The sequence below is a fragment of the Haliotis asinina genome, chromosome 4 (genome assembly GCF_037392515.1).
Source record: "Haliotis asinina isolate JCU_RB_2024 chromosome 4, JCU_Hal_asi_v2, whole genome shotgun sequence".
Classification (NCBI taxonomy): Eukaryota; Metazoa; Mollusca; class Gastropoda; order Lepetellida; family Haliotidae; genus Haliotis; species Haliotis asinina.
The window spans coordinates 875,289-947,377 of record NC_090283.1 but is presented as its reverse complement, the minus strand read 5'-3'; the positions used below and the strand labels follow the sequence as shown (position 1 = coordinate 947,377).

The 72,089-nt window shown below is 45.1% G+C and overlaps 3 protein-coding genes across 3 annotated transcripts; 2 read left to right on the top strand and 1 right to left on the bottom strand.

Moving 5' to 3' along the window:
• The first annotated feature begins 33,580 nt into the window (after positions 1-33,580).
• Positions 33,581-42,316, top strand: LOC137280693 (vitelline envelope sperm lysin receptor-like). Its single transcript, XM_067811909.1, has 10 exons — positions 33,581-33,622; positions 34,069-34,117; positions 35,402-35,444; positions 36,535-36,719; positions 37,014-37,168; positions 37,344-37,492; positions 38,559-38,637; positions 39,279-39,432; positions 40,667-40,703; positions 41,125-42,316. Exons 2-10 carry the CDS (start codon positions 34,076-34,078, stop codon positions 41,247-41,249), a joined length of 969 nt encoding a protein of 322 aa, XP_067668010.1. The 5' UTR covers positions 33,581-33,622; positions 34,069-34,075; the 3' UTR covers positions 41,250-42,316.
• A 5,803-nt stretch (positions 42,317-48,119) lies between these two features.
• Positions 48,120-48,743, top strand: LOC137282121 (streptococcal hemagglutinin-like). The gene has a single exon (XM_067813847.1). The coding sequence runs from the start codon at positions 48,120-48,122 to the stop codon at positions 48,741-48,743; it is 624 nt and encodes a 207-aa protein (XP_067669948.1).
• A 2,517-nt stretch (positions 48,744-51,260) lies between these two features.
• Positions 51,261-67,701, bottom strand: LOC137280695 (serine/threonine-protein phosphatase 6 regulatory ankyrin repeat subunit B-like). Its single transcript, XM_067811911.1, has 11 exons — positions 67,631-67,701; positions 66,912-66,972; positions 66,457-66,489; positions 65,267-65,305; positions 64,318-64,356; positions 63,982-64,020; positions 63,799-63,837; positions 63,382-63,420; positions 62,786-62,830; positions 52,429-52,503; positions 51,261-52,235 (listed from the first exon to the last, which is right to left on the bottom strand). The coding sequence occupies exons 2-11, from the start codon at positions 66,928-66,930 to the stop codon at positions 51,415-51,417; spliced, it is 1,188 nt and encodes a 395-aa protein (XP_067668012.1). The 5' UTR covers positions 66,931-66,972; positions 67,631-67,701; the 3' UTR covers positions 51,261-51,414.
• Positions 67,702-72,089: the final 4,388 nt, after the last annotated feature.

Genomic DNA, 72,089 nt, shown 5'->3' with positions numbered 1-72,089 from the left:
ACAACTGACCCCTGTAAACTACAGTATGTCCCTCCAAGACAACAACTGACCCCTGTAACCTACAGTATGCCCCTCCAAGACAACAACTGACCCCTGTAACCTACAGTGTATCCCACCAAAACAACAACTGACCCCTATAACCTACAGTATGTCCCTCCAAAACAACAGCTGACCCCTGTAACCTACAGTATGCCCCTCCAAGACAACAACTGACCCCTATAACCTACAGTGTATCCCACCAAAACAACAACTGACCCCTATAACCTACAGTATGCCCCTCCACGACAACAGCTGACCCCTGTAACCTATAGTATGTACCTCCAAGACAACAACTGACCCCTATAACCTACAGTATGTCCCTCCAAGGCAACAACTGACCCCTATAACCTACAGTATGTCCCTCCAAGACAAAAACTGACCCCTATAACCTACAGTATGTCCCTCCAAGTCCCCCCAAGACAACAACTGACCCCTATAACCTACAGTATGTCCCTCCAAGACAAAAACTGACCCCTATAACCTACAGTATGTCCCTCCAAGACAACAACTGACCCCTGTAAACTACAGTATGTCCCTCCAAGACAACAACTGACCCCTATAACCTACAGTGTGTCCCTCCAAGACAACAGCTGACCCCTATAACCTACAGTGTGTCCCTCCAAGACAACAACTGACCCCTATAACCCACAGTATGTCCCTCCAAGACAACAACTTACCCCTGTAACCTACAGTATGTCCCTCCAAGACAACAACTTACCCCTATAACCTACAGTTTGTCCCTCCAAGACAAAAACTGACCCCTATAACCTACAGTATGCCCCTCCACGACAACAGCTGACCCCTGTAACCTATAGTATGTACCTCCAAGACAACAACTGACCCCTATAACCTACAGTATGTCCCTCCAAGACAACAACTGACCCCTATAACCTACAGTATGTCCCTCCAAGACAAAAACTGACCCCTATAACCTACAGTATGTCCCTCCAAGTCCCTCCAAGACAACAACTGACCCCTATAACCTACAGTAAGTCCCTCCAAGACAAAAACTGACCCCTATAACCTACAGTATGTCCCTCCAAGACAACAACTGACCCCTGTAAACTACAGTATGTCCCTCCAAGACAACAACTGACCCCTATAACCTACAGTGTGTCCCTCCAAGACAACAACTGACCCCTATAACCTACAGTGTGTCCCTCCAAGACAACAACTGACCCCTATAACCCACAGTATGTCCCTCCAAGACAACAACTTACCCATATAACCTACAGTGTATCCCTCCAAGACAACAGCTGACCCCTATAACCTACAGTATGTCCCTCCAAGACAACACCTGACCCCTATAACCTACAGTTTGTCCCTCCAAGACAACAACTGACCCCTGTAACCTACAGTATGTCCCTCCAAGACAACAACTGACCCCTATAACCTACAGTTTGTCCCTCCAAGACAAAAACTGACCCCTATAACCTACAGTATGCCCCTCCAAGACAACAGCTGACCCCTGTAACCTATAGTATGTCCCTCCAAGACAACAACTGACCCCTATAACCTACAGTATGTCCCTCCAAGACAACAGCTGACCCCTTTAACCCACAGTATGTCCCTCCAAGACAACAACTGACCCCTATAACCTACAGTATGTCCCTCCAAGACAACAGCTGACCCCTATAACCCACAGTATGTCCCTCCAAGACAACAACTGACCCCTATAACCCACAGTATGTCCCTCCAAGACAACAACTGACCCCTATAACCTACAGTATGTCCCTCCAAGACAACAGCTGACCCCTGTAACCTACAGTATGTCCCTCCAAGACAACAACTGACCCCTATAACCCACAGTATGTCCCTCCAAGACAACAACTGACCCCTATAACCCACAGTATGTCCGTCCAAGACAACAGCTGACCCCTATAACCTACAGTATATCCCTCCAAGACAACAGCTGACCCCTGTAACCTACAGTATGTCCCTCCAAGACAACAACTGACCCCTGTAACCTACAGTATGTCCCTCCAAGATAACAACTGACCCCTGTAACCTACAGTATGTCCCTCCAAGACAACAGCTGACCCCTGTAACCTACAGTATGTCCCTCCAAGGCAACAACTGACCCCTATATCCTACATTACGTTCCCTCAAGACAACAGCTGACCCCTATAACCCACCGTATGTCCCTCCAAGACAACAGCTGACCCCTATAACCTACAGTATGTCCCTCCAAGACAACAGCTGACCCCTATAACCTACAGTATGTCCCTCCAAGACAACAACTGAAAGCCAATAACCTACAGTGTATCCCTCCAAGACAACAACTGACCCCTATACCACACAGTATGTCCCTCCAAGACAACAACTGACCCCTATAACCTACAGTGTATCCCTCCAACACATCAACTTACCCCTGTAACCCACAGTATGTCCCTCCAAGACAACAACTGACCCCTACAACCCACAGTATGTCCCTCCAAGACAACAGCTGACCCCTGTAACCTACAGTATGTCCCTCCAAGACAACAACTGACCCCTATAACCAATAGGATGTCCCTCCAAGACAACAGCTGACCCCTGCAACCTACAGTATGTCCCTCCAAGACAACAACTTACAACTGTAACCTACAGTATGTCCCTCCAAGACAACAGCTGACCCCTTTAACCCACAGTATGTCCCTCCAAGACAACAGCTGACCCCTATAACCTACAGTATGTCCCTCCAAGACATCAACTGATCCCTGTAACCTACAGTATGTCCCTCCAAGACAACAACTGACCCCTATAACCCACAGTATGTCCCTCCAAGACAACAACTGACCCCTATAACCTACAGTATGTCCCTCCAAGACAACAGCTGACACCTATAACCCACAGTATGTCCCTCCAAGACAACAACTGACCCCTATAACCTACAGTATGTCCCTCCAAGACAACAGCTGACCCCTGTAACCTACAGTATGTCCCTCCAAAACAACAACTGACCCCTATAACCCACAGTATGTCCCTCCAGGACAACAGCTGACCCCTATAACCCACAGTATGTCCCTCCAAGACAACAACTGACCCCTATAACCTACAGTGAATCCCTCCAAGACAACAGCTGACCCCTATAACCTACAGTATGTCCCTCCAAGACAACAAATGACCCCTATAACCTACAGTATGTCCCTCCAAGACAACAGCTGACCCCTGTAACCTACAGTATGTCCCTCCAAGACAACAGCTGACCCCTATAACCTACAGTATGTCCCTCCAAGACAACAACTGACCCCTGTAACCTACAGTATGTCCCTCCAAGACAACAGCTGAACCCTGTAACCTACAGTATGTCCCTCCAAATCAACAACTGACCCCTATAATCTACATTACGGACCCTCAAGACAACAACTGACCCCTGTAACCTACAGTATGTCCCTCCAAGACAACAGCTGACCCCTATAACCCACAGTATGTCCCTCCAAGACAACAGCTGACCCCTATAACCTACAGTATGTCCCTCCAAGACAACAGCTGACCCCTATAATCTACAGTATGTCCCTCCAAGACAACAGCTGACCCCTGTAACCTACAGTATGTCCCTCCAAGACAACAACTCACCCCTGTAACCTACAGTATGTCCCTTCAAGACAACAGCTGACCCCTGTAACCTACAGTATGTCCCTCCAAGACAACAGCTGACCCCTGTAACCTACAGTATGTCCCTCCAAGACAACAAGCCACCCCTGTAACCTACAGTTTGTCCCTCCAAGACAACAACTGACCCCTATAACCTACAGTATGTCCCTCCAAGACAAAAACTGACCCCTATAACCTACAGTATGTCCCTCCAAGTCCCTCCAAGACATCAACTGACCCCTATAACCTACAGTATGTCCCTCCAAGACAACAACTTACTCCTATAACCTACAGTGTATCCCACCAAAACAACAACTGACCCCTATAACCTACAGTTTGTCCCTCCAAGACAACAACTGACCCCTATAACCTACAGTATGTCCCTCCAAGACAAAAACTGACCCCTATAACCTACAGTATGTCCCTCCAAGTCCCTCCAAGACATCAACTGACCCCTATAACCTACAGTATGTCCCTCCAAGACAACAACTTACTCCTATAACCTACAGTGTATCCCACCAAAACAACAACTGACCCCTATAACCTACAGTATGTCCCTCCAAGACAACAACTGACCCCTATAACCTACAGTATGTCCCTCCAAGACAACAACTGACCCCTGTAACCTACAGTATGTCCCTCCAAGTCCCTCCAAGACAACAACTGACCCCTATAACCTACAGTATGTCCCTCCAAGACAACAACTGACCCCTATAACCTACAGTATGTCCCGCCAAGAAAACAACTGACCCCTATAACCTACAGTATGTCCCTCCAAGACAACAACTGACCCCTATAACCTACAGTATGTCCCGCCAAGAAAACAACTGACCCCTATAACCTACAGTATGTCCCTCCAAGACAACAACTAACCCCTATAACCCACAGTATGTCCCTCCAAGACAACAGCTGACCCCTGTAACCTACAGTATGTCCCTCCAAGACAACAACGTACCCCTATAACCTACAGTATGTCCCTCCAAGACAACAACTCACCCCTATAACCTACAGTATGTCCCTCCAAGACAACAACTCACCCCTATAACCCACAGTATGTCCCTCCAAGACAACAACTGACCCCTATAACCCACAGTATGTCCCTCCAAGACAACAACGCACCCCTATAACCTACAGTATGTCCCTCCAAGACAACAACTGACCCCTATAACCCACAGTATGTCCCTCCAAGACAACAACTGACCTCTATAACCTACAGTATGTCCCTCCAAGACAACAGCTGACCCCTGTAACCTACAGTATGTCCCTCCAAGACAACAACTGACCCCAATAACCCACAGTATGTCCCTCCAAGACAACAACTGACCCCTATAACCTACAGTATGTCCCTCCAAGACAACAACTGACCCCTGTAACCTACAGTATGTCCCTCCAAGACAACAACTGACCCCTATAACCTACAGTATGTCCCTCCAAGACAACAACTGACCCCTATTACCCACAGTTTGTCCCTCCAAGACAACAGCTGACGACTGTAACCTACAGTATGTCCCTCCAAGACAACAGCTGACCCCTATAACCGACAGTATGTCCCTCCAAGACAACAACTGACCCATATAACCGACAGTATGTCCCTCCAAGACAACAACTGACCCCTATAACCTACAGTATGTCCCTCCAAGACAACAACTTACCCCTATAACTCACAGTATGTCCCTCCAAGACAACAACTGACCCCTATAACCTACAGTATGTCCCTCCAAGACAACAACTGACCCCTATAACCTACAGTATGTCCCTCCAAGACAACAGCTGACCCCTATAACCTACAGTATGTCCCTCCAAGACAACAGCTGACCCCTATAACCTACAGTATGTCCCTCCAAGACAACAGCTGACCCCTATAACCTACAGTATGTCACTAGAAGACAACAGCTGACCCTATAACCTACAGTATGTCCCTCCAAGACAACAACTGACCCCTATAACTCACAGTATGTCCCTCCAAGACAACAACTGACCAGTATAACCCACAGTATGTCCCTCCAAGACATCAGCTGACCCCTATAACCTACAGTATGTCCCTCCAAGACAACAGCTGACCCCTGAAACCCACAATATGTCCCTCCAAGACAACAGCTGACCCCTACAACCTACAGTGTGTCCCTCCAAGACAACAGCTGACCCCTGTAACCTACAGTATGTCCCTCCAAGACAACAGCTGACCAGTATAACCTACAGTATGTCCCTCCAAGACAACAGCTGACCCCTATAATCTACAGTATGTCCCTCCAAGACAACAGCTGACCCCTGTAACCTACAGTATGTCCCTCCAAGACAACAACTCACCCCTGTAACCTACAGTATGTCCCTTCAAGACAACAGCTGACCCCTGTAACCTACAGTATGTCCCTCCAAGACAACAGCTGACCCCTGTAACCTACAGTATGTCCCTCCAAGACAACAAGCCACCCCTGTAACCTACAGTTTGTCCCTCCAAGACAACAACTGACCCCTATAACCTACAGTATGTCCCTCCAAGACAAAAACTGACCCCTATAACCTACAGTATGTCCCTCCAAGTCCCTCCAAGACATCAACTGACCCCTATAACCTACAGTATGTCCCTCCAAGACAACAACTTACTCCTATAACCTACAGTGTATCCCACCAAAACAACAACTGACCCCTATAACCTACAGTTTGTCCCTCCAAGACAACAACTGACCCCTATAACCTACAGTATGTCCCTCCAAGACAAAAACTGACCCCTATAACCTACAGTATGTCCCTCCAAGTCCCTCCAAGACATCAACTGACCCCTATAACCTACAGTATGTCCCTCCAAGACAACAACTTACTCCTATAACCTACAGTGTATCCCACCAAAACAACAACTGACCCCTATAACCTACAGTATGTCCCTCCAAGACAACAACTGACCCCTATAACCTACAGTATGTCCCTCCAAGACAACAACTGACCCCTGTAACCTACAGTATGTCCCTCCAAGTCCCTCCAAGACAACAACTGACCCCTATAACCTACAGTATGTCCCTCCAAGACAACAACTGACCCCTATAACCTACAGTATGTCCCGCCAAGAAAACAACTGACCCCTATAACCTACAGTATGTCCCTCCAAGACAACAACTGACCCCTATAACCTACAGTATGTCCCGCCAAGAAAACAACTGACCCCTATAACCTACAGTATGTCCCTCCAAGACAACAACTAACCCCTATAACCCACAGTATGTCCCTCCAAGACAACAGCTGACCCCTGTAACCTACAGTATGTCCCTCCAAGACAACAACGTACCCCTATAACCTACAGTATGTCCCTCCAAGACAACAACTCACCCCTATAACCTACAGTATGTCCCTCCAAGACAACAACTCACCCCTATAACCCACAGTATGTCCCTCCAAGACAACAACTGACCCCTATAACCCACAGTATGTCCCTCCAAGACAACAACGCACCCCTATAACCTACAGTATGTCCCTCCAAGACAACAACTGACCCCTATAACCCACAGTATGTCCCTCCAAGACAACAACTGACCTCTATAACCTACAGTATGTCCCTCCAAGACAACAGCTGACCCCTGTAACCTACAGTATGTCCCTCCAAGACAACAACTGACCCCAATAACCCACAGTATGTCCCTCCAAGACAACAACTGACCCCTATAACCTACAGTATGTCCCTCCAAGACAACAACTGACCCCTGTAACCTACAGTATGTCCCTCCAAGACAACAACTGACCCCTATAACCTACAGTATGTCCCTCCAAGACAACAACTGACCCCTATTACCCACAGTTTGTCCCTCCAAGACAACAGCTGACGACTGTAACCTACAGTATGTCCCTCCAAGACAACAGCTGACCCCTATAACCGACAGTATGTCCCTCCAAGACAACAACTGACCCATATAACCGACAGTATGTCCCTCCAAGACAACAACTGACCCCTATAACCTACAGTATGTCCCTCCAAGACAACAACTTACCCCTATAACTCACAGTATGTCCCTCCAAGACAACAACTGACCCCTATAACCCACAGTATGTCCCTCCAAGACAACAACTGACCCCTATAACCTACAGTATGTCCCTCCAAGACAACAGCTGACCCCTATAACCTACAGTATGTCCCTCCAAGACAACAGCTGACCCCTATAACCTACAGTATGTCCCTCCAAGACAACAGCTGACCCCTATAACCTACAGTATGTCACTAGAAGACAACAGCTGACCCTATAACCTACAGTATGTCCCTCCAAGACAACAACTGACCCCTATAACTCACAGTATGTCCCTCCAAGACAACAACTGACCAGTATAACCCACAGTATGTCCCTCCAAGACATCAGCTGACCCCTATAACCTACAGTATGTCCCTCCAAGACAACAGCTGACCCCTGAAACCCACAATATGTCCCTCCAAGACAACAGCTGACCCCTACAACCTACAGTGTGTCCCTCCAAGACAACAGCTGACCCCTGTAACCTACAGTATGTCCCTCCAAGACAACAACTCACCCCTGTAACCAACAGTATGTCCCTCCAAGACAACAACTGACCCCTATAACCTACAGTGTATCCCTCCAAGATAACAACTGACCCCCATAACCCACAGTATGTCCCTCCAAGACAACTCACCCCAATAACCTACAGTATGTCCCTCCAAGACAACAGCTGACCCCTATAACCTACAGTGTATCCCTCCAAGACAACAACTCACCCCTATAACCTACAGTATGTCCCTCCAAGACAACAGCTGACCCCTATAACCTACAGTGTATCCCTCCAAGACAACAGCTGACCCCTATAACCTACAGTGTATCCCTCCAAGACAACAGCTGACCCCTATAACCTACAGTATGTCCCTCCAAGACAACAACTGACCCCTGTAACCTACAGTATGTCCCTGCAAGACAACAGCTGACCCCTATAACCTACAGTGTATCCCTCCAAGACAACAGCTGACCCCTATAACCTACAGTATGTCCCTCCAAGACAACAACTGACCACTCTAACCTACAGTATGTCCCTCCAAGACAACAGCTGACCCCTATAACCTACAGTATGTCCCTCCAAGACAACAGCTGACCCCTATAACCTACAGTATGTCCCTCCAAGACAACAACTGACCCCTATAACCTACAGTATGTCCCTCCAAGACAACAGCTGACCCCTGTAACCCACAGTATGTCCCTCCAAGACAACAACTGACCCCTATAACCTACAGTGTATCCCTCCAAGACAACAACTGACCCCTATAACCCACAGTATGTCCCTCCAAGACAACAACTCACCCCTATAACCTACAGTATGTCCCTCCAAGACAACAATTGACCCCTATAACCTACAGTGTATCCCTCCAAGACAACAACTGACCCCTATAACCCACAGTATGTCCCTCCAAGACAACAACTCACCCCTATAACCTACAGTATGTCCCTCCAAGAGAACAGCTGACCCCTATAACCCACAGTATGTCCCTCCAAGACAACAACTGACCCCTATAACTTACAGTATGTCCCTCCAAGACAACAGCTGACCCCTGTAACCCACAGTATGTCCCTCCAAGACAACAACTGACCCCTATAACCTACAGTGTATCCCTCCAAGACAACAACTGACCCCTATAACCTACAGTATGTCCCTCCAAGACAACTTACTCCTATAACCTACAGTGTATCCCTCCAAGACAACAACTGACCCCTATAACCCACAGTATGTCCCTCCAAGACAACAGCTGACCCCTGCAACCTACAGTATGTCCCTCCAAGACAACTAGTCACCCCTGTAACCTACAGTATGTCCCTCCAAGACAACAACTGACCCCTATACCCTACAGTATGTCCCTCCAAGACAAAAACTGACCCCTATAACCTACAGTATGTCATTCCAAGTCCCTCCAAGACAACAACTGACCCCTATAACCTACAGTATGTCCCTCCAAGACAACTTACTCCTATAACCTACAGTGTATCCCACCAAAACAACAACTGACCCCTATAACCTACAGTATGTCCCTCCAAGACAACAACTGACCCCTATAACCTACAGTGTATCCCTCCAAGATAACAACTGACCCCCATAACCCACAGTATGTCCCTCCAAGACAACTCACCCCAATAACCTACAGTATGTCCCTCCAAGACAACAGCTGACCCCTATAACCTACAGTGTATCCCTCCAAGACAACAACTCACCCCTATAACCTACAGTATGTCCCTCCAAGACAACAGCTGACCCCTATAACCTACAGTGTATCCCTCCAAGACAACAGCTGACCCCTATAACCTACAGTGTATCCCTCCAAGACAACAGCTGACCCCTATAACCTACAGTATGTCCCTCCAAGACAACAACTGACCCCTGTAACCTACAGTATGTCCCTGCAAGACAACAGCTGACCCCTATAACCTACAGTGTATCCCTCCAAGACAACAGCTGACCCCTATAACCTACAGTATGTCCCTCCAAGACAACAGCTGACCCCTGCAACCTACAGTATGTCCCTCCAAGACAACTAGTCACCCCTGTAACCTACAGTATGTCCCTCCAAGACAACAACTGACCCCTATACCCTACAGTATGTCCCTCCAAGACAAAAACTGACCCCTATAACCTACAGTATGTCATTCCAAGTCCCTCCAAGACAACAACTGACCCCTATAACCTACAGTATGTCCCTCCAAGACAACTTACTCCTATAACCTACAGTGTATCCCACCAAAACAACAACTGACCCCTATAACCTACAGTATGTCCCTCCAAGACAACAACTGACCCCTATAACCTACAGTGTATCCCTCCAAGATAACAACTGACCCCCATAACCCACAGTATGTCCCTCCAAGACAACTCACCCCAATAACCTACAGTATGTCCCTCCAAGACAACAGCTGACCCCTATAACCTACAGTGTATCCCTCCAAGACAACAACTCACCCCTATAACCTACAGTATGTCCCTCCAAGACAACAGCTGACCCCTATAACCTACAGTGTATCCCTCCAAGACAACAGCTGACCCCTATAACCTACAGTGTATCCCTCCAAGACAACAGCTGACCCCTATAACCTACAGTATGTCCCTCCAAGACAACAACTGACCCCTGTAACCTACAGTATGTCCCTGCAAGACAACAGCTGACCCCTATAACCTACAGTGTATCCCTCCAAGACAACAGCTGACCCCTATAACCTACAGTATGTCCCTCCAAGACAACAACTGACCACTCTAACCTACAGTATGTCCCTCCAAGACAACAGCTGACCCCTATAACCTACAGTATGTCCCTCCAAGACAACAGCTGACCCCTATAACCTACAGTATGTCCCTCCAAGACAACAACTGACCCCTATAACCTACAGTATGTCCCTCCAAGACAACAGCTGACCCCTGTAACCCACAGTATGTCCCTCCAAGACAACAACTGACCCCTATAACCTACAGTGTATCCCTCCAAGACAACAACTGACCCCTATAACCCACAGTATGTCCCTCCAAGACAACAACTCACCCCTATAACCTACAGTATGTCCCTCCAAGACAACAATTGACCCTTATAACCTACAGTGTATCCCTCCAAGACAACAACTGACCCCTATAACCCACAGTATGTCCCTCCAAGACAACAACTCACCCCTATAACCTACAGTATGTCCCTCCAAGAGAACAGCTGACCCCTATAACCCACAGTATGTCCCTCCAAGACAACAACTGACCCCTATAACTTACAGTATGTCCCTCCAAGACAACAGCTGACCCCTGTAACCCACAGTATGTCCCTCCAAGACAACAACTGACCCCTATAACCTACAGTGTATCCCTCCAAGACAACAACTGACCCCTATAACCTACAGTATGTCCCTCCAAGACAACAATTGACAGCTATAACCTACAGTGTATCCCTCCAAGACAACAACTGACCCCTATAACCCACAGTATGTCCCTCCAAGACAACAGCTGACCCCTGCAACCTACAGTATGTCCCTCCAAGACAACTAGTCACCCCTGTAACCTACAGTATGTCCCTCCAAGACAACAACTGACCCCTATACCCTACAGTATGTCCCTCCAAGACAAAAACTGACCCCTATAACCTACAGTATGTCATTCCAAGTCCCTCCAAGACAACAACTGACCCCTATAACCTACAGTATGTCCCTCCAAGACAACTTACTCCTATAACCTACAGTGTATCCCACCAAAACAACAACTGACCCCTATAACCTACAGTATGTCCCTCCAAGACAACAACTGACCCCTATAACCTACAGTATGTCCCTCCAACACAACAGCTGACCCCTATAACCCACAGTATGTCCCTCCAAGACAACAGCTGACGACTGTAACCTACAGTATGTCCCTCCAAGACAACAGCTGACCCCTATAACCGACAGTATGTCCCTCCAAGACAACAACTGACCCACATAACCGACAGTATGTCCCTCCAAGACAACAACTGACCCCTATAACCTACAGTATGTCCCTCCAAGACAACAACTGACCCCTATAACTCACAGTATGTCCCTCCAAGACAACAACTGACCCCTATAACTCACAGTATGTCCCTCCAAGACAACAACTGACCCCTATAACCTACAGTATGTCCCTCCAAGACAACAGCTGACCCCTATAACCTACAGTATGTCCCTCCAAGACAACAGCTGACCCCTATAACCTACAGTATGTCCCTCCAAGACAACAGCTGACCCCTATAACCTACAGTATGTCCCTCCAAGACAACAGCTGACCCCTATAACCTACAGTATGTCCCTCCAAGACAACAACTGACCCCTATAACTCACAGTATGTCCCTCCAAGACAACAACTGACCCCTATAACCCACAGTATGTCCCTCCAAGACAACAGCTGACCCCTATAACCTACAGTATGTCCCTCCAAGACAACAGCTGACCCCTGTAACCCACAGTATGTCCCTCCAAGACAACAGCTGACCCCTATAACCTACAGTGTGTCCCTCCAAGACAACAACTGACCCCTGTAACCTACAGTATGTCCCTCCAAGACAACAACTCACCCCTGTAACCTACAGTATGTCCCTCCAAGACAACAACTGACCCCTATGACCTACAGTGTATCCCTCCAAGACAACAACTGACCCCCATAACCCACAGTATGTCCCTCCAAGACAACAACTCACCCCTATAACCTACAGTATGTCCCTCCAAGACAACAGCTGACCCCTATAACCTACAGTGTATCCCTCCAAGACAACAACTGACCCCTATAACCCACAGTATGTCCCTCCAAGACAACAACTCACCCCTGTAACCTACAGTATGTCTCTCGAAGACAACAACTCACCCCTATAACCTACAGTATGTCCCTCCAAGACAACAGCTGACCCCTATAACCTACAGTGTATCCCTCCAAGACAACAGCTGACCCCTATAACTCACAGTATGTCCCTCCAAGACAACAACTGACCCCTATAACCCACAGTATGTCCCTCCAAGACAACAGCTGACCCCTATAACCTACAGTATGTCCCTCCAAGACAACAGCTGACCCCTGTAACCCACAGTATGTCCCTCCAAGACAACAGCTGACCCCTATAACCTACAGTGTGTCCCTCCAAGACAACAACTGACCCCTGTAACCTACAGTATGTCCCTCCAAGACAACAGCTGACCCCTATAACCTACAGTATGTCCCTCCAAGACAACAGCTGACCCCTATAACCTACAGTATGTCCCTCCAAGACAACAACTGACCCCTATAACCTACAGTATGTCCCTCCAAGACAACAGCTGACCCCTGTAACCCACAGTATGTCCCTCCAAGACAACAACTGACCCCTATAACCTACAGTGTATCCCTCCAAGACAACAACTGACCAATATAACCCACAGTATGTCCCTCCAAGACAACAACTCACCCCTATAACCTACAGTATGTCCCTCCAAGACAACAATTGACCCCTATAACCTACAGTGTATCCCTCCAAGACAACAACTGACCCCTATAACCCACAGTATGTCCCTCCAAGACAACAACTCACCCCTATAACCTACAGTATGTCCCTCCAAGAGAACAGCTGACCCCTATAACCCACAGTATGTCCCTCCAAGACAACAACTGACCCCTATAACTTACAGTATGTCCCTCCAAGACAACAGATGACCCCTGTAACCCACAGTATGTCCCTCCAAGACAACAACTGACCCCTATAACCTACAGTGTATCCCTCCAAGACAACAACTGACCCCTATAACCTACAGTATGTCCCTCCAAGACAACAATTGACAGCTATAACCTACAGTGTATCCCTCCAAGACAACAACTGACCCCTATAACCCACAGTATGTCCCTCCAAGACAACAGCTGACCCCTGTAACCCACAGTATGTCCCTCCAAGACAACAGCTGACCCCTATAACCTACAGTGTGTCCCTCCAAGACAACAACTGACCCCTGTAACCTACAGTATGTCCCTCCAAGACAACAGCTGACCCCTATAACCTACAGTATGTCCCTCCAAGACAACAATTGACCCCTATAACCTACAGTGTATCCCTCCAAGACAACAACTGACCCCTATAACCCACAGTATGTCCCTCCAAGACAACAACTCACCCCTATAACCTACAGTATGTCCCTCCAAGACAACAGCTGACCCCTATAACCCACAGTATGTCCCTCCAAGACAACAACTGACCCCTATAACTTACAGTATGTCCCTCCAAGACAACAGATGACCCCTGTAACCCACAGTATGTCCCTCCAAGACAACAACTGACCCCTACAACCTACAGTGTATCCCTCCAAGACAACAACTGACCCCTATAACCTACAGTATGTCCCTCCAAGACAACAATTGACAGCTATAACCTACAGTGTATCCCTCCAAGACAACAACTGACCCCTATAACCCACAGTATGTCCCTCCAAGACAACAGCTGACCCCTGCAACCTACAGTATGTCCCTCCAAGACAACTAGTCACCCCTGTAACCTACAGTATGTCCCTCCAAGACAACAACTGACCCCTATACCCTACAGTATGTCCCTCCAAGACAAAAACTGACCCCTATAACCTACAGTATGTCATTCCAAGTCCCTCCAAGACAACAACTGACCCCTATAACCTACAGTATGTCCCTCCAAGACAACTTACTCCTATAACCTACAGTGTATCCCACCAAAACAACAACTGACCCCTATAACCTACAGTATGTCCCTCCAAGACAACAACTGACCCCTATAACCTACAGTATGTCCCTCCAACACAACAGCTGACCCCTATGACCCACAGTATGTCCCTCCAAGACAACAGCTGACGACTGTAACCTACAGTATGTCCCTCCAAGACAACAGCTGACCCCTATAACCGACAGTATGTCCCTCCAAGACAACAACTGACCCATATAACCGACAGTATGTCCCTCCAAGACAACAACTGACCCCTATAACCTACAGTATGTCCCTCCAAGACAACAACTGACCCCTATAACTCACAGTATGTCCCTCCAAGACAACAACTGACCCCTATAACTCACAGTATGTCCCTCCAAGACAACTGACCCCTATAACCTACAGTATGTCCCTCCAAGACAACAGCTGACCCCTATAACCTACAGTATGTCCCTCCAAGACAACAGCTGACCCCTATAACCTACAGTATGTCCCTCCAAGACAACAGCTGACCCCTATAACCTACAGTATGTCCCTCCAAGACAACAGCTGACCCCTATAACCTACAGTATGTCCCTCCAAGACAACAACTGACCCCTATAACTCACAGTATGTCCCTCCAAGACAACAACTGACCCCTATAACCCACAGTATGTCCCTCCAAGACAACAGCTGACCCCTATAACCTACAGTATGTCCCTCCAAGACAACAGCTGACCCCTGTAACCCACAGTATGTCCCTCCAAGACAACAGCTGACCCCTATAACCTACAGTGTGTCCCTCCAAGACAACAACTGACCCCTGTAACCTACAGTATGTCCCTCCAAGACAACAACTCACCCCTGTAACCTACAGTATGTCCCTCCAAGACAACAACTGACCCCTATGACCTACAGTGTATCCCTCCAAGACAACAACTGACCCCCATAACCCACAGTATGTCCCTCCAAGACAACAACTCACCCCTATAACCTACAGTATGTCCCTCCAAGACAACAGCTGACCCCTATAACCTACAGTGTATCCCTCCAAGACAACAACTGACCCCTATAACCCACAGTATGTCCCTCCAAGACAACAACTCACCCCTGTAACCTACAGTATGTCTCTCGAAGACAACAACTCACCCCTATAACCTACAGTATGTCCCTCCAAGACAACAGCTGACCCCTATAACCTACAGTGTATCCCTCCAAGACAACAGCTGACCCCTATAACTCACAGTATGTCCCTCCAAGACAACAACTGACCCCTATAACCCACAGTATGTCCCTCCAAGACAACAGCTGACCCCTATAACCTACAGTATGTCCCTCCAAGACAACAGCTGACCCCTGTAACCCACAGTATGTCCCTCCAAGACAACAGCTGACCCCTATAACCTACAGTGTGTCCCTCCAAGACAACAACTGACCCCTGTAACCTACAGTATGTCCCTCCAAGACAACAGCTGACCCCTATAACCTACAGTATGTCCCTCCAAGACAACAGCTGACCCCTATAACCTACAGTATGTCCCTCCAAGACAACAACTGACCCCTATAACCTACAGTATGTCCCTCCAAGACAACAGCTGACCCCTGTAACCCACAGTATGTCCCTCCAAGACAACAACTGACCCCTATAACCTACAGTGTATCCCTCCAAGACAACAACTGACCAATATAACCCACAGTATGTCCCTCCAAGACAACAACTCACCCCTATAACCTACAGTATGTCCCTCCAAGACAACAATTGACCCCTATAACCTACAGTGTATCCCTCCAAGACAACAACTGACCCCTATAACCCACAGTATGTCCCTCCAAGACAACAACTCACCCCTATAACCTACAGTATGTCCCTCCAAGAGAACAGCTGACCCCTATAACCCACAGTATGTCCCTCCAAGACAACAACTGACCCCTATAACTTACAGTATGTCCCTCCAAGACAACAGATGACCCCTGTAACCCACAGTATGTCCCTCCAAGACAACAACTGACCCCTATAACCTACAGTGTATCCCTCCAAGACAACAACTGACCCCTATAACCTACAGTATGTCCCTCCAAGACAACAATTGACAGCTATAACCTACAGTGTATCCCTCCAAGACAACAACTGACCCCTATAACCCACAGTATGTCCCTCCAAGACAACAGCTGACCCCTGTAACCCACAGTATGTCCCTCCAAGACAACAGCTGACCCCTATAACCTACAGTGTGTCCCTCCAAGACAACAACTGACCCCTGTAACCTACAGTATGTCCCTCCAAGACAACAGCTGACCCCTATAACCTACAGTATGTCCCTCCAAGACAACAATTGACCCCTATAACCTACAGTGTATCCCTCCAAGACAACAACTGACCCCTATAACCCACAGTATGTCCCTCCAAGACAACAACTCACCCCTATAACCTACAGTATGTCCCTCCAAGACAACAGCTGACCCCTATAACCCACAGTATGTCCCTCCAAGACAACAACTGACCCCTATAACTTACAGTATGTCCCTCCAAGACAACAGATGACCCCTGTAACCCACAGTATGTCCCTCCAAGACAACAACTGACCCCTACAACCTACAGTGTATCCCTCCAAGACAACAACTGACCCCTATAACCTACAGTATGTCCCTCCAAGACAACAATTGACAGCTATAACCTACAGTGTATCCCTCCAAGACAACAACTGACCCCTATAACCCACAGTATGTCCCTCCAAGACAACAGCTGACCCCTGCAACCTACAGTATGTCCCTCCAAGACAACTAGTCACCCCTGTAACCTACAGTATGTCCCTCCAAGACAACAACTGACCCCTATACCCTACAGTATGTCCCTCCAAGACAAAAACTGACCCCTATAACCTACAGTATGTCATTCCAAGTCCCTCCAAGACAACAACTGACCCCTATAACCTACAGTATGTCCCTCCAAGACAACTTACTCCTATAACCTACAGTGTATCCCACCAAAACAACAACTGACCCCTATAACCTACAGTATGTCCCTCCAAGACAACAACTGACCCCTATAACCTACAGTATGTCCCTCCAACACAACAGCTGACCCCTATGACCCACAGTATGTCCCTCCAAGACAACAGCTGACGACTGTAACCTACAGTATGTCCCTCCAAGACAACAGCTGACCCCTGTAACCCACAGTATGTCCCTCCAAGACAACAGCTGACCCCTATAACCTACAGTGTGTCCCTCCAAGACAACAACTGACCCCTGTAACCTACAGTATGTCCCTCCAAGACAACAGCTGACCCCTATAACCTACAGTATGTCCCTCCAAGACAACAGCTGACCCCTATAACCTACAGTATGTCCCTCCAAGACAACAACTGACCCCTATAACCTACAGTATGTCCCTCCAAGACAACAGCTGACCCCTGTAACCCACAGTATGTCCCTCCAAGACAACAACTGACCCCTATAACCTACAGTGTATCCCTCCAAGACAACAACTGACCAATATAACCCACAGTATGTCCCTCCAAGACAACAACTCACCCCTATAACCTACAGTATGTCCCTCCAAGACAACAATTGACCCCTATAACCTACAGTGTATCCCTCCAAGACAACAACTGACCCCTATAACCCACAGTATGTCCCTCCAAGACAACAACTCACCCCTATAACCTACAGTATGTCCCTCCAAGAGAACAGCTGACCCCTATAACCCACAGTATGTCCCTCCAAGACAACAACTGACCCCTATAACTTACAGTATGTCCCTCCAAGACAACAGATGACCCCTGTAACCCACAGTATGTCCCTCCAAGACAACAACTGACCCCTATAACCTACAGTGTATCCCTCCAAGACAACAACTGACCCCTATAACCTACAGTATGTCCCTCCAAGACAACAATTGACAGCTATAACCTACAGTGTATCCCTCCAAGACAACAACTGACCCCTATAACCCACAGTATGTCCCTCCAAGACAACAGCTGACCCCTGTAACCCACAGTATGTCCCTCCAAGACAACAGCTGACCCCTATAACCTACAGTGTGTCCCTCCAAGACAACAACTGACCCCTGTAACCTACAGTATGTCCCTCCAAGACAACAGCTGACCCCTATAACCTACAGTATGTCCCTCCAAGACAACAATTGACCCCTATAACCTACAGTGTATCCCTCCAAGACAACAACTGACCCCTATAACCCACAGTATGTCCCTCCAAGACAACAACTCACCCCTATAACCTACAGTATGTCCCTCCAAGACAACAGCTGACCCCTATAACCCACAGTATGTCCCTCCAAGACAACAACTGACCCCTATAACTTACAGTATGTCCCTCCAAGACAACAGATGACCCCTGTAACCCACAGTATGTCCCTCCAAGACAACAACTGACCCCTACAACCTACAGTGTATCCCTCCAAGACAACAACTGACCCCTATAACCTACAGTATGTCCCTCCAAGACAACAATTGACAGCTATAACCTACAGTGTATCCCTCCAAGACAACAACTGACCCCTATAACCCACAGTATGTCCCTCCAAGACAACAGCTGACCCCTGCAACCTACAGTATGTCCCTCCAAGACAACTAGTCACCCCTGTAACCTACAGTATGTCCCTCCAAGACAACAACTGACCCCTATACCCTACAGTATGTCCCTCCAAGACAAAAACTGACCCCTATAACCTACAGTATGTCATTCCAAGTCCCTCCAAGACAACAACTGACCCCTATAACCTACAGTATGTCCCTCCAAGACAACTTACTCCTATAACCTACAGTGTATCCCACCAAAACAACAACTGACCCCTATAACCTACAGTATGTCCCTCCAAGACAACAACTGACCCCTATAACCTACAGTATGTCCCTCCAACACAACAGCTGACCCCTATGACCCACAGTATGTCCCTCCAAGACAACAGCTGACGACTGTAACCTACAGTATGTCCCTCCAAGACAACAGCTGACCCCTATAACCGACAGTATGTCCCTCCAAGACAACAACTGACCCATATAACCGACAGTATGTCCCTCCAAGACAACAACTGACCCCTATAACCTACAGTATGTCCCTCCAAGACAACAACTGACCCCTATAACCTACAGTATGTCCCTCCAAGACAACAATTGACAGCTATAACCTACAGTGTATCCCTCCAAGACAACAACTGACCCCTATAACCCACAGTATGTCCCTCCAAGACAACAGCTGACCCCTGTAACCCACAGTATGTCCCTCCAAGACAACAGCTGACCCCTATAACCTACAGTGTGTCCCTCCAAGACAACAACTGACCCCTGTAACCTACAGTATGTCCCTCCAAGACAACAGCTGACCCCTATAACCTACAGTATGTCCCTCCAAGACAACAATTGACCCCTATAACCTACAGTGTATCCCTCCAAGACAACAACTGACCCCTATAACCCACAGTATGTCCCTCCAAGACAACAACTCACCCCTATAACCTACAGTATGTCCCTCCAAGACAACAGCTGACCCCTATAACCCACAGTATGTCCCTCCAAGACAACAACTGACCCCTATAACTTACAGTATGTCCCTCCAAGACAACAGATGACCCCTGTAACCCACAGTATGTCCCTCCAAGACAACAACTGACCCCTACAACCTACAGTGTATCCCTCCAAGACAACAACTGACCCCTATAACCTACAGTATGTCCCTCCAAGACAACAATTGACAGCTATAACCTACAGTGTATCCCTCCAAGACAACAACTGACCCCTATAACCCACAGTATGTCCCTCCAAGACAACAGCTGACCCCTGCAACCTACAGTATGTCCCTCCAAGACAACTAGTCACCCCTGTAACCTACAGTATGTCCCTCCAAGACAACAACTGACCCCTATACCCTACAGTATGTCCCTCCAAGACAAAAACTGACCCCTATAACCTACAGTATGTCATTCCAAGTCCCTCCAAGACAACAACTGACCCCTATAACCTACAGTATGTCCCTCCAAGACAACTTACTCCTATAACCTACAGTGTATCCCACCAAAACAACAACTGACCCCTATAACCTACAGTATGTCCCTCCAAGACAACAACTGACCCCTATAACCTACAGTATGTCCCTCCAACACAACAGCTGACCCCTATGACCCACAGTATGTCCCTCCAAGACAACAGCTGACGACTGTAACCTACAGTATGTCCCTCCAAGACAACAGCTGACCCCTATAACCGACAGTATGTCCCTCCAAGACAACAACTGACCCATATAACCGACAGTATGTCCCTCCAAGACAACAACTGACCCCTATAACCTACAGTATGTCCCTCCAAGACAACAACTGACCCCTATAACTCACAGTATGTCCCTCCAAGACAACAACTGACCCCTATAACTCACAGTATGTCCCTCCAAGACAACTGACCCCTATAACCTACAGTATGTCCCTCCAAGACAACAGCTGACCCCTATAACCTACAGTATGTCCCTCCAAGACAACAGCTGACCCCTATAACCTACAGTATGTCCCTCCAAGACAACAGCTGACCCCTATAACCTACAGTATGTCCCTCCAAGACAACAGCTGACCCCTATAACCTACAGTATGTCCCTCCAAGACAACAACTGACCCCTATAACTCACAGTATGTCCCTCCAAGACAACAACTGACCCCTATAACCCACAGTATGTCCCTCCAAGACAACAGCTGACCCCTATAACCTACAGTATGTCCCTCCAAGACAACAGCTGACCCCTGTAACCCACAGTATGTCCCTCCAAGACAACAGCTGACCCCTATAACCTACAGTGTGTCCCTCCAAGACAACAACTGACCCCTGTAACCTACAGTATGTCCCTCCAAGACAACAACTCACCCCTGTAACCTACAGTATGTCCCTCCAAGACAACAACTGACCCCTATGACCTACAGTGTATCCCTCCAAGACAACAACTGACCCCCATAACCCACAGTATGTCCCTCCAAGACAACAACTCACCCCTATAACCTACAGTATGTCCCTCCAAGACAACAGCTGACCCCTATAACCTACAGTGTATCCCTCCAAGACAACAACTGACCCCTATAACCCACAGTATGTCCCTCCAAGACAACAACTCACCCCTGTAACCTACAGTATGTCTCTCGAAGACAACAACTCACCCCTATAACCTACAGTATGTCCCTCCAAGACAACAGCTGACCCTATAACCTACAGTGTATCCCTCCAAGACAACAGCTGACCCCTATAACTCACAGTATGTCCCTCCAAGACAACAACTGACCCCTATAACCCACAGTATGTCCCTCCAAGACAACAGCTGACCCCTATAACCTACAGTATGTCCCTCCAAGACAACAGCTGACCCCTGTAACCCACAGTATGTCCCTCCAAGACAACAGCTGACCCCTATAACCTACAGTGTGTCCCTCCAAGACAACAACTGACCCCTGTAACCTACAGTATGTCCCTCCAAGACAACAACTCACCCCTGTAACCTACAGTATGTCCCTCCAAGACAACAACTGACCCCTATGACCTACAGTGTATCCCTCCAAGACAACAACTGACCCCTATAACTCACAGTATGTCCCTCCAAGACAACAACTGACCCCTATAACTCACAGTATGTCCCTCCAAGACAACAACTGACCCCTATAACCCACAGTATGTCCCTCCAAGACAACAGCTGACCCCTATAACCTACAGTATGTCCCTCCAAGACAACAGCTGACCCCTGTAACCCACAGTATGTCCCTCCAAGACAACAGCTGACCCCTATAACCTACAGTGTGTCCCTCCAAGACAACAACTGACCCCTGTAACCTACAGTATGTCCCTCCAAGACAACAACTGACCCCTATGACCTACAGTGTATCCCTCCAAGACAACAACTGACCCCCATAACCCACAGTATGTCCCTCCAAGACAACAACTCACCCCTATAACCTACAGTATGTCCCTCCAAGACAACAGCTGACCCCTATAACCTACAGTGTATCCCTCCAAGACAACAACTGACACCTATAACCCACAGTATGTCCCTCCAAGACAACAACTCACCCCTGTAACCTACAGTATGTCTCTCGAAGACAACAACTCACCCCTATAACCTACAGTATGTCCCTCCAAGACAACAGCTGACCCCTATAACCTACAGTGTATCCCTCCAAGACAACAGCTGACCCCTATAACCTACAGTGTATCCCTCCAAGACAACAGCTGACCCCTATAACCTACAGTATGTCCCTCCAAGACAACAACTGACCCCTGTAACCTACAGTATGTCCCTCCAAGACAACAGCTGACCCCTATAACCTACAGTGTGTCCCTCCAAAACAACAGCTGACCCCTATAACCTACAGTATGTCCCTCCAAGACAACAACTGACCCCTCTAACCTACAGTATGTCCCTCCAAGACAACAGCTGACCCCTACAACCTACAGTATGTCCCTCCAAGACAACAGCTGACCCCTATAACCTACAGTATGTCCCTAAAAGACAACAACTGACCCCTATAACCTACAGTATGTCCCTCCAAGACAACAGCTGACCCCTGTAACCCACAGTATGTCCCTCCAAGACAACAACTGACCCCTATAACCAACAGTGTATCCCTCCAAGACAACAACTGACCCCTATAACCCACAGTATGTCCCTCCAAGACAACAACTCACCCCTATAACCTACAGTATGTCCCTCCAAGACAACAGTTGACCCCTATAACCAACAGTGTATCCCTCCAAGACAACAACTGACCCCTATAACCCACAGTATGTCCCTCCAAGACAACAACTCACCCCTATAACCTACAGTATGTCCCTCCAAGAGAACAGCTGACCCCTATAACCCACAGTATGTCCCTCCAAGACAACAACTGACCCCTATAACCTACAGTATGTCCCTCCAAGACAACAGCTGACCCCTGTAACCCACAGTATGTCCCTCCAAGACAACAACTGACCCCTATAACCTACAGTGTATCCCTCCAAGACAACAACTGACCCCTATAACCCACAGTATGTCCCTCCAAGACAACAACTGACAGCTGTAACCTACAGTGTATCCCTCCAAGACAACAACTGACCCCTATAACCCACAGTATGTCCCTCCAAGACAACAGCTGACCCCTGCAACCTACAGTATGTCCCTCCAAGACAACTAGTCACCCCTGTAACCTACAGTATGTCCCTCCAAGACAACAACTGACCCCTATACCCTACAGTATGTCCCTCCAAGACAAAAACTGACCCCTCTAACCTACAGTATGTCCCTCCAAGTCCCTCCAAGACAACAACTGACCCCTATAACCTACAGTATGTCCCTCCAAGACAACTTACTCCTATAACCTACAGTGTATCCCACCAAAACAACAACTGACCCCTATAACCCACAGTATGTCCCTCCAAGACAACAGCTGACCCCTGCATCCTACAGTATGTCCCTCCAAGACAACAACTGACCCCTATAACCTACAGTATGTCCCTCCAAGACAACAACTGACCCCTGTAACCTACAGTATGTCCCTCCAAGACAGGAACTTACCCCTATAACCTACAGTATGTCCCTCCAAGACAACAGCTGACCCCTATAACCTACAGTGTATCCCTCCAAGACAACAGCTGACCCCTATAACCTACAGTGTATCCCTCCAAGACAACAGCTGACCCCTATAACCTACAGTATGTCCCTCCAAGACAACAACTGACCCCTGTAACCTACAGTATGTCCCTCCAAGACAACAGCTGACCCCTATAACCTACAGTGTGTCCCTCCAAAACAACAGCTGACCCCTATAACCTACAGTATGTCCCTCCAAGACAACAACTGACCCCTCTAATCTACAGTATGTCCCTCCAAGACAACAGCTGACCCCTACAACCTACAGTATGTCCCTCCAAGACAACAGCTGACCCCTATAACCTACAGTATGTCCCTAAAAGACAACAACTGACCCCTATAACCTACAGTATGTCCCTCCAAGACAACAGCTGACCCCTGTAACCCACAGTATGTCCCTCCAAGACAACAACTGACCCCTATAACCAACAGTGTATCCCTCCAAGACAACAACTGACCCCTATAACCCACAGTATGTCCCTCCAAGACAACAACTCACCCCTATAACCTACAGTATGTCCCTCCAAGACAACAGTTGACCCCTATAACCTACAGTGCATCCCTCCAAGACAACAACTGACCCCTATAACCCACAGTATGTCCCTCCAAGACAACAACTCACCCCTATAACCTACAGTATGTCCCTCCAAGAGAACAGCTGACCCCTATAACCCACAGTATGTCCCTCCAAGACAACAACTGACCCCTATAACCTACAGTATGTCCCTCCAAGACAACAGCTGACCCCTGTAACCCACAGTATGTCCCTCCAAGACAACAACTGACCCCTATAACCTACAGTGTATCCCTCCAAGACAACAACTGACCCCTATAACCCACAGTATGTCCCTCCAAGACAACAACTGACAGCTATAACCTACAGTGTATCCCTCCAAGACAACAACTGAACCCTATAACCCACAGTATGTCCCTCCAAGACAACAGCTGACCCCTGCAACCTACAGTATGTCCCTCCAAGACAACTAGTCACCCCTGTAACCTACAGTATGTCCCTCCAAGACAACAACTGACCCCTATACCCTACAGTATGTCCCTCCAAGACAAAAACTGACCCCTATAACCTACAGTATGTCCCTCCAAGTCCCTCCAAGACAACAACTGACCCCTATAACCTACAGTATGTCCCTCCAAGACAACTTACTCCTATAACCTACAGTGTGTCCCACCAAAACAACAACTGACCCCTATAACCTACAGTATGTCCCTCCAAGACAACAACTGACCCCAATAACCTACAGTATGTCCCTCCAAGACAACAACTGACCCCTATAACCTACAGTGTATCCCTCCAAGACAACAACTCACCCCTATAACCTACAGTATGTCCCTCCAAGACAACAGCTGACCCCTGTAACCCACAGTATGTCCCTCCAAGACAACAACTGACCCCTATAACCAACAGTGTATCCCTCCAAGACAACAACTGACCCCTATAACCCACAGTATGTCCCTCCAAGACAACAACTCACCCCTATAACCTACAGTATGTCCCTCCAAGACAACAGTTGACCCCTATAACCTACAGTGCATCCCTCCAAGACAACAACTGACCCCTATAACCCACAGTATGTCCCTCCAAGACAACAACTCACCCCTATAACCTACAGTATGTCCCTCCAAGAGAACAGCTGACCCCTATAACCCACAGTATGTCCCTCCAAGACAACAACTGACCCCTATAACCTACAGTATGTCCCTCCAAGACAACAGCTGACCCCTGTAACCCACAGTATGTCCCTCCAAGACAACAACTGACCCGTATAACCTACAGTGTATCCCTCCAAGACAACAACTGACCCCTATAACCCACAGTATGTCCCTCCAAGACAACAACTGACAGCTATAACCTACAGTGTATCCCTCCAAGACAACAACTGAACCCTATAACCCACAGTATGTCCCTCCAAGACAACAGCTGACCCCTGCAACCTACAGTATGTCCCTCCAAGACAACTAGTCACCCCTGTAACCTACAGTATGTCCCTCCAAGACAACAACTGACCCCTATACCCTACAGTATGTCCCTCCAAGACAAAAACTGACCCCTATAACCTACAGTATGTCCCTCCAAGTCCCTCCAAGACAACAACTGACCCCTATAACCTACAGTATGTCCCTCCAAGACAACTTACTCCTATAACCTACAGTGTGTCCCACCAAAACAACAACTGACCCCTATAACCTACAGTATGTCCCTCCAAGACAACAACTGACCCCAATAACCTACAGTATGTCCCTCCAAGACAACAACTGACCCCTATAACCTACAGTGTATCCCTCCAAGACAACAACTCACCCCTATAACCTACAGTATGTCCCTCCAAGACAACAGCTGACCCCTATAACCCACAGTATGTCCCTCCAAGACAACAACTGACCCCTATAACCTACAGTATGTCCCTCCAAGACAACAGCTGACCCCTATAACCCACAGTATGTCCCTCCAAGACAACAACTGACCCCTATAACCTACAGTGTATCCCTCCAAGACAACAACTGACCCCTATAACCTACAGTATGTCCCTCCAAGACAACAGCTGACCCCTATAACCCACAGTATGTCCCTCCAAGACAACAACTGACCCCTATAACCTACAGTATGTCCCTCCAAGACAACTGCTGACCCCTGTAACCCACAGTATGTCCCTCCAAGACAACAACTGACCCCTATAACCCACAGTATGTCCCTCCAAGACAACAACTGACCCCTATAACCCACAGTATGTCCCTCCAAGACAACAACTCACCCCTATAACCTACAGTATGTCCCTCCAAGATAACACCTGACCCTATAACCCACAGTATGTCCCTCCAAGACAACAACTGACCCCTATAACCTACAGTGTATCCCTCCAAGACAACAACTGACCCCTATAACCTACAGTATGTCCCTCCAAGACAACAGCTGATCCCTATAACACACAGTATGTCCCTCCAAGACAACAACTGACCCCTATAACCTACAGTATGTCCCTCCAAGACAACAACTGACCCTTATAACCTACAGTATGTCCCTCCAAGACAACAACTGACCCCTATAACCCACAGTATGTCCCTCCAAGACAACAACTGACCCCTATAACCTACAGTATGTCCCTCCAAGACAACAACTGACCCCTGTAACCTACAGTATGTCCCTCCAAGACAACAACTCACCCCTATAACCTACAGTGTGTCCCTCCAAGACAACAGCTGACCCCTATAACCTACAGTGTATCCCTCCAAGACAACTGCTGACCCCTATAACCTACAGTGTGTCCCTCCAAGACAACAACTGACCCCTATAACCTACAGTATGTCCCTCCAAGACAACAACTGACAACTGTAACCTACAGTATGTCCCTCCAAGACAACAGCTGACCCCTATAACCTACAGTATGTCCCTCCAAGACAAGAGCTGACCCCTATAACCCACAGTATGTCCCTCCAAGACAACAACTGACCCTTATAACCTACAGTATGTCCCTCCAAGACAACAACTGACCCCTGTAACCTACAGTATGCCCCTCCAAGACAACAACTGACCCCTATAACCTACAGTATGTCCCTCCAAGACAACAACTGACCCCTATAACCTACAGTATGTCCCTCCAAGACAACAACTGACCCCTGTAACCTACAGTATGTCCCTCCAAGACAACAGCTGACCCCTATAACCTACAGTATGTCCCTCCAAGACAACAGCTGACCCCTGTAACCTACAGTATGTTCCTCCAAGACAACAGCTGACGCCTGTAACCTACAGTATGTCCCTCCAAGACAACAACTGACCCCTGTAACCTACAGTATGTCCCTCCAAGACAACAACGTACCCCTATAACCTACAGTGTATCCCTCCAAGACAACAACTCATCCCTATAACCTACAGTATGAACCTCCAAGATAACAACTGACCCCTGTAACCTATAGTATGTCCCTCCAAGACAACAGCTGACCCCTATAACCTACAGTATGTCCCTCCAAGGCAACAACTGACCCCTATAACCTACAGTACGTTCCCTCAAGACAACAACTGACCCCTATGACCTACAGTCTGTCCCTCCAAGACAACAACTGACCCCTATAACCTACAGTGTGTCCCTCCAAGACAACAGCTGACCCCTATAACCTACAGTATTGCTCTCCAAGACAACAGCTGATCCCTATAACCTACAGTATGTCCCTCCAAGACAACTGACCCCTATAACCTACAGTATGTCCCTCCAAGACAACAGCTGACCCCTATAACCTACAGTATGTCCCTCCAAGACAACAACTGACCCCTGTAACCTACAGTATGTCCCTCCAAGACAACAACTGACCCCTGTAACCTACAGTATGTCCCTCCAAGACAACAGCTGACCCCTGTAACCTACAGTATGTCCCTCCAAGACAACAACTTACCCCTATAACCTACAGTATGTCCCTCCAAGACAACAACGTACCCCTATAACCTACAGTATGTCGCTCCAAGACAACAGCTGACCCCTGTAACCCACAGTATTTCCCTCCAAGACAACAACTGACCCCTATAACCTACAGTGTATCCCTCCAAGACAACAACTGACCCCTATAACCCACAGTATGTCCCTCCAAGACAACAACTGACCCCTGCAACCTACAGTATGTCCCTCCAAGACAACAAGTCACCCCTGTAACCTACAGTGTGTCCCTCCAAGACAACAACTGACCCCTACACTCTACAGTATGTCCCTCCAAGGCAAAAACTGACCCCTATAACCTACAGTATGTCCCTCCAAGTCCCTCCAAGACAAAAACTGACCCCTATAACCTACAGTATGTCCCTCCAAGACAACTTACTCCTATAACCTACAGTGCATCCCACCAAAACAACAACTGACCACTATAACCTACAGTATGTCCCTCCAGACAACAACTGACCCCTATAACCTACAGTATGTCCCTCCAAGACAACAACTGACCCCTATAACCTACAGTATGTCCCTCCAAGACAACAGTTGACCCCTATAACCTACAGTGTATCCCTCCAAGACAACAACTGACCCCTATAACCTACAGTATATCCCTCCAAGACAACAGTTGACCCCTATAACCTACAGTGTGTCCCTCCAAGACAACAACTGACCCCTATAACCCACAGTATGTCCCTCCAAGACAACAGCTGACCCCTATAACCCACAGTATGTCCCTCCAAGACAACAACTGACCCCTATAACCTACAGTATGTCCCTCCAAGACAACAGCTGACCCCTGTAACCCACAGTATGTCCCTCCAAGACAACAACTGACCCCTATAACCTACAGTGTATCCCTCCAAGACAACAACTGACCCCTATAACCTACAGTATGTCCCTCCAAGACAACAGCTGACCCCTATAACCCACAGTATGTCCCTCCAAGACAACAACTGACCCCTATAACCTACAGTATGTCCCTCCAAGACAACTGCTGACCCCTGTAACCCACAGTATGTCCCTCCAAGACAACAACTGACCCCTATAACCTACAGTGTATCCCTCCAAGACAACAACTGACCCCTATAACCCACAGTATGTCCCTCCAAGACAACAACTGACCCCTGTAACCTACAGTATGTCCCTCCAAGACAACAACTCACCCCTATAACCTACAGTATGTCCCTCCAAGATAACAGCTGACCCCTATAACCCACAGTTTGTCCCTCCAAGACAACAACTGACCCCTATAACCTACAGTGTATCCCTCCAAGACAACAACTGACCCCTATAACCTACAGTATGTCCCTCCAAGACAACAGCTGACCCCTATAACCCACAGTATGTCCCTCCAAGACAACAACTGACCCCTATAACCTACAGTATGTCCCTCCAAGACAACAACTGACCCCTATAACCCACAGTATGTCCCTCCAAGACAACAACTGACCCCTATAACCCACAGTATGTCCCTCCAAGACAACAACTGACCCCTATAACCTACAGTATGTCCCTCCAAGACAACAACTGACCCCTATAACCCACAGTATGTCCCTCCAAGACAACAACTTACCCCTGTAACCTACAGTATGTCCCTCCAAGACAACAACTCACCCCTATAACCTACAGTATGTCCCTCCAAGACAACAGCTGACCCCTATAACCTACAGTGTATCCCTCCAAGACAACAGCTGACCCCTATAACCTACAGTGTATCCCTCCTAGACAACAACTGACCCCTATAACCTACAGTATGTCCCTCCAAGACAACAACTGACCCCTGTAACCTACAGTATGTCCGTCCAAGACAACAGCTGACCCCTATAACCTACAGTATGTCCCTCCAAGACAACAGCTGACCCCTATAACCCACAGTATGTCCCTCAAAGACAACAACTGACCCCTATAACCTACAGTATGTCCCTCCAAGACAACAACTGACCCCTGTAACCTACAGTATGTCCCTCCAAGACAACAACTGACCCCTATAACCTACAGTATGTCCCTCCAAGACAACAATTGACCCCTATAACCTACAGTATGTCCCTCCAAGACAACAACTGACCCCTGCAACCTACAGTATGTCCCTCCAAGACAACAGCTGACCCCTGTAACCTACAGTATGTCCCTCCAAGACAACAACTGACCCCTGTAACCTACAGTATGTCCCTCCAAGACAACAGCTGACCCCTGTAACCTACAGTATGTCCCTCCAAGACAACAACTGACCCCTGTAACCTACAGTATGTCCCTCCAAGACAACAACGTACCCCTATAACCTACAGTGTATCCCTCCAAGACAACAGCTCATCCCTATAACCTACAGTATGCTCCTCCAAGATAACAACTGACCCCTGTAACCTATAGTATGTCCCTCCAAGACAACAGCTGACCCCTATAACCTACAGTATGTCCCTCCAAGGCAACAACTGACCCCTATAACCTACAGTACGTTCCCTCAAGACAACAACTGACCCCTATAACCTACAGTATGTCCCTCCAAGACAACAACTGACCCCTATAACCTACAGTGTGTCCCTCCAAGACAACAGCTGACCCCTATAACCTACAGTATGTCCCTCCAAGACAACAGCTGACCCCTATAACCTACAGTATGTCCCTCCAAGACAACTGACCCCTATAACCTACAGTATGTCCCTCCAAGACAACAGCTGACCCCTATAACCTACAGTATGTCCCTCCAAGACAACAACTGACCCCTGTAACCTACAGTATGTCCCTCCAAGACAGGAACTTACCCCTGTAACCTACAGTATGTCCCTCCAAGACAACAGCTGACCCCTGTAACCTACAGTATGTCCCTCCAAGACAACAACTTACCCCTATAACCTACAGTATGTCCCTCCAAGACAACAGCTGACCCCTGTAACCTACAGTATGTCCCTCCAAGACAACAACGTACCCCTATAACCTACAGTATGTCCCTCCAAGACAACAACTCACCCCTATAACCTACAGTATGTCCCTCCAAGACAACAACTGACCCCTATAACCCACAGTATGTCCCTCCAAGACAACAACTGACCCCTATAACCTACAGTATGTCCCTCCAAGGCAACAACTACGTTCTGAGATCTGAAGTGCCCGATACTATCATCACACCAACCACAGTGTATATACCAGGAGCATACACGAATAACCATGAATGCTCGTGGATACCCGTGAATACCTGTGAATAGTTATAACATCACCGTCAAGTTGTTCCCCACATCTCAGGCCTAGCGGTATTTATCCTCTCTGTATATGCTAAACCACAAAAGTAATGTCGCACCGACAGAGGTATCTTAAATCACACACATTAATGCACTTTAATTAACAATAAAAATGGAGTATTGAGTTGAAATTTGATAATTATGGTTTAGCACATCTGGGGGAATTACATCTAGAGTTTACTCAAACTAAAATGGTACCGTTAAGATATCAATAGGCAGTATTGTGTATGGCCTCCATGGGCATCGCTGAAAGTATTGCATCATCTGTACATGGAATGAAATAGCCGGACATAGGTCACGGGCACTTGGGTCCATGCGAAATGCCTAACAGAGTCCAGCAGCAGTTGCCGGCCTTGGTTGGAGACATTCATCCTTCTCTGAATCTCGAGTGTACCTTCTCTGTTGTACTAAGCGCAGGCTATCGCAGAGTTTGGATGCCGTATTGTCTGAGGAATTCTAATGCTACTCTGCAATATCATGAACCACGGTGTAAAGTAAGTGGGTTAGACCGATTGCACCCAGACCATGATGATTGGGCCACCCCACGACCTTCTTTCAACAAAACAGTCATTGGAAAACAGTTTCCGGAGCCTTCGTCATACTTTCACTGTAGAAACACAATGCCGGCTTGCACGATGTCATGAGGTACTAGTACAGTTCTCCACTGTCGATATTACGCCAGTCCCGATGCTGAATTGCCCTTCACAATCTGTTTGTGCGGCGATGAGTGGTAAGGACGGGACTACGATATGGTGGAAATGGTGGAAAATCGGCAAAAGGTACAAATGGTATTACAAAGACGATGTTGTACTTGAAGAATGAATGAATGTAATTGAAGACGAGTACCACTTTCTCTGTCCGTCATATGCTGAGAAGTACGTACATTAATACTACTATGTACATCGCCGGGTGAGACCCTGCTATTGGCCAAAATAAACATCGGTGGGTGAGACCCAGCTACTGGCCAAGGTGAACATCGGCGGGTGAGACCCCGCTAGTGGCATGGGTAAACATCTGTGGGTGAGACCCTGCTATGGATATGGATAAACATCTGTGGGTGAGACCCTGCTAGTGGCATGGGTAAACATCTGTGTGTGAGAACCTGCTATGGATATGGATCAGCCTGAAGTAACTACCCACTTTCTGTTCGTCTTGTACGTTGAGCAGTGGAAGGAGAACTAGAGATGATGAGACCACAGACGTAGATGTCATGACGGGTGACAGCATGGGTGGAGATGTCACCACTAGCATCGTCCAAGGGTCTGAACCAGTCTCCACTGTCACCTCGATCACCGCTACACTGTAGAACTGAATCCCAACAAACAACAAAGACTATGTGTATTGATGTGTATGTGTCCTCGTTATGCATATTGCTTGCATTGGACAAGCGAAAGGACTTTCCATACATCAACTGGACACAACAGACAGTGCCAAGGTGCTGCGCTGTAACATGCATAGCAGGGAAACCGGATCCAGCAATTTGGAGCGTGTCTCAAAAATACAACATTAAATCCACGGCACGCACGTGTCTATTCCGTGCAAACCGGCACTATAAAACCTTTACACGTGACCTCCGACCTCTAAACTACGTCGCTGACGGAAAGGTAAGATGCATATTGACTAGTGCTCTGTTATGAACTTTGAGCAGAACTATTTGTTTATGTGTTGTTATTTTAACTAAGTGTTTGGCAAACGTCATGAAGTGAGCTGAAGCATTTTCTGTCGACATCTGTTCATCAGTAATACTATTGTTCGCCCCTGAAACTTCTGTTGATCTGTTATAATCCGTGAAGATCTTCTCGACATTAACCCATGACCATCAACCAAACCGGAGTAGAGGATCCACGCTCCGCCCGTACCCCATTTTTACACAGTGTATTTCCACCTTCCCCGATGTTATGTTCCAACTCTCAAATAAGTTCATTGATTGTTTGTTATACATGTTATCGTTTAATGAATGTATGTTTAGGGTGAGGTATGCATATCAATTTGTAATTTTGGTTTTTTTGATTGGGGTGGCCGTTTTGTTGGTATGGTGCTACTGTTGCAGATTCACCATGTCTGTCGGAACCACCGCACTGGCGCTCCTCCTCGTCTCGGTGAGTGACCGATGTGTTGTAGGATGATAACCTTGCCCCACACGCCACCGTCCATATGTATTTCGATAAAAGAAAATGTATGAACAAATATACCCTCGACTATTTCCACGTTCAGTTGTATTGAAGTGTCGCTGAAAATATTGAAATTCTGCCTGCAAGAGATGCTATTCAACAACTGTAAGGCGTCATCCGCTTGTCCTGAACGTGGAATATTCATACGACGTTATAAAGTCCCCGGTCTGTAACTATCTACAGCAAGAAATGCAGTTTAATTACATTTGCTAGTCATCAAGCCAGTTATCCACTCGCCTTGACTGCGTCAGATCCTCATTTCAACAGTACCTGAAGGACTGACACAAATAGAAATCATTATATTATATTATATTATATTATATTATATTATATTATATTATATTATATTATATACACGTTGTGTGTAGTTGTGTAATTCTGAACTAATTACAGGCTCGGGGTGATAGGTAGGTATAGCAAACGGCAACACGGGACACAACTGCAGAAATCAACAATACGTTGTTTTTTGTTTTGTTTTGTTTTGTTTTTTTTGTTTTTTTATTATATTACTACCGGAAATATTTAAATGCCTATTGTGAAACTAAACCTGGCTTCAGTATGAACGATAGCTGACGTAAAACATAACTTGATCTCTATCATTATGGAAGAGAAAGACGACACATCTCGGCAGCACATCCAGTACAACAGGTGAGACAAATTGAACACCTGAAACGGCATGTCTTCTGAAATGGCCCTTTGTGATCGTACGCAGCACGTGCAGTTCATGTCGGGTGATTCAACGCTCGGACGTTGTATCTGGCTGACCTTCCTAACTGCCATCTGTAGTCTGCTCTTTTCAGCAGCCAAGCTAGGTTTTGTATTTTTACAAGTTTTCTCCCATTTTAAGAAAACACGGGAACTCCTGGATGTTCTATTACTCATCCCACTGAACGCCCAGTTAGAATGTAGAAATAACTCGCATTTCCATATTAGCAATGGTGCAAGGAGACTACATGGCAGCAGCCTGACAAGTTTTCTGTTACAGTGCTGTAGTGAAATGTTTTCCCTCAACATGGTTGACCAAAATTCTCAGCGTGGCTCGTTCCCGGTCTCCTGCCACAGATAATGTCGGGCTGTCATGGCCTCCAGTCTATTATGCCTGCCCCTGCATACCGTTGCCCGGCGTATAGACTTACTCCTATTATTGAAAGTGGTGGGTTGTATTATGTAAGTGGTTTCATTATAACATCCAGATTATACATTTCCCGACAGGCCATCGTCCGAGCGGAGATTCCTGCCGGCTACATTATGCAGGGTATGTAACTCGGGAAACGATATTGTTCCAGCGCCGTGATATTGCCAAAAAGTCCCCAGTGCCTGGTATACTCTTAAACAAAGAGGGGAGCCTGAACTTTGAGGTCTGGTAGAAAGAAAACCCATTGAGGAACGTTACAATGACATTCATTTTGCAGCATCATATCTCGTTATCACCACACGTAAACAGTGCATGGGAAGCACGTGCACGACGTGGGGACCTCCTACACATGCATAGGGTCATTATAAATCTTCATTTTTCAGACAGGTCGATAAGTCATTGTAGAACATTTTCCGCTACATATGTTCTTGCATCTGTGCATTGTCAAGATTTTCAGAGTTAAATCACACATGAAAATTGTAAACCTGAAATATTAATGTCGTACTCAAGTCCCCAAACCCATTTGGTGATGCAGTCTCAAAACATCCATTACTATTGTATCAACATTGATTCAATCCATATATTCCCCCACTTTCGACAATTGCGCAATGAAAGGACGGTTCCGCTAGTTTTTAACAGTATATATCATGCAGCTCCCCCGACTCCTTGACCCGTGAAGGTCTATCTGGGGTAGAATAGGCTTTCAGCAACCCATGCTTGCCATAAAAGGCGACGATTCTTTAACGAGGCGACTAACGGGATCAGGTGGTCAGGCTCGCTGACTTGGTCGTCACATGTCATCGGTACCCCATGATCATGTTGATCACTGGATTGTCTGGTCCAGACTCAATTATTTACAGACCGCCACCATATACCTGGAATATCGCAGAGTGCGGCGTAAAACTAAAGCTACTCACTCCCCCGACACTTTACGTAAACATCTCTCGCTCCGTGGATTATGCTCGCGCTATCAGCCTGTGGTTCAGTGCATCAGTCCTGCCCCAGCCGCTCCCAACACACTTGCTCACACAAAAATCTAACGTTGAATGTTCCACAAACGCGCCATAACTGGCTCTCGGGAATACTGTTAGTTACTTTCACTGGCGCAAAGTATTAGTTTCTAAAACTGTTAAAACCTCAGTTATAGTGCATAATGTCACAATCATAACTATATATTAATTTTTTTCCCCGACCATGTACATTTCATCAGTAACCCCCAACTGCGGTGCCAACGACAAAACAGACGCCTCGGTCACCATCGTCACCGACCTGAACGCCAAGGCCAAGGCCGTATGTCTGGGAAATAAGGAAGTCCCCTTCACTTCCACAGACGGTGTCAACTTCCTCCTGCCCTTCTCCTACCCAGGTCAAGGATCCAAACCGTGCTCATTCATTGTAAGTACACAGATGGAATATGCTCAGTGACGAATGCGCGTGCGGATATTTTCTCTGGAAAATGAAGACGACTGCCTTCCTTACTGAACATGCGACAACATCCAGTCCGGGACATACGCGTCTGTACGTTCATCACTCAAATGTTCCTGGTCCCATATAGGGAGCTAATCAGTTGACGGTCACATTCACGATGTTTAGCGTTTGTATATACGGCGAAAAAATGTAAGTTATTAAGTAATTTACTTCATTTCGTGTACCCGACTCGTGGCTGAAGTCACAACCTGTATGTTTCAGAAACGTACCAAGTCCCGGGTGTACACGGTGAAGGTGATCGTGTCATATGGCGAGCCGGGCAGTCTGGTGCATCAGTACACTGAGGAATACACCGTCACCTGCACATTCAGCCCCAAGGGCTCAGACACCAGCAAGAACCAGAAAATAACTGACACGTGAAGATCATTTTTCTGTTAATAAGCCTTTGCTGCAGAAATATATTGCTGATTTCAGAGAACGAGTCTCTCCGAACGCTTATCTTGCAATTTTACGTCGAAAGTAATGTGGGGCGATAGGGTAGCGGTTTTTCTGGTATGCTTGTGACATTAAACCTGTCCTTTCTTTTACCAGGCTAATCGCGGCCAAAGAGATCCAGACCAACGTGGGTGGCACCAGCAGCTCCACCATTCACCTCAAGATGGTGGACGTCCTCGGACACAACCTCAACGGCAGGACAGTGGACCTTGGCAGGACGGTGCAACTCAAAGCTGTGAATACAGGTACATTCTACCTCGAATACAATCCGTTCCTTCACATCAGAACGATGAATTACAGAGTAACCAAATTTGGAAGTCAATTCCAACTATTCCACGTGCTAATCTGTCTGAAAGTCGTTGAGAAGATAAGACGTTCAGTTTAGCAACTGCAGTCAGTTTTGTAATTGAGCCCGTTGTGACTCGAACTAATTGTACAAAATTGCCTCATGAATATAAATAGTTCATCATTTACCAATACATACCTTTCTTATATCTGAACATTTTTCGAACTCCATCAAAGAAGTTGTGTAGGACACTGTCATTGGAAACAAGCTTCTTCAACTTTTGGTATTTACCAACTTGACAAATCCGAATGGCTCGACCTAACGCGAACGGTTAGCTGGAAGGACACATCGAAACTGTCAAATTTATTAAATAAGAATTTTTCAGAAAAGTAAGTTACGCGTGCCATCATTACACTGCTTTCTGGGGAAGAAGTACTCAACATGACACGTTAACAAATACCTTGAAAGAGAACATTCAGCTCTTTCAAACAAGACAGTCTACTTTTGTTCCGGATAAGGAACAAACAAAACATTGATGCTGTGTGAGCAATCGACCCTTCGGCTTTGCCTTGACGAACGAGAACCGTAACTTGAAAATGTATCAAAAACATCTACTCCCATCTCTCAACCTTTCTGCATTAACTCATTCCTGGTGTAAGGTGAGTCAACGATTATCACAAGAGACATTAAACTTATTCGCTCTTTGTGAGGTTGTAAGGAGTCTTCGCCCTACTAACATACCCTCTATCTTCTTGCAGATTCACGACCCGTGAAGGTCCTGGGTAGAATACATTCAGCTACCCACGCTTGCCCTTAAAGGCGACCTATGCTTGTCGAATGAACTAACGAGATCGCGTGGTCAGGCGTGCTTCACACGTGTCATCGGTTCCCAAATAAGGAGATCGATGCTTATATTGTTGACCACTGGATTATCTTATCCCGAATACATTTACAAACCACCGCCATTAAAGCTCCAATATTGCCGGGTGCGGCGTTAAGCTAAACTCTCTGACTCGCTATTCCAGGTTCGGAGGCAGGCATCCGGCCCATCTCCTGTGACGCCATAGACGGCTCCTCGGCACGATATTCCATCCTCAGAGCAGGGTAGGTACAGACCATGTACACACTTGCTGTATACATACTGATTAACGGGAAATCCCGTATTTAAACCCCGTGCACACATGTTGTAAATCATTGTTCTGGTAATGAAACTGTGTAACCATATTTTAGCCAAAGGTTTACATTCGAAAATGCACAATTGTTTTAAAAAATCGGGAAAATCATTTGCAAATCGGGATATTTTAGAAAACTCCATCGGGAACCTGGTCTATAAATTCAAAATCTCAGTTATGGAAATGCTTACTGGGGTAGGTGACTGTGACTGAGACTGTTAACGATCTAATAAATACTGACTCTCAAGACAATGATTCGTCTCTTCTGAGATGGAGCATTTACAGCCAGTTTTCAGGTCGGCCAACTAATAGTTCAACTGAACGTCAATGAAGCCAACAGTCTTTTCACTGTAAAACATGAACTTCAGACTGACATGACTGACATACACTGACACTATCCACCGTCACTCTAGACACTGAGGCATTAAGTCCAAATTTAAGCTCATTGCTTTAAATGTGGAAAGAAATCCCCCGTATTTTAGCCCATGGGCTAAATGCGTGTAGTTGCGAGAATGTCCGGTGATCGGTTCGCAGATACTAGTTATATAAAATATCTAACATTTTGCTTACTAGATGTGGTGACGGTATTGTGTTCCCCAAAAACGTCGGCTTCACCACCATCGGCAAGAAAACACAAAGCCCGTATTTTGAAGCCTTTACTGTCAACGTTAACTCCGCCTTGAAGTTCGAGTGTAACTTCACCATGTGTGCATCAAAGTGTGACGGGGTAGGTACACCTAACTGCCCCGTGTGGGACTAAAGGATTCCTTGGAACAGTAGTATCATGCTCCAAGATCGATCTGTAGTCTGATCTCAGCTCCAGCCCGTTTTGTGTACAATGAGAAACGCTCCCAAAACTACATCGTAAAAGTTGTCAGATTACGAATTCCCCTTGGTGTTTGACTTGTAAGATACTTGTAGCTTGACGACCTCAGCGCATGCGTGGTCACTTGTGCTTATAGCTCTAAAATGCTGACATTTAGCTGATCTGCCTACCGTAAGTCGTGAATAAGGACGATCTTCCCTGATTACAACCCAAATCAGCGTTTTATTCCAGACCGGCGCAACGCATGTTGGTAGAACAGAGAGTTGTAAGTTGCACGTGCGAATTTGTAATTTCACTACATTCACATGTGTCTTCTACCAGCGAGTCCTACCTATTTTAACGAATTGCGAAAAGTGACGACTAGTTTGATACAGAACTTAGTGTCCAAATGTACAACCAATGTTATGTTGTATCAGGACTGGCATTCCACCCATTATCATATGTTTGTAATACAGGACTGTCAAAAACGGTAACTTCAGCCTGAATGATTTTGGTCTGTTTTATATTTAAAAACACGAAGAAATATTTTGCGCAAATTTTAACTTGGTTTGTTAGAATTATCATAAATGAAGGCAGCATAGTAAAACAGGAATCTGCCAGTTCTGTACATCAACAGTGGAGGATAAAGTCCACTGGATCCTAGCTTGTCCATCCCGGATTTTCAACAGGAAATTATTTGCTGTCAAAATCAACCCCCCCCCCCCCCCCTTCGTATCCTCAATGTCGTATCAAAATGTTATTTTTATGTATACCACTTATCAAACTTAGTTCCAGACTACAAATACAATTAGATGCCACATCCTTGACCAGTCGGTCACTATGCCATCACTATGGCAACTATGATTCTAACGGTACCTTCCTTAGTGGTTCTCTAAGCATCAGTCGGGATGCTTCCACTACAAATTCCTTGTTTGGCACCATGTCAAACGCACTTGCTGATACCAACGCCGCCAGCGTTAACTGCTCTAGTACTTCCTCTAGTACTTCCTCTAGTACTTCCGAGTGTGCAGAGGACTAACTTCTAGCGGGATTTGGAACATTTTCTTTTTCACATGCACCATTTACTGTCACCTAACAAACCTGATCAGACTTGCCCTTTACTACAACTACCTACCTGTTACCATATATTTTCCAGAATTCCTGCACCAACGCTCCCACTATAAAGAAAAGGGGTACGTATGCTGTCCAAGACATGGACTTGGACTACTCGCAACATTTTCTTTAAAATATCGGTCCCAGCTACATCTACACGCGTATCCTTGAAGAATCAGCTGCCAAACTCGCTTTTCTGTGTAATTCCCCCATACGCAGCTATCGCAAATACCAGACAGTCTTATAGCATAGCTGTCGCCATAATAATCGTGTCTACATTATAAGCTGGTAGACACCCCATGCCCAACGTGGGACAAACTGTTCATCACAGGACTTTTCCTGTAATATTTATTGCAAGGATTGTCAGTGACACACTGTAATAAACCCAAGTTGTGATTATCATCTGGACAACCTGTCCAGCCGGTTCCTGCGCTTGTCGCCTTCATACATCTGTGAATGTAGAGTACAACTCTTTTCACCAACATGTTTCCATTTGGTCAGACGTGTCCGGGATGTCGTCCAGTCAAGGTTATGCTATGGTAGCTACTGAATCGGTCGCCATCGTCAACACGGCTCCAGGTGAAGCAGGAGTTGGGGACGTCCATGTCGACACGTCGCAGCAGTAACATGTATTGCCATGGTTTCGGGTTTTAATAAAAATTCCTTCTGTCATTTTTTCTTGCAATAAAATCTGCCTGACCCTGGAATGGTACTTCCACAAGCGCTTGCTGACGTTTGTATCCAGCCTGTTATGCTACCGCATCTGTCTCCTACAGGGGACATATCTAGACGTATACACACGTGCTGTACAAGTGTACTGTTACTTCATTCTGAAAGTCTTAAGTCTTCCCGTCAATACATTGTATGGTACATTCAGACAAAGCAAAACCTACTTACAAACTAAGAGGTCTTTACAGCAACTCTTAAAGTGGCCATTAATTGAAGAAAATAATGCCTAGTGTTTCTGTCTTAATGTTGTACATTCCATCACTTATGTAGGATACAATTCCCTCCACCTGCTGAACATGTCAACACTAGGACAGTCATGTTCTCACCCTCGGAAGTCCGTGACCAAACCAATGAATAGCAAATACTGGACCAGTGAATCACACTGCCTCGCCAAAAGTCGGCATCAAGGCAGATTGAGGTAACATAAAATACTAAGTAAACTAGTTTCTCAGCACGCAGAACCTGTAATTTAGGCAATGAAGTACAGGAGTGCAAGTCGACATTCCTAAAGTCCTACTTGGTGTTCACACCTTATACAAAAACATTGACGGTGGAGATTAAACATCAAGAGATTATAGGCTGTGAACGTGTATCCCTACAATTCACACAATTTGAAATGGCCCAAGCACTTGTAGGGCTTTCAGTGGGGTGAGTAATAAGATATCCAGAAAAGTATGTTTACTGTTAAAATCGAACGAAACTTCAGAAAAGACTTTCCCGGGGTAGAATAGGCCTTCAGCAACCCATGCTTGCCGTAAGTGGCGACTAAGGGGATAGGGTGGTAAGTGTCGATAACTTTGACACATGTCATCAGTTCCCCCAATTGCGGAGATCGATGCCATGTTGGTCACTGGTTTGTCTGGTCCAGACTCGATTATTTACAGACCGCTGCCATATGGTTGTTATATTGCTGAGTGCGGCATAAAACGAAACTCCCTCGCTGTGCTATTTTCATAAGTGAAAATCTGATCTATTGACAAGACATCATGCGTGCCTTTCTGAGTTTGAGGTGTGTAGGCCGGTAAGGTATACTTTCCTATGGGTATACAAGCCACAGTATTACATGACTCTACTATATAGGTGGCATGTTTTGCTGTCAAGTGACAGTGTTGGAAGATTACAGAAAACTGACACTGTTGTGGAATTTTGTGACCGATACGGAATGAAGATCAACTTCAATAAAATCAAAATTATTGTTTCCAGAAGAGGTGGAGTTGTGAAAATAAATAAGTGGTATATCAAGTCGCAAGAGATCGAAGTAGTCGGTTCTTATAAGTATCTGGGAACCTGTTTCACATCCAAACTGTCATGGAGTTTAGCTAGAAATACTCTTGCACAGCAAGCGGATAAAGCCATGTATACTCTTTTGAACTTTATAAACAAATTTAAACTCAAAACCAAAGATGCGCTTTCTGTTCGACAGAATGGTTGTACCAGTACTTAACTATGCTTCGGAAATTTGGGGCTTCGAAGAATCTTACTGGGGTGAAAGCATTCATATGAAATTTTGCAAAAGGGTTCTGTCAGTTAAATCTAGTACAAACAACTCGGTCATTTATGGAGAACTTGGGAGATTTCCGCTATTCATTGGTCAGATGTGGAGATTGCTGAACGTTTGGTATAAACTTTTATGTATGTCCAGCCAACGTTATCCTAAAGCATGTTATTCAATGCTGTGTGCTCGGGAAGAAAAGCATGGGCCTCTTCAGCAAGATACTTACTCTTTGCCGATGGGTTCGGCATTGTGTGGGAAAAATAGGAGTTGAAGATAAAACACTCTCCTTAAATCTCTTCAAACAGAACCGGTTGGCTAATATAACAGAAAGCAGAAAGTTATATCTCTATCACAAATATAAATCTTCACTGGAAATGGAATCCTATTTCAGTGTGGTGCAAACAAGATATAGAACTGCGCTTATAAGATTCAGGTGTATTAACCATAATTTTGCAATTGAATCAGGGAGATGGACAAGAATTGCAATAGAAGAGAGAGTTTGTAAATTCTGTGAGTCTGTATACAACAGTATTATCCTTCAGGGTGAAATCCATTTTCTTATAACTTGCCCCCAGTATCATGATCTTCGTGTTCATATGTTAAATATCCCATATACTCTGTCAGATGAAATGAAGTTTATATATAATATTATGAATTTTGAGAACCAGTCTTTATTAGCAGAATTTATATTCAAAGCCTTGGCAGTGAGGAAGCAGTGTCTTGACTCGTGATTTAAGGGAGACAACTCCAACATCATTTCAATTTATCAACTACTTTAGCATTTATTTATGCATTGTCACCTGTATACATTGCACTGTTCAGTGTTCACACACACATACACACATACATACATACATAGTGTAAATCTGTTTGTACTCTGGGCCTATGGCCCCTATTACTGAATTAAGGAATTGCGTCAACCATAACTCAGTCGGTCATTTGATCAATTTGTAGCACGCAATCAAACGCATGACTACCCATCACAATGTTGGGTTTCTGGACGCAGGCACGCACTTGGTTCCGTGATTGTACGAGAGTCTTCAACAATGTCAGTCCCGTGGTCGTCGCCACGTTCACTGGCAGTGTTAGTCCACCCCAGGATCCCGGAGATGCTTTTACCTTTCCAACGAGCATTTGTCCAGTAATAAAGCCCAAACTTTGTCACGACCAGATTTCCTCACCATCGACCTCTCAACGGGGCCTATTTTGATTTTTATAACATTTGTTTCGGTCGTAAATATTAGTTTCGTTTAACACCGCTTTAATTAGCACTCACTCTGTGTACCCCAGACTTAGTACATTTGCCCATACAGTACCCAGGTTTGCGGCGTGGCACGCAAACTCTTCAACATTATTTCATTCAGGGACTATCGTCCGTTTGATTCACACAGTTCACTGTTACGAGGGAGTGCAGAGAAAGGCACGGCCAAGTGTTGGAGAAAGATGGCGACGGCACAGGTTAAGGTGACTAAGCTTGTCGGCACATTACGCGCGCCTTTCGAACACACAAACTCTACAATTCCTCAAATTGTCTTTTGTAAATGACAGCTATCGTTGGGTTCTCTCGGATTGTAGTACCGGATGACAGACGAGGGCAGCCATGTTTATTATGGTTGGGGAAATAAGGCTGATGATAAACACTCACGCACGCACGGACACACAGACTTGCTGAAGTCCAAACGAAGATTTTAACAATAAAATTGTTCAACAAACGAGTCTATGGACTTGAATCGAAGAATTATGACAATTGTATAGATAACCTTTCAGACTCTACAAATATGAATTAGGTAAAAATGTTGAGGAAAAACAGAAACATTACTTTCCCCCACCCCAAAGAGTTTTGGAAGATTATAAATGGTAATTCAAATAAAGAGGATGACAATTCTTTATATTAGACGTCAACGTATTTTACGAACACTTCGCATCATTGAATAAATCAGAACATGAACAAGGTGATAACACTGTACTTTACAGATTATGTTTTAGAGTTATCGTGAAAGACATCATTTCTACGGTTCCAGAGGTGTGGGGCATACTTGATAGAAAATGAATATTTTTTGTGTTGACTTCGTGGTTCCATTATTAGAACTATCTGAGGGAGGAAATGCAGATTGTTAAAGGGTAAATTCCTGAATCTGAGGGAGGAAATGCAGATTGTTAAAGGGTAAATTCCTGAATCTGAGGGAGGAAATGCAGATTGTTAAAGGGTAAATTCCTGAATCTGAGGGAGGAAATGCAGATTGTTAAAGGGTAAATTCCTGACTCATGATGAATCTACGTATAACAATACCACAGCCATTGTGCGATATAATCTACGTATAACAATACCACAGCCATTGTACGATATAATCTACGTATAACAATACCACAGCCATTGTACGATATAATCTACGTATAACAATACCACAGCCATTGTGCGAGATAATCTACGTATAACAATACCACAGCCATTGTACAATATAATCTACGTATAACAATACCACAGCCATTGTGCGATATAATCTACGTATAACAATACCACAGCCATTGTGCGATATAATCTACGTATAACAACACCACAGCCGTTGTGCGATATAATCTACGTATAACAACACCACAGCCGTTGTGCGATATAATCTACGTATAACAACACCACAGCCGTTGTGCGATATAATCTACGTATAACAACACCACAGCCGTTGTGCGATATAATCTACGTATAACAACACCACAGCCGTTGTGCGATATAATCTACGTATAACAACACCACAGCCGTTGTGCGATATAATCTACGTATAACAACACCACAGCCGTTGTGCGATATAATCTACGTATAACAATACCACAGCCGTTGTGCGATATAATCTACGTATAACAATACCACAGCCGTTGTGCGATATAATCTACGTATAACAATACCACAGCCGTTGTGCGATATAATCTACGTATAACAATACCACAGCCGTTGTGCGATATAATCTACGTATAACAATACCACAGCCGTTGTGCGATATAATCTACGTATAACAATACCACAGCCGTTGTGCGATATAATCTACGTATAACAATACCACAGCCGTTGTGCGATATAATCTACGTATAACAATACCACAGCCGTTGTGCGATATAATCTACGTATAACAATACCACAGCCGTTGTGCGATATAATCTACGTACAACAATACCACAGCCGTTGTGCGATATAATCTACGTACAACAATACCACAGCCGTTGTGCGATATAATCTACGTACAACAATACCACAGCTGTTGTGCGATATAATCTACGTATAACAATACCACAGCCATTGTGCGATATAATCTACGTATAACATTACCACAGCCGTTGTGCGATATAATGAGGTGTCAAACTACTTCTCGTGTAGCAGTGGCGTCAGACGGGGAAATCTCTCCCCGCTATTTTGATGCATGATATTGAATCTCATTTACTTGATTCAGACTGTAATGGTGTAAATCGAAATTATATTCAAGGCAAAGATTTTGTGATATTTGCAAAGTTGTTTGTTTTATTTTATGCAGATTATAAAATGTTTGAGTCGCCAAAGGGACTAGAAGACGGCTGGAACTCAGTTAAGGTCTATTGTACTTCATGGAGACCAATAGAGAATGTATGCACAACTAAAATAGTAATGTTTGGGGGAGGACCATTTTAAAAATATGTTTGGATCGTAAATTATTTGAAATAGTTAATACTTAGTCGGTATTACGGTCCAAAGAAATAGCATTAAGCAACCTTGCTACGAGTTTTCTAAGTATTACAATTGCAAGTAATAGTGCTTCAAAGTCTATGAAATGTTTAGTGATACAAGGTAAAAAGTTCGGCTTTCCTTTAGACTGCTTATTGATTGGTGTTTCCATTAAGTCAAATGCTATTTTGACCTTTGGTGCATATTTCTGGTCTTTCTAAAACCTTGAAATTTTAGAAAAAAAATTCTTAGGACACATTACAGGATTAAGACAATCAACCCACGTTCTATGCTGTATAGAGAACTAGGAAGATTCCTTATTAGACTTATGATACATAAACGTTTAATAAACTTTAGGCACCAGTTAACTTGCCTAGGTGTTTTTTGGGTTGTTTTTAGCTTACCAAATTAATTCATAATTACTTATCATTCCAAAGAACACCAAATGAAAGCTATAGTCCCTGGATCTCGCACGTTAAAAACATACTACAAACGAAAAGTATGGGAACACCCTTAAATTTGATAATCATATATAAAATTTAAAAGTCACGTTTCTGTTTTTCTCAAAATTTGTTTTGTTTTGTTACTTTGTTTGTAGTATATATTAGGCAATACTTGGCTCTCATTTGTTTTCGAAAATTCATCAATTTGTTCAACCCAATGGCTGGTCTCAAAAGTTGAACATATTCCAAAAGATCAGTTTACCCCGAACTGGCACAATAACCCAGTGGATAACACAATAACATTTCCTATCCCAGTGGAATTTGCTGTCACAATCTGAAGCCGTTTCCTAATTTTGGTGTATATATCCTCCTTTCAAGACGTATTTCATTGCCATTGTTGAGCTATTGAACACGTACAGTCCGTTTGAGACAAAATCTGCCCAATGAATTGCGCTCTAACTAAAAAATCAGATGAATTACTCAAACCAGCGCCTAAGTAGATAGGAAAAACACACTAACTCTGCAGAATTGTCTTAGTCAAGGAGTTTATTTATTGTCGTTTCCTACACTGAAGAATGAGTCGCAGGTGCACGATTGTCAAACTTTTAACGATTCAGTCGCCTTGTCTTCAAGGCTACAATCAATTAATGTTTGAAACTAAAAAATCCAGGGATCATAGGATGTTTAACGGTAACTACGTTTCTACATGAACTGAAAACAGTCATGTCCCCTCTTTTGCACCTCATCTTACGTGGACCCGTGAAGATCCCGGGGTAGAATAGGCCTTCAGCAACCCATGCTTGCCATAAAAGGTGACTCAGCTTGTCGTAAGAGGCGACTAACGGGATCGGGTGGTCAGGCTCGCTGACTTGGTTGACACATGTTATCGGTTCCCAGTTGCGCAGATCGATGCTCATGTTGTTGATCACTGGATTGTCTGGTCCAGACTCGATTATTTACAGACCGCCGCCATATAGCTGTAATATTGCTGAGTGCGGCGTAAAACTAAACTCACTCACTCATCTTACGTGCACCATCTATAGATGCAGTAGCGGTATCTTCAGGTGGAGAGGTTCTAGGTAGCACGGCTCAACTCGGCTCAAGACCTACATCACCATCCCTCACCCTGACCATGTCAGCCTTGATGGCGGCCTACCTCACCCTGACCATGTCAGCCTTGATGGCGGCCTACCTCACCCTGACCATGTCAGCCATGACGACGACCTACATCACCCTGACCATGTCAGCCATGACGACGGCCTACATCACCCTGACCATGTCAGCCTTGATGGCAGCCTACCTCACCCTGACCATGTCAGCCTTGATGGCAGCCTACCTCACCCTGATCATGTCAGCCCTGATGGCGGCCTACCTCACCCTGACCATGTCAGCCTTGATGGCGGCCAACCTCACCCTGACCATGTCAGCCATGACGGCAGCCTACCTCACCCTGACCATGTCAGCCATGACGGCAGCCTACATCACCCTGACCATGTCAGCCATGACGACGACCTACATCACCCTGACCATGTCAGCCATGACGACGGCCTACCTCACCCTGACCATGTCAGCCATGACGACGGCCTACCTCACCCTGACCATGTCAGCCATGATGACGACGGCCTACCTCACCCTGACCATGTCAGCCTTGACGGCAGCCTACCTCACCCTGACCATGTCAGCCATGACGGCAGCCTACCTCACTTTACCTCGTGGTTATACAAACAGAAAAACAAAGTTAACTATTTTAGTTGAAGAATCCCTGTGATATGCACATTTCCGCATTCAGCGACAACCAATCCGCTGGAAGGTATTATATATATGCACAAACGTTTGCTGGAAGCTAGCGCCTTACCGTTACCAGCGCGGTGTCTCACTCCAGTTAACTACACAGGCACCATGTCACGTGATCATACGTAGTGACGTAGTTTATACAGGTTTACTATTATTATAATGATCAGCTAATCAAACACATGAATACACATATCTTCCTCTGTGGTGATGTTTCTACAGTGTGTGTGTTTAATCAAGGATAAAAACTCAGTGTTGCTAAAGATGATATGTATGTGAATCACTAATCGTGACTTTTTAATAATATTGATGTAATGTCAAAGTGTACTGAAAAATATTTAAAACATCAAAACCAAATCACACTCAAAAGGCAATATATTGCCATGCAGTTACTCCTTATGATATGGAATGAACGGTACAGAAGGCGGGACTCGGGTGAAAACATCTAGGATCCATTGCCACATCTGTCTATCTCTCTGCCTCCCATATCACCTGGTTGGGCCACGGGTACCTGCCCAGGCTTACACGTCACAGGGGCGACGAGTCACCGTCCTTTACCCACACTAATTAATAACTGGATGAAACATGGGGTTTACTCGCAGTTAACAGTATATATGACTTATAAAACGTTATTGACAGCGATGAATTATCATTCAATACTGAATAACCAAGATGATAGCCAGTGTAAATGTAAAATATCAGCTGGATCTGTTTTTCTTTGCAGGCTGTCGGTAATACGAATCCCATGTTTATGACATGTTCCATGTTCTGAGACAGTCATACAGACATGGTTAATCAGTTATCTGGTATAATCAGCGGCTGCTACACTCGACCGCAAGTACTCCTTCACCGAACCAAGAAGGGCGCTATTATAAATGATCAATACAAGAGATATAAATCGAGACCATGTTTACGATACATCGTAAATATAAGCGGTTATGTCAAGTGCGAATAGTCAAAGCTGTCATCAGTGTAGAAGGTACGTTAATGTTTTCAGAAGTTTAATACTTTAGTGTATTTGTCGAATCAGGGCCGTCACAATGAACAATTATTAGTGGATCGGAAATCGTGGATACAAACGAACTCTGTCTCTAGTAAAGTTTCTTCATTCAGAATACTGGAATCCGGGATCCCATCAGATTTGTACTTTAGCAAACTTCCATGAAGCAAGTGGATCCCGTTACCCAGTTTCGGACATGTCACGGATTACTAGTTGAACTAGATAGATGGAACGACATATTCCCAGTCGATAATCCTGCAACCTATGTCAGAATACATGTGTTTGTGATGAATACCATTAACCTTTGCGTTGTGAGTACTTTAGGGAACATAGATTTAAAACAAAAACAAACAAACAAACAAAACAACAACAAAAACTGGTGTCACAGTTTTATGCTCACCCAAGGCCTATTGTGCTTAAAAGCAGGAACATATATTCCAAATCTCGCTGAATTCGGCGTTCTGATGATTTCGACGATTGCATTGCTAGCGCTATATCGGGGAAGTACGTGCGCGATTTGAGTGCACTAACAGTTTCATCGGTAGAGCGGATGCTCAGTTCCTGTCGTGAGACGTTTTATTGACAATTGAAATCCAGAAATTAAGTTATGTAAAGAGCAAATAAACGTCAATATTATTTACCCTAGATTATTACCACTTCAGATGCAAATCAGTTGCCTGTTTAACAAAAAAGCGAAGGAAATCCAGCCAGATCAGTCGTCTGGTGTTGATAGGTTATGTATTAATGTTAAACAGGAAGCCACGTGATCAAAACACTCTCTCGCCGTGCGGAGGTAAAAATAGGACTCATCGCCGACATACAAAATACCCGGATGTTGCAAGCGGCTATAATTTCGCCGATACGTCATCAACGCTATTTCTGTTGGAAACACATGGTATTTTTGTTTGAAATAGATGAGTATATCTGTATCACTGAAGGTTAGCAAAAATAAAACTTTAAATATTTAAAATAAAAATTACCTTTTTTGTCTTACATCGTCGAAAACCCCTAATACCGGGATATAATATTATATGGCCAAATGTCCTACCACAAGCTTGTATTTTGAATGATAGTGTATTTTGAACTTCATATACCATGAACAGTGGACCGTAAGTAGTATCGATTGTCAATCATAAACATAATTTAACTCTTAGATGCAACTGTACTTGTCATGAACCTTGCATATAGCACTAAGCTCAAAAAACAGCTGACACGACATCGTGACGTCATCAGCAGTGTGACGTCACTGTGCATTTGGCACCGGGCCAGCTGGTTGAACCTCGGCTCAGTCAGAGGTCAGAGAGTGCAGCGAGATGTAAACAAACATTTTGTTGTCTGTTTCACGATTAATGAGGAAATTATGACACATAATTAAAACAGAACTACATCACGAGATGCAGGGTTCATATACCGACGACATATCATCAACATTTACAGTCAACAATGTCCTTACCTGATTCTGTAAAGTTCCATAAACAACAAAATGTCTGAAAATATTCTCAACAAATTTTATTTCTCCTCAAACACAACAAATATTCTCACCTTGATAAAGAATTATAAACAACGCGACGACGTGAACGGCACAGACCACGACAGCGTCAGTAACGACATGTCCTCCATCATTGTCTACATCAACACTACCGTCACTTCACTGTGTACCACGTGACACCAGGAGATCCGACAGTTGACGATGTCCCCAGCGTCTTGCCACGTCGGCGGCGGTCTGCCCTTTGTTGTTCCTGTCGTTGACGTCCACCGCGTCCAGAGACAGCACAAACTCCACCGTCGTCCTGTCTCCTCCCTCACAGGCCACGTGAAGGATGTTGTCACCGTACACGTCCACCAGTGACACATCAGCGCCTCGACTCACAAGCAGCTCCACCACATCTCTGTGTCCCCCACGTGCTGCCGCCATCACCGGCGTCCACCCGCCTCCATCTCTACTGTTGACGTCCACCGCGTCCAGAGACAGCACAAACTCCACCGTCGTCCTGTCTCCTCCCTCACAGGCCACGTGAAGGATGTTGTCACCGTCATGGTCCACCAGTGACACATCAGCGCCTCGACTCACAAGCAGCTCCACCACATCTCTGTGTCCCCCAAGTGCTGCCGCCATCACCGGCGTCCTCCCGACTCCACCTCTACTGTTGACGTCCACCGCGTCCAGAGACAGCACAAACTCCACCGTCGTCCTGTCTCCTCCCACACAGGCGTAGTGAAGGATGTTGTCACAGTACACGTCCACCAGTGACACATCAGCGCCTCGACTCACAAGCAGCTCCACCATATCTCTGTGTCCCTGCAATGCAGCCGTCACCACCGGTGTCATGTCCCACAGCCCCCCTACACGGTTGATGTCGGACTGATCCTGTGACAGGAGACGTCTCACCGCGGCCATGTTCCCCATATAGCAGGCAGCGTGGAGGTCGAACTCTGTCGGGGCAGTTCGTTGTGATGGAGTCGGTGTAGCTGCAACACAGGGTAAACTATGTACACGTGCTGGACGTCACACGCATATCGTACAGTGAACACTTTGCACGAACATCAGCTAACTGAGTACACCATTATGACTGTACAACACGACTTGGACTAGCAAATGGACCTTACTGCTGGAATCTACGGAGTATTAACTGACTGCCATGTTAAATCTGAAATGTCTCACCTCGTCTGTGGTTTCCGCCTGTCCTCCCTGATTTCTGCATTCTCTGGCTGTCAGCAGACTGGGGGACTCGGGGGCCTGAAAACAAAACGTTGGCCATGAGACAAGGGCACCGACAGTTAACACCAACCCACGTGTAACTATGCATTTTTCTGGCATGGTATCATTACTAGCATTGATCAGGGTGATATTTTATATTTCTAATTGTACATTTTGACATGTATTCCGCCACAGACAATCTACCATAAACGCATTTGTATGCTCCCTGGTGGGTGGAGTGCAGGTGGAGGTTTGGTGTGGGAGCTAGGGTTCTGTGGTAACGTAGATATTATACTGTACCGTGTTTGATATACTGTGCTGTAGACTGGTGATAATATATACAGTGTTTGATATACTGCGCTGTAGACTGGTAACTCAAACCTCCACGTTTCCTGTGGCACAGCGTGTCAGAATGGATCATATTTTACAACTGTGACCGGTTGTTAAATATAAATGTTGTGACGACGTAGAAGCACGATGTCTCAACTTGCAAGTATCATGGGGCACCTCCACTTTACGGGTACCTCCACTTCCGGGGACCCGTAATGTGCAGTTTACCCCTAGGTTCAACATTTATGACAGTGTAGTACTTAGTTTCAGACTTTGTTTCATCACGGCCTGATCGATGCTGGATACGATGCTTACGCCGCTTAGTTTTGATGTAAACACAGACATGATTCAACCACCATTACAACGTCTCATAACATCACTACAGTTGTAAACGTAAACAAGAAATATGCCAAGAACATCACACACACACCACTGAAATGAGCCGGTTGACAGCAAACAGGCACTTGAAAACATTTTTTGCATTTTCTCTACCTATTTTGCAGATATTTTTTGCGCGACGAGCACCTGTGGCGAGGACGTTGACTCGCTCCAAATTTAGTTCTGCCCGATCTTTATCCACAATACTCTGAGTATACAAAACACTGTACATAAAATATGTTTATGTGAACAGCATATTACTGTTTTCAGGTAAGTCTGCGTGAACACACAACAGTAGTGTCCACTCACAGCCCATAACGGTACTGCAGTACTGACAGTGACAAAAATATTCGTCACGTGACGTCATTTCCATAGACTTACTAGTACAGTTAGTGTTGTGCACTGCAGTAGCATAAATAATTTTCTTGCATTTGATTTTCGTGAGATCCACAAAATTGTGAGAAATCATTTTACCTACAATTACATGGTTTCTCTTTAATTTTTCGTCGCTTATTTAATTTTATAGAATCCCAACAATTTAATCAACATGTGTACAGTGCCGAGAACTCCTTAACATGGCGTCCCACAATTTGGAATTGTGCATTGTGGAACCACACGTAAGTTGATAAATGTGATGTCATTAGTTAAATACGGGTCGGAGAATTGACCTGAAATTGTGTTCGGAGAACAGAGATGATTTTAAAGTTGCCTCTTTAACAAAGATCCTAAACTCACTTTATCATAAATTATTAATGCGACACTGAAAAACCATGTAAGGCTAATGATATGACGTGCCCGAGTCATACCCGAGTCCACTAGTGAAGTAACGACGGTAAAACCCACGACTTTCAAATGTTGCCTTGTAGAACCCACATGTTGCAGTTATTGTATCACAGACTATCAGTAAACACATCTTTTAATGCAGACGACGTGTGTATGCCATAATACTGAAACTGACATTTATAATCTTAATAATCATAGACCTATGTTTTTCACTGACCCGTAACAGAAATATTTTTTTGTATTTTGGACGATGAGAGAACCTGACGCATTGTGGACTTGAAAAACAGTACTGGCAACAAATATCCACAGACATCATGAAGGATAACTTGAACCCAAAAGCCCCTGCCAGCTAGACCTCGTCATTCGTAGTCTTGTATATCGCGTCTTCACAAGTAAATGTACGAGAGACTTTTTGTTTCATTTTCGACATTATATTGAATGAGATGTGTTCACGAAAACAAGGCTCACTGAAATATGCGTACCAATGAATATATTTACTATATTCACACAAGCTACAGTGACGACCAAGTGACGGTACTCACCGGCAGATGACGCCTCACACAATATACGTCCGTCCTGGAACTGTCTAGCCTCGACGTTTTGGGACTGCGCGACGCGTCTCTCATCTACATGACGTCACTGTGACGTGATCGAGGCAACAAGGACGGTGTATTTTCGCGGGGCGCTATGTTGAAATAATTTTATATAATTTGGCGGGCGTGGGCTTATTCACGTACTGTGTATGGGGACCTAGGAACTTACCATCAATCTAAATATACTGTACATCACCCTTCCCAGTCTGACTGTTTCTGATCTCACAACTGCTAAACCGAGGACAAGGCGTGGAATCCCTGAATGGCAGACCTGATTTCCACACTCGGTTTTGTCAAGATTACACTACCAGTCGCCATTTAACTATATTTATTCCAGATTTTATCAGTTAGCTGTATTTAACGATATCAGAGGTTGTTATATCAATATTATACTTTTTTTTATAGAAATCACCAAATCGGGTTATTTATAATAAAAAGGAAATACTGATATGGAGAAATCAAATATCCAATGTCAAAATCTCACTGTGAAGTTCATGAACAAAATGAATCATCTCTTAAGACATTCTGCAGTAACTGATAATGCTAGCTGTCAACAAGTATGTCAGTCACGTGCATCACGCAAACTACAAACATTGCTAGAAATGAAACAGACTAATTTAGATTAATTCCCAGAGAAATACAGTTTACAGCAGACAGGCCATACTCAAACAATGTGGCAGATAAAATACTATTTCATGTTTTTGAAGGGCTGGTCATCAACAATTGACCCATGCGGGTCATAAGAGGCGAATATAACGGGATCAGGTGGTCAGGTTCGCTGACTTGGTTGAACGATGCTATCGGATCGATCCCTTTGCGTACGATCGATGCTCATGCTGTTGATCACTGGTTTGTCTCGTCCAGACTCGATCATGAATAGACCGTTAGAATTTAGCTGAGTGAGACGTTAAACTTCTCGTCCAGACACCAGCTTGGAAATATACTCATGGAAACAAATAAGGGAACATGAAAGTACAAGTGTTCCTTCATTCTCCTCCAGAATGTCACCCCGGGGCCAGTGCAATCAACACTTGTTGTACACGGGCGAACCCCCTGTTGCAAGGGGTCAAGGTTCGAAACCCCTGTTGCAGTACTCGTGTGGGTGGGAACATTGGTTGCGTCGATCCAGATAAACACGCGTACTTATTGCCGGACTAAACCACTCATACAGCTGCAATGTTACTGATTGCGGGACTAAATCACTCATACAGCTGCAGTGTTACTGATTGCCGGACTAAACGACTCATACAGCTGCAGTGTTACTGATTGCCGGACTAAACCACTCATACAGCTGCAGTGTTACTGATTGCCGGGCTAAACCACTCATACAGCTGCAGTGTTACTGATTGCCAGGCTAAACCACTCATACAGCTGCAGTGTTACTGATTGCCGGGCTAAACCACTCATGCAGCTGCAATGTTACTGATTGCCGGACTAAACCACTCATACAGCTGCAATGTAACTAACCACGGTTATCTCCTAAACTGATGTCAACCCGAATGTGCACTTATACAACTGCCTAATTTAACATATGCTTATATTACACAAATAAAGGCAACGTGTGCGGGCTGCTGGAGAATATCTGACATCCCAGCCAGTATTACTAGTAATAAGGCCTGTATTCTCAAACCACAACCCCAAACACCTAAGACTCTATGCATGTGTTGTATCATCCCACAGAACCACCTATGTTGTATCAACCACAGTACCACCAGTGATGTATCACACCACAGTACTACCAGTGATGTATCACCCCACAGTACCACCAGTGATGTATCACCCCACAGTACCACCAGTGATGTATCACCCCACACTACCACCAACGTTGTATCACCCCACACTTTCACAATTGTTGTATTATTCCACAATAACATCAGTGTTGTATCATCCCTCAGTAACACCAGTGTTGTATCATCACCCTGCAGTTCAATCAGTGTTGTATCATAACACATTATCATTTCATCATCCCACAGTACCACCATTGTTGTATCATCACCCTGCAATACAACCAGTGTTGTATTATAAACCACTAACATCAGTGTTTTACCATCGCTGTGTAACCCAATATTGTTGTACCACTCCACAGGACATCACACTACAATACCACCATCGTTGTATCACTAAACAATATCATCATATTTGTATCACCCCACAGTTTCATCATTGTAGCATCATCCCACAGTACCGCATTGTTGTATTATCCTACAATAATATCAGCGTTTTATCATCCCACAGTACAATACCACTATTGTTGTGCGTATCACTAAACAATATCACCAACGTTGTATCATCCGACAGTATCACTATACTTGTATCAGTATCATCCCATGCACCATCAGTCTTGTATCATTCCCACAGTACCAACACTGTTGTATCACCCCACAATACCACCAGTATTGTATCACCCCACAATATACCACCAGCGTTATATCAAACCACAGTATTACCAGTGTTGAATCACCCCACAATACTACCAGTGTTGTATCACCCCACAGTACCACTAGTGTTGCATCATCCCACATTACCACTCAACAGTACCACCAGTGTTGTATCATCACACAGTACCACAAGTGTTGTATAACCCCACAATACCGCCAGTGTTATATCACCCCACAGTACCACCAGTGTTGTATCACCTACAATACTACCATTATTGTATTATCTCAGAGTTCCACCAGTGTACTATCACCATACAGTACCACCAGTGCAGTATCATCTAACAATACCACCAGTGTAGTATCATCCAATAGTACCAGAAGTGCTGTATATCCAGACAGTACCACCAGTGTTGTATCACCCCACCATACCACCAGCGTTGTATTATCCCACATACCACCAGTGATACAACTATTGTATCACCCCACAGTACCGCCAGTGTTGTATCACCCCACAGTGCAACTAGTGTTGCATCATCCCACAATACCACTCAACAGTGCCACCAATGTTGTATCATAACACAGTACCACCAGTGTTGTATCACCCTACAATTTCACCAGTGCTGTATCACTCCACAATACCATCAGGGTTACATCACCCCACAGTACATGCCACCAGTGTCGTAACATTCCCACAATACCACCAGTGTTGTATCATCCCACAGTACCACAACTTTTGTATTACTCCACAGTACCAACACTGTTATATCACCCCACAGTACCGTCAGTGTTGTATTATTCCTCATTACCACCAGTGTTGTATCACCCCACAGTTCCACCAGTGTTGCATAACCCCACAGTACCACCAGTGTTGTATCAACCCACAGTACCACCAGTGTTGTATTATTCCACATTACCACCAGTGTTGTATCGCTCCACAGTGCCACCAGTGTTGTGTCATACCACAGTGCCACAACTGTTGTATCACCCCACAGTTCCACCAGTCTTGCATAACCCCACAGTACCACCAGTGTTGTATCACCCCACAGAACCACCAGTGCTGTATCACCTTACAGTAGCACCATCCGTGTATATCCCTACAATACCACCATTGTTGTATCATCCCACAGTACCAACCCTGTTGTATCACCCCACTATACCACCAGTGTTGTGTCACCCCACAGGACAACCACTGTACTATCCCCCTACAGTACCACTAGTCTTGTATAACTCCACAGGCAACCAGTGTTGTATCATACCACAGTACCACAACTGTTGTATCACCTCACAGTACCACTAGTGGTGCATCATCCCACAATACCATCAGTGTTGTATCACCTTACAATACCACCAATCGTGTATATCTCTACAATACCACCAGTGTTGTGTCATCCGAAAGTACCATCAGTGTTGTATCACCTACAATACTACCATTATTGTATTATATCAGAGTACCACCTGTTTACTATCACCATACAGTACCACCAGTGTAGTATCATCTAACAATACCACCTGTGTAGTATCATCCAATAGTACCAGAAGTGCTGCATATCCCGACAGTACCACCAGTGTTGTATCGCTCCACAACACCACCAGTACTGTACCACTCCACAATACCACCAGGGTTATATCATCCCGCAGTACGCACCACCAGTGTTGTATCATCCCACAGTACCACCAGTGCTGTACCATTTCACAATACCACCAGTGCTGTACCACTCCGCAATACCACCAGGGTTATATCATCCCACAGTACGTACCACCAGGGTTGTATCACCCCACAGTACCACCAGTGCTATACCACTTCACAATACCACCAGTGCTGTACCACTCCACAATACCACCAGGGTTATATCATCCCGCAGTACGCACCACCAGTGTTGTATCATCCCAGAGTACCACCAGTGCTGTACCACTCCACAATACCACCAGGGTTATATCCTCCCGCAGTACGTACCACCAGTGTTGTATCACCCCACAGTACCACCAGTGTTGTATCACCTACAATACTACCATTATTGTATTATCCCAGAGTACCACCAGTGTACTATCACCTTACAGTACCACCAGTGTAGTATCATCCAATAGTACCAGAAGTGCTGTATATCCCGACAGTGCCACCAGGGTTGTATCACCCCACAGTGCAACTAGTGTTGCATCATCCCACAATACCACTCAACAGTACCACCAATGTTGTATCATAACACAGTACCACCAGTGTTGTATCACCCTACAATTTCACCAGTGCTGTATCACTCCACAATACCATCAGGGTTACATCACCCCACAGTACATGCCACCAGTGTCGTAACATTCCCACAATACCACCAGTGTTGTATCATCCCACAGTACCACAACTTTTGTATTACTCCACAGTACCAACACTGTTATATCACCCCACAGTACCGTCAGTGTTGTATTATTCCTCATTACCACCAGTGTTGTATCACCCCACAGTTCCACCAGTGTTGCATAACCCCACAGTACCACCAGTGTTGTATCACCCCACAGTACCACCAGTGTTGTATTATTCCACATTACCACCAGTGTTGTATCGCTCCACAGTGCCACCAGTGTTGTGTCATACCACAGTGCCACAACTGTTGTATCACCCCACAGTTCCACCAGTCTTGCATAACCCCACAGTACCACCAGTGTTGTATCACCCCACAGAACCACCAGTGCTGTATCACCTTACAGTAGCACCATCCGTGTATATCCCTACAATACCACCATTGTTGTATCATCCCACAGTACCAACCCTGTTGTATCACCCCACTATACCACCAGTGTTGTGTCACCCCACGGGACCACCACTGTACTATCCCCCTACAGTACCACTAGTCTTGTATAACTCCACAGGCAACCAGTGTTGTATCATACCACAGTACCACAACTGTTGTATCACCTCACAGTACCACTAGTGGTGCATCATCCCACAATACCATCAGTGTTGTATCACCTTACAATACCACCAATCGTGTATATCTCTACAATACCACCAGTGTTGTGTCATCCGAAAGTACCATCAGTGTTGTATCACCTACAATACTACCATTATTGTATTATATCAGAGTACCACCAGTGTACTATCACCATACAGTACCACCAGTGTAGTATCATCTAACAATACCACCAGTGTAGTATCATCCAATAGTACCAGAAGTGCTGCATATCCCGACAGTACCACCAGTGTTGTATCGCTCCACAACACCACCAGTGCTGTACCACTCCACAATACCACCAGGGTTATATCATCCCGCAGTACGCACCACCAGTGTTGTATCATCCCACAGTACCACCAGTGCTGTACCATTTCACAATACCACCAGTGCTGTACCACTCCACAATACCACCAGGGTTATATCATCCCACAGTACGTACCACCAGGGTTGTATCACCCCACAGTACCACCAGTGCTATACCACTTCACAATACCACCAGTGCTGTACCACTCCACAATACCACCAGGGTTATATCATCCCGCAGTACGCACCACCAGTGTTGTATCATCCCAGAGTACCACCAGTGCTGTACCACTCCACAATACCACCAGGGTTATATCCTCCCGCAGTACGCACCACCAGTGTTGTATCACCCCACAGTACCACCTGTGCTGTACCACTCCACAATACCACCTGTGATGTACCACTCCACAATACCACCAGGGTTATATCATCCCGCAGTTCGTACCACCAGTGTTGTATCATCCCACAGTACCACAACTGTTGTATCACCCCACAGCAGAACCAGTGTTGTATAACCCCACAGTACCGCCAGTGTTGTATCACCCCACAGTACCAATAGTGTTGTATCACCTACAATAACACCATTATTGTATTATCCCAGAGTAGCACCAGTGTACTATCACCTTACAGTACCACCAGTGTAGTATCATCCATTAGTACCACAAGTGCTGCATATCCCGACAGTACCACCAGGGTTATAGCACCCCACAGTACGTACCACCAGCGTTGTAGTATCCCCACAATACCACCAGTGTTGTATCACTAAACAGTACCACCAGTGTCGTATCATCCCACAGTACCACCAGTGTTGTATAACCCCAGAGTACCGCCAATTTTGTATCACCCCACAGTAAAACCAGTGTTGTATTACCCCACAGTACCACAACTGTTGTATAACCCCACAGTACCGCCAGTGTTGTATCACCAAACAGTACCACCAGTGTTGTATCACCTTACAGTACCGTCATTCGTGTATATTCCTACAATATCACCAGCGTTGTATCACCCCATAGTACCACCAGTGCTGTACCACTTCACAATACCACCAGGGTTATATCACCCCACAGTACGTACCACCAGTTTTGTAACCTCCCCACAATAGCGCCAGTGTTATATCACTAAACAGTACCACCAGTGTTGTAGCATCCCACAGTGCCACAATTGTTGTATCACTTCACAGTACCGCCAGTGTTGTATTTTTCCACATTACCACCAGTGTTGTATCACTCCACAGTGCCACAAGTGCTGTATCACACCACATTACCACAACTGTTGTATCACCCCACAGTACCACCAGTGTTGTATAACCCCACAGTACCGCTAGTGTTGTATCACCAAACAGAACCACCAGTGTTGTATCACCTTACAGTACCGCCATTCGTGTATATCCCTACAATATGACCAGTGTTGTATCATCCCACAGTACCACTAGTGTTGTATCACCTACAATACTACCATTATTGTATTATCTCAGAGTACCACCAATGTACTATCACCCTACAGTACCACCAGTGTAGTATCATCCAATAGTACCAGAAGTGCTGTATATCTCGACAGTACCACCAGTGTCGTATCACTCCACAATACCACCAGTGCTGTACCACTCCATAATACCACCAGTGCTGTACCACTCCACAATACCACCAGTGTCGTATCATTCCATAGTGCCACCTGTATTGTATCATACCATAGCACCACAACTGTTGTATTACCCCACAGTACCACCAGTGTTGTATAACCCCAGAGTACCGCCAGTGTGTTGTGGTATTCACTGAATAAAATCTAGTCGTGTTATGAGATTGGTTTACCTCTGGGACGGTGGTGGCCGCTCGTCTGCCCAGAATCTAGTCATGGTATGAGACTGGTTTACCTCTGGGACGGTGGTGGCCGGTCGTCTGCATGGAATCTAGTCATGATATGAGACTGGTTTACCTCTGGGACGGTGGTGGCCGCTCGTCTGCATAGAATCTAGTCATGGTATGAGACTGGTTTACCTCTGGGACGGTGGTGGCCGGTCGTCTGCATGGAATCTAGTCATGATATGAGACTGGTTTACCTCTGGGACGGTGGTGGCCGGTCGTCTGCATAGAATCTAGTCATGATATGAGACTGGTTTACCTCTGGGACGGTGGTGGCCGGTCGTCTGCATAGAATCTAGTCATGATATGAGACTGGTTTACCTCTGGGACGGTGGTGGCCGCTCGTCTGCCCAGAATCTAGTCATGATATGAGACTGGTTTACCTCTGGGACGGTGGTGGCCGCCTGTCTGTATAGAATCTAGTCATGATATGAGACTGGTTTACCTCTGGGACGGTGGTGGCCGCCTGTCTATATAGAATCTAGTCATGATATGAGACTGGTTTACCTCTGGGACGGTGGTGGCCGCTCGTCTGCCCAGAATCTAGTCATGATATGAGACTGGTTTACCTCTGGGACGGTGGTGGCCGCCTATCTGCATAGAATCTAGTCATGATATGAGACTGGTTTACCTCTGGGACGGTGGTGGCCGCCTGTCTGTATAGAATCTAGAAATGATATGAGACTGGTTTACCTCTGGGACGGTGGTGGCCGCTCGTCTGCCCAGAATCTAGTCATGATATGAGACTGGTTTACCTCTGGGACGGTGGTGGCCGGTCGTCCGTGGTGGAGATGCGGACTCTGCAAGCCGTTAAAAATAAGAATTAGGGAAGAAAAGCAGAAAAGTGAACATATATAACATGGCATTACACATGGAACAAGAACAAATTCTTAACAGACTTTTCAAAGCCACTTTACCTTAATCGAACAAACTGTAAAGCTACATCCTCGCATCCACGCTGATAACGGTGTTACACTCTACACTGTAACGCCGTTCCTTATTATGATAAAGCTGTTGTTCATCTTCCCCCAAGCTGTTGTTCATCTTCCCCCAAGCTGTTCTTCATCTTCCCCCAAACTGTTGTTCATCTTCCCCAAACAGTCTTAGTATGAGTGCATTTTGGCTTGATTGCGTGCTGCACGTAACCAAATGACGCATTTGAATGTGAACCAGGACGTTGTCAACACAGGCACTCGTGGCTTTGAGAGTATTAAGTTTATTTGTTTGTTCTTTTTGGGATTTTTTAGATGACCCCCGACTCCAAATGCTTCACTGTAAATGTACTGTGAAGCATTTCGAGTAGGGGTCGTTTGACGTGAGGTTTGTCAAGGGTCAGCAGTATGAGACTCACGTGCTCTGTCTTCTGCGAGTCTCGGCGGGGACTTGGATTCTGCAAAATATTAAAGAACCTTAAATAATGTATGGTAGATACGAACATCGGTCTTGTGAATATGAACAATGAGTTTGGTGGTACCAACACTGGAGCCTGAGATGTTGGTATATCAGCAAACACGACACAAGAAACGAAAGATTTCAGTGTATATTTTCATATCCTAGACAATATGTGAATTCACGCCATGTTGATGATACAGGAGACACACAGTTGTTCACGTGTTTGTCTTTCTGCTGGCATGAGGTCAAGACTGGCACTGTCGCTGTACATATACACAATCCTGCTGTTTGACTGGGAGGTCATTGATACGTAACCGGTGTTCTTGGTGACACATAACATAACGAGCTATGAACACTTGAGTGCTGACTGACTCACCTGCCCGCTGTTCCTTTAGTTTTGGTGGGGACCGGGACTCTGCAACAAGAACAGCCAATGACAAGTTTCCACAATAACATTGAACGTGTACGTACGTTTACGAGCACAGACAGGAAATAACCAAACACCATTCAGAGAGCTGTCTTCAGCACTGATGTAAAGACTGATTCAACGTTGACTTACGTGTTCGATGGAAACCAATTCTTGGAGGGGACTGTGATTCTGTGAAACCATGAAGAAATGACGTGAGGAAATGCATGCATGCATCTGATTCTCAGATTCGGTGTTGTATTTATGTTCTATTGTCTATAGTCAACATCAGGTCGGTCGACAAGCGGTTAATACATACTGATAAATACACTTTAATCCAGTTGAACTTTAAGTATGCAGATTCAGATATGACATGTATCTGCAGCTTATGGGTCAACAAACTCATAAATTGACGAGCAATCTGATGACATGGGGAAAATGACCACTGCGGGCACAGAGGCCAACAGAGGCTACTTGTTTAACACTCACGAGCTCGGTGACCTGACAGTCTAGGTGGGGACTTGGATTCTGCAAAATCGTAAAAACATTTTTTTATAAACATCGTTCGTGATTGAATTATCAGGCGTGGACACATTACATGATTATGGAATCCTAGACGGGACATTGAGTCGGTGTCGCATTGTCACGTTGTCCCTCGTTGTGCCCTCGCAAAAACAACACTACCAAAAACTTAACCAAAGCGCGACAATGCGACAGATGACTTGTTCTGAATGATATTATTCTAATACTCCAATGGGCCATAATGAGGCATAGCGACAATTTTGCAAAGTGAAAATATGTCGCCCAGTCACCCCATCACAAATGGGTGAAAAAGGCCTAAAAATGCGCGACATTGCGACAACACGTCAGAATGAATTCAATTAACGGTGCGCATTTTTGCAAAGTCCATTTGTCTTAGAATGTGCAGGAAATGTTATGTAGTGTTTCAGGCTTCAGTGACCAATGGTTTTTAAAATGAAGTAGTACTTCACATCGCCGTAAACATCAGGTGAAGTCCTGCAATATGTGACCAGGTTCGACAGTGTGGCGCCTGAGAGAGTTTCTTCAAAGTCCTGATGGATTTGTCCGAAATGTGCCTCTGTTGGCAGGTGGAATGAGATGGTAATATGACTTAACCCTCCAACACCTCAAACACAGGGTAGGTCACATTCTCCAATTTGGTCTGAGAATTGCCGGAATAATAAAGGCTTTGGAGGTGATATTGTACTTCGAAAAGCGCCAAAAACGTAACTAGTTTTGGGAAATTGAATGCAGAGTCCGCGTTCACGTAACATTCCTAGTTTTATATTTGTTATTGGACAAGCCTCATCATGGTCATAACAGAACTACTTTCATATTTTTCAACTGTACGAAGATTCAACATGAACGTAACAAAACTAGTTTTATATTTGGAATTGTACGAACAACATGAACTTACGAGCTCGCTGCTCAGGCACTCTCGGTGGAGACGTTGATTCTGCAATACAAACATTAATGACATTGACTTGAAAGTTTACTCGCGAACAGTTTACATACATCGACTAGGTGTATATGGTCAGGAGAGATGTTATCTGTAAGATTACTGCAAGTGTTGTGAGGATGAGCTAATGCTTGATCAGTGTCACGTGTGTGAACATTCTCTTCCCTCAGAGCTTACTCCTGTCATATCTTCCCACGTTACCTCTGTCCTAATACGGTCCGTTCATGGTGCGAGTGTTCAAGACTCGCGATTGGAGGCGTTCAGATTTAGTTGTGCAATCAGAGACGTTGTTTCAAGAGTGATCATTCGAAAGATCTCGGTAATTTCCGAATGCATCGGGAATACTTGCCACTACCAGTTTTTGTCTCTACATACACATCATAGCGATTGATTACTGAACTCTCTGTTGCCAGTTTCTGATTTTCAGTTAAACGTGAAATACGGAATCTTTCCTTCGCACGTTGATGAACCAACTCCATAGGAGCCGCCATATTGGAGCTATGTCCATTTAACGCGTGTTCAGATTGGATAGTAGCAAGGGAGATAATTCTTGTTGCGATTTTTTCAGCAAGGGGATTTCTCGATGACCGGGAAATATGGCCGTATTAGAACAGAGGTTACGTAGGAAGATATGACAGGAGTAACCTCTGTGGGAAGAGAATGGTGTGTGAAGTGTTGAGGCAAAAATGAACAAGCATGTCACCAACGCTTTCTATTTTACGAGCGCTTTATTTTATTCTCATTCAGACCAAGGCGGGTAACTCTAATTCAGTTGTGAATGAAGTGTCGCATACTCACGCAGAACCACGTGGGGAGAGGGGATACCGAGTGGTTTGAATAGACTCTCATTTCTCAACAGATGCACGTATTTTACGTTTGTTGATCATTTTGACAAGCAACAGCTGTTAACAATATATTTGCTTTTATTCTGTTGCTTTCCGACGTTCTTCTTCGAACGTTGTGTGTTTGAGCTGTATTTGTGCAAGTTGACAAGTCATACGCTGTAGGATTACAGGGTGTATTGAGAAAAAAAATGTAGAACCGAATGAGATTGAGTGAAGAAAAAAAGGTGAATTTACTTTACTTCACACGTCTCCCTATGAATGTAGCCTATACATGAAGGGATAATTAATTAAATGGCAACTTACGGGTACGAGAATATCCTACCCTGCGTGGAGATTCTGCAATACAATATTGATGTTCTGAGATATATGTATTTGGACCGATGTTTACAAAAAATAACACAAAGTTTGAACATCCTTAAAATCTTACTTCAATGTTAATCAAGGAACGAGTAGGTGAAAATGAGTTTCCGCCGTTTTTAACACTATTCCAGCAGTATCACACAGGACATATAAATATAAGGTTAACACATTGTGGGAAATCGAGCCCGGATCTTGAGCACACCTTTACAGTTTTGCTCCCCAATCGCCCCTAATCAATCTAGGAAGGGGTTATTTCATTTATAGGAACGAACTGTGTTGAAACAGTAGTTGAGTTTATTTCTACAGCATGTCTGTCACCTGACGTACGATGTTTCTTATAGTACGGCATGTCTGTCACAAAGCTGGAACTGATTAATTCCGAAGTACACCTCACTCACCTGACGTACGATGTGCCATGGCAGCAGGTCACGTGGGTTAACGAAGAGGGAAGGTCTCGGACTGAAAATACCAGGGACATTGTGAAAGTGTGGATGTTTGTTGTATTTGTTGTAGGTGCAGTTGTCAGATATGAAATGAATACAAAAAAGCAAAACAGTTTCTCGCGTATGTCAGGTCACCCGCTGTCGCCTCTTGTAAAGTTTCTCGTTACGGAAGCATAAGTCACATGGCTATTTCCATGACAAGCAATCCTGTCTACAATAGAACATTGCCTGCATCATGTGGTTAGAAACAACTCAACCTGTCACGTGTGATTTCTTGTAATCCAAGGGAAATAACTCTGAATGCATTCGGGTCGTAAGCTGACGAGATGTCCGTGAAAATACTCGCCAGATGTCCATAAAAGATGTTTGACAGATATACCGATAGTTAAACGTGTAGTAAACTGGCATCCCGGGTGGTGCGATGTATCCGCCAGACCAACAGTTAACAGAAAAACATATTCAACATCTTATAAAGAACAGAAACAAATATTCTACCATACGTCGGCGTCCACGTGACTTTATATTTCCCATTGTCATGAGTACATTAACAGTCAACCATAGAGTATTCGATCACCTGTGACCAAGCTCACTGTCACTGTCACACCAAAATGCAGAGAGAGAGAGAGAGAGAGAGAGAGAGAGAGAGAGAGCGAGAGAGCGAGAGAGAGACTCACCTGTTAACTGAGTCGGTGCAGTGGGTTGTGTCCTCGAAGACAGGACCTGCTAGTTGCACAGCTAAAGCGTCACTGACAACAAAAGAGACCCATTAACTACACTAGACTCGCGTACGTTTATTTATAATGCCTGTTTGAAAGCTGACAAAGGTACAGTGTAATAGGTAAGGTTTGGCTTTTCAGGATGGTGCTGTGTTGATAAGTATGAAGTCTGAAACTAACGTCGAGATTAACGTCGAGAAACTAGTACTTGATTACTAATTGTTTAGGTGTAATGCACTTATGTTCCTTCGTCACGCACAATCCCAGACATATGTGTGCGTGCGTGTTTGTGTACTTCCCATGAAAGGTTTAGGCTTACTAGCGCAAATGTAAGCACTTAATTCAGGCTACTAGGTTTGGATAAAAATTCCATAAATTTTTAAGTTATTGTTTATGCGTGAACTGATGCTTTGGGAAACATTTCGAGTTCAATAAGTGATGAAAGTCAATTAAAATTCGTGTATAATTAACAAACTTTTACACCAAAACACAGCTTTTCACATGCATGATATTCATACATGCTTTTCCCGAATTTGGATGCAACCCTCCTGCAATCCATTTGCATAAGGTTTGAAGTTGATTCCCAAAATTTGGTACAAATTTATGAAGTGAAATATGAACACAATATTAGTGCGAGTCAAACAGGTGTCGTGTTGAATGCCAATGAGAATAACATGGAGAACACGTAAGACGGTTCAGTATTTAGTATGACTTACGGTGATCCATAGTCACGTGACACGCCTCAGCATGCATACTGGGCAGGCCATGTGCCTCCTTGACACCACGTTGTTGGACCGAGAGTTCCAGGTGAACGTGTTTAACACTGACGCATGCAGTTCCGTTTGTCTGGCTCCACCTGTTTTGATTTCACGCCATTGCTTCATTTAAAACTCTGCATCTAGTATAGAAAGCAACCTTTTCCATTCACACGAATATAGTGTATTCTCACGAGTAAAAAAACAGACACGTTCATACATGAACATTCATGACATATTGCCTGCACTTGACAGATACATTCCTACATGAATTTTTATGACATATTGGCTGTACGTGACAGAAGCATGCATTCATGAGTAGTTCTGACACTGGCTGCAGATAAAGACCAATTTTATCGATGAACAACTTCTTTTTTCGAGTGATGCAACGTTTCGATACATGTTCTGATGAGTCAAGAAATGATGAGTGAGATACAAAACAGGGTGATAGACAGACAGATAGATAGATAGAGAGAGAGAGAGAAAGAGAGAGTAATAAATTAACTGTCGTCCTTGTTAATTATTTCCTGTAACGTAGTAACGTAAGCGTTTCATCGTCTGAATAAAGAAGTTGTTTAATAAACTTTGTCCTTATCTGACTCACCAACTTCTAAACATGCTACTCAAACATGATAGCAGCAGTAATTAGTGGACGCATTCCTTCATGGATATTTCTGACATATTGTCTGTTACTGACAGATCGTTGTTAAATATTTCTAATACATTGGCTGTAACCGATACATCCATGAAATTTCTGACATAATGTAAGTTTTATATAAATATTTCATAAATCACTTTCCAAAGCGTTCCTGACTTTCAAGCATGGCCAATGTTTAGATTTGTTACACTGAGGTAGATCTAGGATTAGAAACATATATCCATGTGTTCTAACATATATCCATGTGTTCTAACATATATCCATGTGTTCTAACATATATCCATGTGTTCTAACAGAAATGTGTCTATCATAAATTGTACCTTACAACAATGTTTTTCACAAGAATGTTTCATTCTACATGTGATTTCTGACAGTATTCTCTTATCGTTGTACTTAGCACGAGATGTCTGCACGCGCAGCTGGGTGTTTGTTTCTGTGTGCATGGAGGCGCCACGTGTCTCCTTGGACAATCTCCCATAGTTCAATACAGAACGGTTTACTACAGAAAACTCCATAACGATGTTATGTATTTTTGACCCGGGAAAAAATGTAAAGATATACATAGTAAATAAAACTTGTTTTCAGTCAGTCTGAATGGCCTCTTAAAAGTAGGATGCAACAATTATTACAAACCCAAACATACAATGGCCAAATCCTTCAAAGGCTCTTGCTAGTAGAACAGCCAGATAGCCAACAAGCGAGTGTTGTGAAAATGGCGGTCATCTCTAAAGCCGTTACCTGGTTACCACGTTCATTCGGAGTCAGTGATGACGCTTTCAAAAGCCGTGATTGTGCATTCGGAATCTGTGTAGCTGTCGTCAGAGTCTAGCCTGATGATAATTAGCTAGATGGTGGCATGGTCCATGGTCCATGGTCCAACTTTGGTCCCTATAATGTCTTTCCATTTCGTTCTTAACTTTCTGAACGCACTTTTGCTATATTTCCTGTGTGATGGTGTCTGTTGATTGTGGAGCAGTCGTCGGTACATCCCGAACTTGAATGTTATATTGTGCCTGCCAGCATCCAATGTTATGGCTTGAATAGAACAGACAACCGAACCATGGACTCTTCTAATATGTTCTGTATTGTTTTACGTTGTTTGATGGTACAATACAGAAATGCAAAGTATATTCTGCAGGTTTCATTTCAGATATGTTTGGCAACAGACTCAATTACAGTAGGATCGAACCACCATGTGTCCGAAACTTGGGAGCAGTCCGTAACCGGAAGTTCCGTCTAAATAATATTGAAAAGGGAGTGACTCATTATTTGATTATGTGATACGAGTAAAAATGATAACGCTGGTGCATGAACATATTCACTCTTTTTCATGATACCCCAAATGAGTTCTATAGGGTTTAAATCGCAATGATAGGGTGGCAATCGCAAAACTGAATGACCATGTTTTGTAAGATATTCCTCAACCTGAAAGACATTTGTGGTTTTATTTACCTTCATAATGTCATGTAGAATAGGTTTGATTGCCTTCTCTGGATACGTCATTGCCTTGTTTTAACGGCGTATTGCGTTGTACTGCAATATGTCACCAAATTGGCTTCAAATGACTCGTATCTAGAATACAATTGTTTTGAACCGTCTGTGCGAAAACCTGTTCCCTAAAGCGCCAAGCCTGGTTCCACCACTTGGAATCAGAGTTCAACCTCTCATATCTGCAGCTGAAATTGATCTCGATATTATAGCTCCTTACCGGCTTCTGTCTTCGCAATCGTGGCAAACGGTGTAGCCACAGATCGATCTTACCCTCACCAAACTCAAAAAGTCAGAAACAAACCCTTTGGTGTTCCAACAGGAATACAAGCAGCTACGGTCCAAGTATAACACTTTATAGATCCATATTCACAGACGAGTGGTGACCAAGTTGCCAGTGCTACAGTCAATGGATCCAAGACTGTCTCCTCCAGAATCCCAGACAACAGTTCTATCTTCATGTTTACAGCTTTACCTACATTAAACATCAGAACCACTCAAATAAAAATCATCGTGTTTACAAAATTCTTTACTTTGGCTTCAATCACTTCAAAATGCCACTTCAAATTACCCTATTATCCTAGACATTTTTTAACTTTACAATGATTTTTCTACGGGCGAGTGTGACACCGTCCTCTGCTGGTTGCCGGCTCACACTGGCACAGACGGTAACACAAAGACCGATGCTGCAACTAAAGAAGATCTTGACAAGACCTTATCTCCACTACTGATCCCGTACAGTGGTTTCAAAACCGCTATCAAAAGTTACACTCGTAAACTCATGTAAAAAGAGGTGGGACATACAGGTAGGAGGAAATATACTTCATGAACATGGCTGGAAGTCGACAATTGGTTATACCTACGTGGGGTGTCAGTCAAGACGTGATGAAGTAGTTTTACGACGATGTCGTATTGGCTACAGTCGTTTTACTCATCTGCTGAAAACGGAGGGTGATGGACCTCACATGTGTGTCTCTTGCTATAAGGTGTTCACTACCAAGCATATTGTGCTTGACTGTGTGGGCTTTTCAACTGCAAGGAACTCCCATAATATTGAGAGAAATTTGAAAGAACGTTTTTCCCGTTATGTTCGGGCACCTGGTTGGGGCCAGTCCTGGTACCAGTTTTTCTATCCATTCTAGGAACACTACCCCCTTTAGTTCTGTATGATAGTCTTGGTTGTCCTTGGATTTTGCCCTGGAGACAGACAGGTAGGAATCCCGGACTCTTGCAACCAGCATGGAGCACAATAAGTCGCCATCGAGGAACCATTGTGTCCTTGTTTGTATGGGAAGCATTTACACATGGGTTTTGAGACGGTACCGTCGGTTGCGTCCGTGTCGGTTAAACCGGTGCTGTTTTGCAAGATAGGTTTTAGCTTCCCGTCTGTAATCCCAGCTACGCGTACGTTCGGAAACAATACTTGGCCAAAGTATATTTGGGCAAATATTTGACTTAGCGTGGTTTGATAATCTCATTGTTTCAGGTACTGCAGTCACACATGTATGGTTTGCCC

Coding starts and splice junctions, on each gene's coding strand:
- LOC137280693 (XM_067811909.1), top strand. CDS start 34,076: ATGTCTGTCGGAACCACCGCACTGGCGCTCCTCCTCGTCTCG. Junction 36,720..37,013: donor CCAAACCGTGCTCATTCATT/GTAAGTACACAG, acceptor TGTATGTTTCAG/AAACGTACCAAGTCCCGGGT. Junction 37,493..38,558: donor ACTCAAAGCTGTGAATACAG/GTACATTCTACC, acceptor TCGCTATTCCAG/GTTCGGAGGCAGGCATCCGG.
- LOC137282121 (XM_067813847.1), top strand. CDS start 48,120: ATGGCGGCCTACCTCACCCTGACCATGTCAGCCTTGATGGCGGCCTAC.
- LOC137280695 (XM_067811911.1), bottom strand. Junction 64,021..64,317: donor ACTGTCAGGTCACCGAGCTC/GTGAGTGTTAAA, acceptor ATGGTTTCACAG/AATCACAGTCCCCTCCAAGA. Junction 63,421..63,798: donor ACTAAAGGAACAGCGGGCAG/GTGAGTCAGTCA, acceptor AATATTTTGCAG/AATCCAAGTCCCCGCCGAGA.